The 64,988-nt window shown below is 49.7% G+C and overlaps 5 non-coding genes across 5 annotated transcripts; all 5 read right to left on the bottom strand.

Moving 5' to 3' along the window:
- Positions 1-40,546: 40,546 nt before the first annotated feature.
- Positions 40,547-40,620, bottom strand: TRNAK-CUU (transfer RNA lysine (anticodon CUU)). The gene has a single exon. It is a non-coding gene; the product is annotated as a tRNA-Lys (tRNA).
- Positions 40,621-43,100: 2,480 nt separating this feature from the next.
- TRNAK-CUU (transfer RNA lysine (anticodon CUU)) lies at positions 43,101-43,173 on the bottom strand. Its single transcript has one exon. It is a non-coding gene; the product is annotated as a tRNA-Arg (tRNA).
- A 6,205-nt stretch (positions 43,174-49,378) lies between these two features.
- On the bottom strand, positions 49,379-49,451 carry TRNAK-CUU (transfer RNA lysine (anticodon CUU)). The gene has a single exon. It is a non-coding gene; the product is annotated as a tRNA-Lys (tRNA).
- A 4,835-nt stretch (positions 49,452-54,286) lies between these two features.
- TRNAK-CUU (transfer RNA lysine (anticodon CUU)) lies at positions 54,287-54,360 on the bottom strand. Its single transcript has one exon. It is a non-coding gene; the product is annotated as a tRNA-Lys (tRNA).
- Positions 54,361-57,826: 3,466 nt separating this feature from the next.
- TRNAK-CUU (transfer RNA lysine (anticodon CUU)) lies at positions 57,827-57,899 on the bottom strand. Its single transcript has one exon. It is a non-coding gene; the product is annotated as a tRNA-Lys (tRNA).
- Between the last annotated feature and the right edge of the window lie 7,089 nt (positions 57,900-64,988).

Here is a 64,988-nt window from a genome sequence, read left to right on the forward strand (position 1 = left end):
GTGGCAGATTGCCAATGTAACATGGAAGTAATTTGCGGTCATCACCACAGGCGAAGCGAACGAGCGCCATGGTGGAGCCTTACCTGTCAGGAACCGGACCCTTGCCAGCCACATGATGTTACCCTTGCCAGGGTCACCTCGAGTCTCACCGGTTCTCCATCCCGTTTCTGCAGAACATTTTCTTTACCCAAGAGTGGTTGATGAGCATACCCTAAGTGTGTCCGTCTATAAATATTCCAGGAATGTCTTTTGACTGTTCCTGTGCTTTGTGCTGTCCTGTCATAACGAAAATATTGATATGAACTTGGCATCATCATCGAGATGTAGTTCATACAATTGTTTTTTTAACACATTATCATTCTAAAAACACAAGGTAATCCTTTTCTTTAACGGTACCCCAATCAGCCAAAACGATATTAACTCATTTTATTTAACCACATCCTTCCAAATGCTCCTTCATCGCACAGTCACCATGTCCAAATCACCACCTGGCTTTTCCCTTATTACTTAAACCTATAAATGGCTGAGTCTTCCTGCCAATCAAAGCAACCTTTTTGTGCAACACCGAGGAGTATTTGTGCGAGTCAGAGCACAGTGTTCTTCGCAAAGAGAGCCTATCAGATTTAGTGGGGGGTGAAGGGGGCAGTGTTACTTCATGTAGGTCCCTACTCTGGGATAGTGCAACACTCAGTGCCACCATAGGTCGGTCTGTGGTGGCAGACACATCCAATAATAATCAGAGATGGCGTCGTTCCTGGATTCCTAACGAACCTCTGGGACAAGGCACACTCTTTTGGCGACACGCGAAGATTCAGCGCTATTTTGCTTCTGGCGAAGCTTCTCTGTCCTCCTGCCCCATTATTCTCGTAAACCACCTCCTACCTCCTCCCAACATGCCATCCTCCGCCACAACCCACTCCTCCCTTCCTCATCCAGAATGTGGAGCCGGCTCGTCTCGGAAACTGGGACATTTCAAAATATCCATTCCCGACCTGCGTGCCTGAACTGAACTACGGGCAATCAGGCGGCCTGCGGTTTGTGTGCGAATAGGATGCAATCAAGACTTGAGTGTACAAATAACATTTGGTCTCCATGAAGTCAAGACATCAGATACATTCCTGAAAATTCTGCAAAATGTGTCATATCTTTGCTTTTTCAAAATCATGAATAATAATAAATAATTTTTGTAATGGTTGCTAATTTTAACTACACACGATGAGTTTCCTTGCAAGGAACTTCAATGCAGGAGGAGGACATTAGCCCCCATCGAAATCTGCCCAATGGTTGCCAACTTATGGTTGGTTGTTTGTTCGTGCTCTATTCTTGTATTATAATGTTGAGCATCAACTAAGGATGTAACGTCTACCATTTTTAGTCTCTGGTATGACTTGGTCTAGGATTTGAACCTCCGATCTCCCAGACTCAGAACGGACGATTACATCACCGTGTCTGGCATATGGTAATGCTTTAGTTTCCTAAATTTTATATAATAGCTTCATAAGGAATACACTCATCGCAGGTATAATCACGTGGAGAGAGAGAGGGTGGGGAGAGGTAAGGCTTAGTCAATACTATAATCCCTCGAGTATATACCAGGAGTAGTGACAATTTGCAATTTGATCAAGTTTTCTAATCAAGCCCTCTCTCTCCGCACCCGAAATCTTTCGAAAACATCGAAATGATAATCTTTCTTCAAAAGGAAGATTATGTTAATTAATGCCTTTTTTGTTGTTCTTACATGTCAGAATAAACATACAATCAGACAGGATTGGTTCAACGTTAAAACACATCGCAGAAACCATGCAAAAATTTTAAGTAATGCGTGAGTAAAGGTTCACATTGATGAGTAAGTAATTTGAGGCACACAGGGCGAGTGATTAGAAGAAGCACATTGGTAGTGACAGAATGCAGAAATGTGAAATAAGTGGAAGAAGGAAAGTGAAAGACAAAATGGAGGTACACCATCCACAACAGATGCACACACCATCAAGAGAGAATATAATTAGAAAAGACAACAACACGACACTTTGAAAATGACTTCATCAGCCTCAAAATGCTCAGTGAGTGCGCATGCGCAGAAACCCCAGGAAGCTAAAAATTGGGGGCGAAATAAAATGTATTATGTTTGTTGGATAAGGATTGATACTTGGAATGGCTCACCAAGCTCCTAAAAGAAGCCGAAAATAATTAGGAAAGTATCTGAGAGAAACGGCTGCTCCTCTGCATAATGAAAGCTTGGAGAACTTTCCCAGCTCGCCGGATGGGCAGCAGCCTATACTGCACACTCCAGACTATGTGGGTCGGTGCAAGACCCAATTGTCGGGAAGGGCGTTCTACAACACAACCCCCCCTTCCACACCACGCCCCCTCCCCTCCCTCCCCCCTCCCGTTGGATTTCTACCAGTGAATGGAAGGTGTATCTGGATTAGGTGGTTCTGAACACCGATGGGAAGTACATATCTGGGGCTTGTGCATGTACACATTGTACAGGGTGAGTTTAAAACGATTATATTTACTACTAATCATGTTGGGAGGGGGGGGGGGGGTGGGTGGGGATGTTGGAGAGCTTTGAGGGCTGTTATAAATACAGACTTGGCATTTAATATGGAATTTTCCTTTTTTTCTTGACTTGGGTTTACTTTCTTAACTCAGTATATCAATCTGGTGAGTTTCTTTTGCGGTGGCGCAAGGGCTCGGGGTGAAACGACACCGCACCATGGCCTAACACCCCCAGGCCAATGGCCTGTGCGAGCGCTTTCATCGCTCCATGAAGGCCGCGCTCCGGGCCAGCCTCCGCGACGGCGGCTGGGTCGACAGACTCCCCTGGGTCCTGCTGGGCCTCAGGACGGCGCCCAAGGATGACCTGCGCGCGTCCTCGGCGGAGCTGGTCTTTGGGCAACCACTGCGGGTACCGGGTGAATTTATCCCCGACTCCATGGCTCCTTGGTCTGCGGCGCAACAGCGCTCTGCCCTTCAGGAGACCGCCCGGAGGTTCGCCCCGGTGCCAACGGTACACCACGGTTGCCCGCCTTCCCATGTCGCCCCGGAGCTTCGCACGGCAAAGTACGTGTTCATCCGGCACGACGCCCACCGGGCACCGCTACGGCCCCCGTACGACGGGCCCTTCCGCGTGCTGGAGACCGGGGACAAATTTTTCATGGTCGACATCGGTGGTGCCCCGGATCGTATTTCCATGGACCGCCTCAAGCCGGCCCACCTCGATCCGGACCACCCCCCGCCAGCAGCTCTGCCTCCGCGTTGAGGCCGCCCCCCGGCGGTCGGACCCCTGGCACCCCCGCCAGCAGCTCTGCCTCCGCGTCGAGGCCGCCCCCCAGCGGTTGGACCCCCGGCACCCCCCAGCCCCGCCGGCCCGCTACCCCCCAGCCCTGCACCCATCGCCAGGGGGCGTTTCGGCCGGGTCATTCGGCTTCCCCGCAAACTCACCCTTCAGGTGCGCGGGAATTCTTGGGGGGCGCGTGTGGCGGGCACAAGGGGTAATAATTCCGCACACCAGTGGGTGGCGCGAGCGCCCAGGTGGGGACCGATGGCACATGCCCCGCCCTTCGACCGATCGGCCACGCCCGGGGACTAGGCGTGGCCTCGGCACATATATGCGGGCTCTAAGCTCGAGCCCGCTCAGTGCTGCAGGTCGAGCTTTCGAAATAAAGACTCTTTTGTTTTAACAAACGCGTTGTGGCCTACCTCTTTGGCAAGCAAGTTGTGTGTGCACAGCACCACACTTCAACGTCATAATTTGACAAGTACAACACTTGATCTGATCAGTATGAATAAAACAAAAATTCCACTGCAATTGTTAGACTGATGGACATAAAATTTTCAGAATATGTGCGGCTCCTCCTGTATAATTTTTTTAATCATAATTATAACGTCATAGGTCAAGTGGTACAGACGCCATCTTGGAAATAATCGAAAAAGGTTGCACCTCTATATCTCTGAAACCGCTCCATGGAAAAAATTGATACATGGCTCATTGTCAAGCACTCCACTTGGGGAATAAGATATGTTAATGACGATGTCATCTGCGCCATCATTATGACGTCACAATTCGACAAGTGCAATAAGTATCTGATCATTATCAATTTTTTTTCTCAGCAACTGTTAGTCTGATGGGCACGAAATTTTCACCATAGGAGCGCCTCTTCATGTAGAATATTTTAATGATAATCATGACGTCATAGGTCATGTGATACAAGCGCCATCTTGGATAAACCTCGCACCTCTATATCTCTGAATCCACTCCATGGAAAAAAATCGAGACCTGGCTCATTGTCAGCTACTCCTCTTGGGGAATAAGATATGTTAATGACGTCATCTGTGCCTTCGTTATGACGTCATAAATCGACAAATACAACACTTATCCATCCGATCATTATTTTAAAAAATTTCAGCAACTGTTGATCTGATGGACATAAAATTTTCACCATTGGAGTGCCTCCTCCTTTAGAATATTTTAATGATAATCATGATGTTATAGGTCATGTGGTACAGGCGCTGTCTTGGAAAAACCGAAAAATGTTGCACCTCTATATTTCCAAAACCGCTGCTTGGAAAAAATTGAAGCATGGCTCATTGTAAAGAACTCCATATGGGGGAATAGGTGTTGTTAACGATGACGTCATTGGTGCCATAATTATGACGTTGTGGCGGACACAAAAGCCCACTGGCGTGGTGACATCATTCCGCGCACCAAGTGGGCGGTGGCCACGCCCGAGGGGTAGGCGTGGCCTCATGATATACACCGGGTGCGCAGCCCGGAGCGCGCCAGTGTTACAGTGAGCTCCTGAAATAAAGATGCTTATAAGTTACCGCTTGTCCGCTTCCTCCTTGCTCGCAAGCAGCGCGCGTAACGCCGCGCTTTACTGGTGACCCCCTTGACGTTGGATCTGCTGGAGCGATCCTTCCACACGCGACGCCATTGCCATGGCCAACTTCATCAAACTTCCCGAATTTTGGGAGGCTCAGGCCGAAGTCTGGTTCGTCCAGGCCGAAGCCCAATTTCAGCTTCGGCGCCTCACCGGCGATGACACGCGCTATTGCCACGTCGTCGCCTCCCTCGGGCCCGGCACGGCCGCTCGAGTTGTGTCCGTCCTTCGCCACCCACCGGACGGCCACAAGTACGAGGCACTCAAGCGGCTACTCCTAGCCACGTTCGGCCTCACGGACGACGCACGGGCCGACCGCCTCCTGGATCTCCCCGAGCTCGGTGACACGCGCCCGTCGGTCCGAATGGACCATATGCTGTCACTGTTGGGCGACGAAGCCCCCAGTTCTCTATTCCGGGCGCTTTTCCGTCCCCAACTTCCAGCGCAGGTTCGCCTCGCGTTGGCCGGGACCGGGCTAACGGAACCCCGAGCATTGGCAACCGAGGCGGACAAGTACTTCGCCGCTTCGGACACGCGGGCGAGAGTCGGCGTGGCCGTCACGGCCCTCGTGGCTGATGCTGCTGATGCTGCTGCTGATGCTGCTGATCCACAGCATCAGCTTATACAGCATACGCAGCATGCTGATACGCACCTCGTGACCGCCGCCATGCCCCGCCCACCGCCGCGGCGAAAACCGCCACCGCGGGGAAACCCGCCAACTCCACCGGCCTGGCAGAGCCAGCCGCGCTCCTCCAGCTCCACCACCTGGTGCTGGTTCCACGCCAAGTTCGGCCACGAAGCTCGGCAGTGTCATCCGCTATGCTCCTTCAACAGGTCGGGAAACGCCTGGGCCGGCGCTCAATAGTGGCGATGAGTGCCGGCCGTTCGAGCAGCCTGCTGTTCATAACGGACACCTTCTCCGGGCGCCGTTACCTGTGCGACACGGGAGCGCAGGTGAGTGTCATTCCCGCCGGCACGTCAGACAAGCACGCCGCGGGTGGGGGCCCCGCGCTGCTTGCCGCAAACGGGACGCCCATCCGTACGTACGGAAAACGCTGCCTCTCTCTGCGGTTCGGAGGGCAGGTTTTCCGATGGACGTTCATCACCGCCGACGTGCCCATGGCACTGCTTGGCGCACACTTCCTGTGCGCTAATGGGCTCCTGGTCGACGTCAAGCGCAGACGTCTTGTCCAGGCCGAGACGTTCAGCTCGCTCGCTTGTGCGTTGCCCAGCTCAACGAGCGGCTTGCCAAGCGGCTTGCCGAACGGTTCGGTTCCGGCCACGTTGGTCTGTACGCTTCCGGCAGCGGACGCATTCACCCGCCTCCTCGCCGGCTTCCCGGCCCTCACGCGGCCCACCTTCTCGGCGGGGGCCGTCAAGCACGGGGTGGCCCATCACATCCCCACCGTCGGGCCACCGGTCTACGCCCGAGCACGCCGCCTCGAGCCGACGAAGCTGGCGGTGGCAAAAGCGGGGTTCGCTACCCTGGAGCGACTCGGCATCGTTCGGCGCTCAGAGAGCGCTTGGGCGTCGCCGCTGCACATCGTGCCGAAGCCCGGCAGGGGATGGCGACCGTGCGGGGACTATCGCTGTCTCAATGACGCCACGACTCCCGACCGCTACCCCATCCCCCACATTCAGGACTTTTCCGCCCGTTTGGCGGGCATGTCCTTCTTCTCGAAGGTGGACCTCATACGCGGCTACCATCAGGTCCCCGTCAGGCCGGAGGACGTCCCGAAGACGGCGGTCATCATGCCATTCGGACTCTTCGAGTTCCTGCGCATGCCCTTCGGTCTGAAGAATGCGGCTCAGGCGTTCCAGCGACTGATGGACAGCGTCCTGCGTGACTTGGATTTTGTCTACGTCTACCTGGACGATATCCTCGTCTCCAGCGCGTCCCGCGAAGAGCACCTACGCCACCTCCGCATGCTCTTCGAACGCCTGGGCCAGCATGACCTGATTGTGAACCCCGCAAAGTGCCAGTTCGGCGCCACCATAATCGATTTTCTGGGGCACCGTGTCACCAGGCACGGAGCCGTCCCCTTGCCGGCCAAGGTGGAGGCGGTGAAGGGGTTTCCGCGCCCCCGCACGATCAGAGGGCTGCAGGAGTTCCTGGGCATGGTGAACTTTTACCATCGGTTCCTGCCCCGTATCGCCCAGCTCCTGCACCCCCTGCACGAAGCTCTCCGAGGTAAGCCGGGCAAAGGCGACGTTACCTGGACTGAGCAGATGGACACGGCGTTCACGGGCGCGAAGCTCGCCTTGGCTAACGCCACCATGCTCGCGCACCCGGCGCCCGATGCACCGATCGCCCTCACCACCGATGCCCCGGACTACGCGGTGGGCGCGGTGCACGAGCAATGGGTGCGTGGAGCTTGGCAACCGCTGGCGTTCTTTAGCCGGCAGCTTCGCCCGCCCGAACGCCGTTACAGTACCTTCGACCGCGAGTTGCTCGGGCTTCACTTGGCGGTCAGGCACTTCCGACATCTGCTCGAGGGCCGTGCGTTCACTGCCTTCGTCGACCACAAGCCGCTGATTTTCGCGATGGGCAAGGTCACCGAGCCGTGGTCGGCCCGGCAGCAGCGTCACCTCTCGGCCGTGTCCGAGTACACGACGGACATCCAGCACGTCATGGGGAAGGACAACCCGGTGGCGGATTGCCTTTCCCGGGCCGTCGCCCACGCAGTCCACCTCGGCATCGACTATGCCCGGATGGCAGCGGACCAGGCCGCTGACCCCGACGTCCAGGCCTTGCGGACCGCCGTCACGGGCCTCCGCGTCACCGAGGTGGCGTTCGACGGCACGGGCGTGGCCCTCTTGTGCGACGCCTCCCTCGGGCGTCCTCGCCCCATCGTGCCCGCGGGCTGGCAGCGCCAGGTGTTTGACGCCATCCACGGCCTGTCCCACCCGGGTGCGAGGGCCTCCCAAAGGCTGATCGCCGACAAGTTCGTCTGGCATGGCCTCCGGAAGGCCGTCCGCGGCTGGGCCAGGACGTGCCTCGCGTGCCAGCGTGCCAAGGTGCACCGGCACACCCAGGCCCCGTTGGCCCCGTTCACGGTGCCGGAACGCCGGTTTGACCACGTCCACGTGGACCTGGTGGGACCTCTGCCCCCCTCGCGGGGTTTCACCTACGTCCTCACCATGGTGGACCGCACCACCCGGTGGCCGGAGGCCGTGCCCTTGGCGTCGACAACGGCGGCCGATGTCGTGCAGGCTTTCATCGCCACCTGGGTCGCCCGTTTCGGCGCCCCCTCAGACATCTCGTCCGACCGCGGCCCCCAGTTCACCTCGGAGCTCTGGGGGGTGGTCGCGCAGGGGCTCGGGGTCTGGCTGCACCGAACCACGGCCTACCACCCCCAGGCTAACGGCCTGTGTGAGCGATTTCACCGCTCATTGAAGGCCGCGCTCCGGGCCACTCTCCGCGACGGCGGCTGGGTCGACGGGCTCCCCTGGGTCCTGCTGGGCCTCCGGATGGCGCCCAAGGAGGACCTGCGCGCATCCGCGGCGGAGTTGGTCTTCGGGCAACCGCTGCGGGTACCGGGCGAGTTCCTCCCCGACTCCACGGCACCATGGTCCGCGGCACAGCAGCGCTCCGCTCTGCAAGAGACCGCCCAGAGTTTCGCCCTGGTGCCAACGGCATGCCACGGGCACCCACCGACGCACGTCGCCCCGGAGATTCGCACGGCGGAGTACGTCTTCGTCCGCCACGATGCCCACCAGACACCACTGCTGCAGCCCCCGTACGACGGGCCTTTCCGCGTGCTGGAGACCGGGGCGAAGCACTTCACCCTGGACATCGGCGGTACTCCTGACCGCGTTTCGGTAGACCGCCTCAAGCCGGCCCACCTCGACGTGGACCATCCACCGCCAGTGGCCCGACCCCCACGTCGGGGCCGCCCCCCTGCGGGCGGACCCCCGGCACCGCCCAGCCCCGCCGCCACGCCGCCCCCCGGTCCTGCACCCATCCCAGGGGCAGCCAGGGGCATCCCACCTGGCATCCCTGCACCCCGGACGCCGCCGATCGCCAGGGGGCGCTTCGGCCGGGTCATTCGTCTGCCCCGCAAACTGGCCCTCCAGGTGCGCGGGAATTCTGGGGGGGCGCGTGTGGCGGACACAAAAGCCCACTGGCGTGGTGACATCATTCCGCGCACCAAGTGGGCGGTGGCCACGCCCGAGGGGTAGGCGTGGCCTCATGATATACACCGGGCGCGCAGCCCGGAGCGCGCCAGTGTTACAGTGAGCTCCTGAAATAAAGACGCTTATAAGTTACCGCTTGTCCGCTTCCTCCTTGTTCGCAAGCAGCGCGCGTAACGCCGCGCTTTAACGTCATAATTCGACAGGGACAACGCTTAGCCTGATCAGTTTGAAATGTATTGAACGTGATCTATGCATCAATTATATTAGAGAATATAAATTGATGATGTCATCACTCACGTGGTCTGGCAGCCATATTGGATCAAAGAAAAACAATGTTCAAAAACAGAAGAGTTGGCTCACATCAATTTGACTGTGCAGAGCAAGTTCTATGAATACCATCTCGTTTATTTATGTATTACATAGACAGTCTAGTGTACATCTCTTCTCCTGCACCACATTGTATTTTATTTGTACCTTCCATTCCGTTAATGCACGCAAAGGTGGAGTATAGTGTAGTAGTATCATTTTGCCTTTGGTTTCATAATAAGTGAATACGCTTTAGCTTTGGTTGAATGGGGTTTCTCGGCAGGGGTTTTGAGAGTTTGGACCATTGCGCAGTTAAAAAAAAATAATTGACTGAATCCAAACGTCCCAGATATCTTGTCTTCCACGCTAAACAACAACATGAGTTTGCTATATAAATGTAATGGGAATCAAATTTGATAAATTATAGTACTCACATTTAATCAAAGTTTTTCCAAATATATATTATAAAGCAGGAGTGTCTGTCTGTCTGTCTGTCTGTCCAACCGTCCCTGAACTACTCCCTCATTATTGGGGCTGGCCTCACCAAACTTTCTGTGGAACCTTTTGGGGTCCCAGCGGGTGTCCTATGGTGGGTGGGTGGTTTCATAAATTTGTTAATACAATTATGATTTTGAGTTTCCACCTGTACGAAACTGCTCCCTATCCAGATGTATACACAATGATGGGTTCGGCATTCACAGTTTCGCCATTTACTGCATGTGGAAACATTCGCTGGTTTGGTAATATCTCGATGAACGACGCCCGAACGACGCCGCTTTTATCCATACTGAGGTGGGTGGGAGGTTTCATAATTTTCTCATTACAGTTATTATTTTGAGTTTCCATCCATACGAAGTGTTACGTATCCACCCTTGCTCGCCGGCAGATTTGTCTCTATTGGTTATCACGTTAGAACGGCATTTACATTTGTTTACCTCAAAAGTGTTTGTAACATTGTATTTTGTTATGGTAATTGTATAGTATTAATTTGTGATTGTAATGATGCTGTTTGGAATGAAAATATACAGAGAGTGAGTTTAAAGGAGAATGAGGGAATTATGTGAGGTTTTCCACCCATGACTTTGCAGATTCGACATATGCAGTTTCACCATTCATTCATGAATGGCCGGCCTGTCTACGCCTGACATTGAACTGAAGATGGCACCGGAATGTGGAATTTTTTAGTTCATGGTTTGGCATTCACCGTATTTTTTGCCCAAGTCATTCACGAACCAGCTGTCCATGTGTAACGTTCGACTGAAGGTGTCACATGAATGTAGAATTTATTGGTTCATGGTTTGGCATTCACCGTTTCCACAATATGTTTACATTCGGGCTCCGACCCGTGTGCAGCACCTCGCTCGTTTAAAATATTCCCGATGTACTTGTATTTACCCATCACATTTTCTGCTGCATTATCAAAATCACAATCCGTTTTAGTCATACAGTATATGGAAATACGTTATAATTACTGATTTATTGATTAAAACAAGTATGCAATACTCGCTGGAGAAATCTGATAACTATTTAATTTTGGCAATGTTTGAAATGTAATGTTTGGTATGGTAAAGTTTACGAGGGTGAAACAGTTTGAAATGTTCCATTGGGTACTTACCTTAATTGTGGTATTGAGAAATAACGGCTCTTGCCACATGTTAACCGTTATCTCAAGAAGGATAGCACTTTTAAGGATTAAGTGATGGGTTTGATAAAAACAAGTGCTCATGGCGTTCTTCATTCTCTGCACATTGGAAATAAGGAGCAGGTGGATTCGAGGAGTGTCTCAGGTGTGCACCAAACAGTTACGTGAACCAGGAGAAACCCAAAAGAATCACCTGTGTACAATTAATATCCCATGACACTAATGCTCTCCTGATACGAGTAGATAATTATTCTCACCATGCTTTAACAATCCATTTCTATTATGTCTGGAGATGTATCCACCAACATCCATGTCCATCTCTTGCTAAACACTTGCTAAAGGAAAATTTCGGGAAAAAACACCCACAAGGCTTTGAAGATCCTCCTTTTTGGAAACGTCGTTTTATATCCACCACATCCGCCACCAATTTTCTCCCAGACGTGGTTTTGCTTTGGGAGAGCATCTTAGCTAGGGATGGGATGATGTTAGACACACCTTGCTGCAATTTTCCCACCTCGCATTCCCCCACATATTGCAACAACAAAGTCAACTGACACGGCCACGAATGCTGTGGAAAAGTGAATCTTCAAAAGGTCCGAAAACAAGATCAAACACATGATGATGTGTCACTTACACGTATATGTACAGAATGATCATCGGTTTTGGACAAAGGTAGTTTAAGGATTATATTACTATAAAAATGACGTCCCCGTCCCCCCCTTAATGAAAAACATTCCTGCAAAAATATTATTAAAATAGTTATAGGTCGTGACCATTCCATAATATCATAGTCACAGGATAAAACGTCTGACAATGCCACAAAAAGCACATGGACCATTTGGCCTAAATAAGACTTTAACATGGCAAGTGTGGGAATGATTGAACAATTGATTTAATGATTTTCGATAAGGTTTTGCTCATTTGTGCAGGAGGGATGAGCTGAATTAGCAGAGTTGGTGCATAGAGAACATGTGAATTGGTCTTGCACATGCCAAATATCCCATTGTGCAATAAATCAATCATGCCATTGGCTGAAGAGGTTGCTGCCTTAGTCAATGGCAAGATGAACAATCATGCAGAGTATTCCTGTTTTGAATTTGGATTGTTCATGCAACTATTGAGAGGAATCAAAATGTATGCTTTGTGGGAATGAATAATAGAAATAAACAATTAAATAAAATCATTGTTGTCCAACAGGATGGTGCAGATGTAATTCACGAATCTTCAAAAGCCGTATATCCTGGGTTCGATTCTTGACCCAAGTAAAAATACGTCATCCCAATATATCCCAGGCAGGGAGATTCATCAACGTGTGTGCTGTCCCTCAGATTCACATTAAACTGGCATCCCGTCAGCTGGTATTAGTTGGTGGGCGTTAAAGATCGCACAGTGTCCTTCGCGCAGAGTAAGAGATCCATCGCTGGCATGATGGCCAAATTCCAAATTCCTGCCCGAATTACTGCTGGAAAGGCAATGGCAAGCCACCCAGTATAACCCTTGCCAAAACCGGATTCAGCAGCACCAATGCTTTGTAACAGAGTCTGGTATGTCAGAATCACAAATATATATATATATATATATATATATATTGTCGCGTAACCGTGATTAACACCACCGTTACGGATGACCGATTGCGAGACTTTAACTCCCGAGGCGAACACTCAATGGCGGACTCACGTTCAACACCAACGCGCGAAATGGCGGGACGCAGCGAAAGCTCCGCAGCCTTATCTATTAAAATGAAACACCCAGGAAACTGCGTTCAAATAAGTACAGAAAATAATATAAGGATTTATTATTAAAAGTAAAGCCAGTGAAAAAGCACGCGCCGGTAATACTAATAACTAAATCGGGACGTCCCCACACGACTGATATCAGACACAAAACGAGGGAGATTAATACGAAAATAACAAGTCACGTCGTGTACAGTGTACGCGGATTCGGGCTTATCTGTCTTTGTCGTCTTTGTGGCTGCCGTCCAACACCGCTCCTTTCGGCCCGATCGCACACCTCGCTCCAAGTTCCACGGCCCTCTGCCTCCGCCTCCAAGCGCCACCAGGCCTCGTCGGTCCAACGCAGGGCTGCACGAAGCAACCAAAAACCAAGTGCCAACTGCCAACTGCTGAGTGCCGAGTGCCAACTGCCAACTGCAACGAGCTGTGGTCACGAACTGTAGAAAATGGCACGAACCGTCAACTGCCACGAGCTCTCACTTCTCTCAACTGCCACTCCGGTACCGAACTGGGACGCTCTACTCAACTGTTCAACGAACTGGGACGACTCGAGATCAGATCGCAACTCGCGAAAATGGCGTCCGACCGTCGCATATATCTCTCCCCGATGACGTCACATTCGCGCACTCCTCAGCCAATCATATGGTCCCAGCTCGCCGGTCACGCCCTCTACGGCATGCGACTCCTAACATCTCCCCCGTTACGCGACCCTGCGGTCCTGGCATAACACGTGCCGGCCCGGTTTGTAGGCCTTGGGAGGTGTACACGGTGGCGGCCAATTGTGGTGGTGTTTTTGGCCTGGTTTCCTGTCAATTTAATACGAAGTCCTTGTCAGGGAAAGGGGATTATTTAATGTTGCGCTAAGGACCTAACTAATGTTTATGTGGTTTGCAGTGCCATAATGGACAAAGGTTTGACTACTAGGTGATACTCACAGGGGCGTTACCTTTAATCCCTCACTATTTAACACTCGAATCTCCAGGTAGATCCACACTCATACATCTTACCCCGACAACCGCCTGAACATCAATAACTTATTACATGTAGAGTCCCTGTCACGACAGCCGAATACCTACCTATTCAGATCTACCTAGCTCTAGATGTTGCATTACCAAATTCATAACACAGCCCCCCCCCTGGAACCGTAGCTCCTGCAAGGTTCACCGCAGGGCTACCATTCCAGCCTTAACACTTACTGTCACACGCTTAATTAACCTACGAAATAAATCAGGAAGGGCTGTGGGAAGTGAGTCGGACTACCTACCTACACTTCCTTAACATGCTGAACCCCTTAACCATCATGCAAGTATGTACATCTTCTTCGTTGTTCCTGTGGAGGGAGGAAACAACAACACACAACACTAACTTAACCACAAAACTTAACCATCTTTCCAAAACTCAAAACTCTAACCTTTGTACATACCCCGGTCTACAGACCGCGTCCCCCGGTGGATGCCACAAGACACAACCTTACCTGCGGGGCCATCCCCAATGCATCCCACTAAATTTCCACGGGCCCTGTCCAGATGTTACAGGTGAGTGACACGGCTCGGTGGATTTCGCCCACATTCATGCAACACAGACCCCTTAACCACTCATTCTCATTCCATAGGTCATCAAGGCATTTCAAAAATCAACAAAGCACTTATTTCCAATACACCCCCTGCAGGACCATGGCATTGATGTCATTCACGTGTGTGTGCATTCCTCAACTAGGCAGCGGGGAGGTACCGCACAAAAGATGGTGGGGGCGCATCAGGCTGTGGTGCCCGCAGTCCCAAAACCAAGTCAACCGACTTACAAATTCATTGCCCCCCCCCCCTTTACCTCTTGGCCCCATGACAGCCCAACAGCCCCTTTCCGCCGTTACCTCGCCGGTGAGGGTCTCCACACACACCAGGCTCCTTTGCCTCCTGCTTTCGCGCAGCAACACGGGTCACCGGGGGACTTCCTCACCCCGCGGCGCCCAACCAGACCCTCCACCGACGAGCTCCAATTTCCAGTTACCACCGGCTGCCAGGGGTAATTGCCGCAGAGGGGGGCCCGCAGGCATCGCTCCTCAGAGCTTGCTCTGTACCTGCGGACACACACACCTTCCCCACCCACAAGACTCCAAAACACACTTCCTCCCCCGCTGCCATTCAATTCTCCACACAACTCAGCACAATTCAGTACAATTCATAGATGTTGTAAAAGGTGTTACCAGGCTTGCCATGGCCTGCCAATGTGAAATCCCATTCACAGTTCGAATCATTGAATCCTTACACATTTCCATTAGCACATTTCCAAAAAGCACAATTATCACCCTTCATTATCTCCAATAATCATCACTCACTCTCCAGGTTCCATTCTCACAACCACATCAAAACACAGAACCACAACACAAAAACATACGCCACCCACAGGACACTGTGGCTCCCATTCCATCCCCTCACCGGCCATGTCATCACTCTCACCCGCCTCCCAACTCCAATTTACATGTCCCCAATTTCCCAAAGCAAGTCCTGAAGCCTGGGACAGTACTCCTCAAAGCACTCACCTTAAGTGCAGGTAGTTGCAGGTTGGTCAGGTCCAAGAGCGTCATCCACCCTTCACAATCCCAAAATTTCACATTGGGCCTACCAAATACTTCCAAATTTCTCTTTTGTCCCCACTACACTGGCAGGTATGTGGATCCGCATCCAACGGTGATCATCACTACACAACTACCTGTGGCCACGACAGCTCTGCACCTCTACCGTGCAAGGGTCACCGGGACAAGGTGAGCAGTCAAAACGCCAACATGGCCCATGAGTGTCCATAAGGGCGCGACCCACCATCCATCCTTCGGCCCCCCTGCGAGGAACACAGCTGCAGCAGCCACAGCTGGCCAATGTGGTGAGCACTTGCTGCCACAACACACACTACCGCACACACAACCTCGGCCCTGGGGGCACGGTCGCAGTGCGTGGCATCCCTACAGCCACGTCCCCTGCACCTCCCCATCATCCCCCAGTCCGACTACAGAACTGCAGCCCCCCCAGTGCTCACCCACACTTGACCACACCAAGGTCCAGTCAACAGCCATGCTCCACCAGGAGACCCACCCAGAAGACATGGTCCACACACCTCGGACACGCACAGCACCACGTTGACCCTCAGGCTACACAACTACATCCCCATCATCCCGCGTCCCAAATATCAGCACAGTTGCCCCCGCAACCAGTTGAAAGCTGTGTCTTGCTACCCTATTAATTTCATCACAGCCTCCAACACTTTGGTCTACACACCTGGATCAATAATGGCGTCACTGTACAGTGTCCACCATGGCATTTCAAAATCCACCCTTAAATTTGCATCTAACCCACAGATTACCCATGCCAAACATTTGTCACCTTTTACTAACCTCACCAAAGAAGGATGCTTTGCCATACACATGCCAGCCGAGCATGGCCCATATGCTCGGCTCGTTACACATCTCCCGATTCACATCCCCATGGCTCTCTTCCCAACCCGAGAGTCCATAAATCAGAACGGAGCATCTGTGGAAGGTCACTCACACCATCACGTTCCACAGATGCCCCAATGGTTGTCCGGCAGGCTATCTCCATCCCTGTCCATTCGGTTTGACCCGCGTCCATAGACCAACCACCATGCCAGGTCACCACATGCCAGTTGTCCCAAAGTCCCTGGAGGAGAATGCCAGGCCGCATGCCCGGGTGGTCACCACATCAGTCCCAAGTTGGCCATCCACAGTGCCACCACCAAAGCGCGACCCACAACACCTCCCCCTAGTGGTCCTCAATAAATGCCAACCCAGGCTTGAGAAACCACCTCGGACCCCTCTGGAGGTCTTAACCCCCACCAGGGTCCGGTGACCCTGCCGGCCCGAGCCACCAGCTCGGACGGCGCCCCGACGGACAAGGGACGCCACACTCCACCAGACCCCCCGTGGGACCCAGGTCGTACCTCGACACCCAAGGCTGGACCCCACGTCCAAATCTCGCCATCACAGCCCCCCAGCTGGCCGGCATACCCAAATTTTGAAAGGGGCAGCTTTTGCCCGAGGCCATCACCCATGACCTCTCCATGTCCAAGTCCCGCAGCCCGGGGACCAATCCCCACCATGGCTGCTCCAAATCAATTTCCCATTGTAATTTTATTTTACAAATTTTCATTCCCACTGCCAAACCGCAGCTGCAGGGAACAACCTCTACCACCGGTTGTTCTGCCCCTCCCTGCAGTTGATCCAAATTCCCTACAGGGACCAAATCTCCAGAAGCTCTATCTCCCGATCCTCCAAGATCCAAATCCAGCCCGGAGCCAACACACTCCCCCAACTGGTTGTCCAATTTTGGAGCCTCTGTTTCCAAATAGCAGTGTACAGTGAGCGTCCCCTCGGTCATTCCAACCACCTCCTCGGACCAACTCACCTCTTCCCCCAGACTCCTTTGGGCCTGAACAAGCTCTACCTCCATGGGACTGTCACAGGTCTCCAGCCGCTGGATCAAATCATCCTCATCATTACAAATCATTCCTGGCCCCGCCAGGCTTTGATCAATATCCCCAATAAATACCCGGTCCGGCTCTATCGCATGGACCCCCAAAAACTCTACCCCCTCTTGCTCCGCACCACCGCCCTGGTGCTGCACAATTCCAAATTCATCCCCCGGTTGGGGTGTTGTGACATCCACACGGTCCCGATAAACAACCAGGCCAGAATGTGGGAAACATTCCCCATTACAACTCTCACATTCCAAATTTCCTTCCCCGCTCACCTGTGGACACTCCACGTTTACCTGCAGGCATTCCCCATCTACCTGTACACATTCCCCATCCACCTGTGGACATTCCCCATCCACCTGTGCACCTGCGGTCTCCCCATTTACTTCAATTGCCATCCCCTGTGCAATTCCCATTTTATTTGCCAGCCCATTAATTTTAATACTCAATCGATCACTCATTTCCTTTATTCCTTCCCTCCATTCCTTCCCCTGGGACTCCATTTTTCTTTCCATTCCTCCCATTAATTCCTTAAAAAATTTCATTAAAGCCTGGTCGTCTCTCGGGGCCGTCCCATTTGTTCCCGACTCCCCGGTAGGGGAGGGGCATAAGTTGGTGCTCGGGACGAGGGAAGCTCCAAGGCTCACCTCTGCATCAATTTCCCCTATTTCCGGCTCACTCCCAACGCTGACGGAGGCCTCACTGCGCACCTCCATTTCGTCGACCTCCGACATCCGCCTTTCGGAAGGTTGTTTCCCGCGCGCGTATTTATTTTAATACCAAAAACACAATTTAAATTTGACGAAGACGCGATATCGCGCTCCGTATGCCCAATTGATTATTAAATTTCTCCGCCTCGCCTATCCAAATTTTGCGTTCGAACGTCGGACGCAATGTACGCCCGACCGTGTCGATGTCTCGCCGCGGACAAAAAAATTTGTCCGACGGATTCGAATCCTACACTCCTGACACCACTTGTCGCGTAACCGTGATTAACACCACCGTTACGGATGACCGATTGCGAGACTTTAACTCCCGAGGCGAACACTCAATGGCGGACTCACGTTCAACACCAACGCGCGAAATGGCGGGACGCAGCGAAAGCTCCGCAGCCTTATCTATTAAAATGAAACACCCAGGAAACTGCGTTCAAATAAGTACAGAAAATAATATAAGGATTTATTATTAAAAGTAAAGCCAGTGAAAAAGCACGCGCCGGTAATACTAATAACTAAATCGGGACGTCCCCACACGACTGATATCAGACACAAAACGAGGGAGATTAATACGAAAATAACAAGTCACGTCGTGTACAGTGTACGCGGATTCGGGCTTATCTGTCTTTGTCGTCTTTGTGGCTGCCGTCCAACACCGCTCCTTTCGGCCCGATCGCACACCTCGCTCCAAGTTCCACGGCCCTCTGCCTCCGCCTCCAAGCGCCACCAGGCCTCGTCGGTCCAACGCAGGGCTGCACGAAGCAACCAAAAACCAAGTGCCAACTGCCAACTGCTGAGTGCCGAGTGCCAACTGCCAACTGCAACGAGCTGTGGTCACGAACTGTAGAAAATGGCACGAACCGTCAACTGCCACGAGCTCTCACTTCTCTCAACTGCCACTCCGGTACCGAACTGGGACGCTCTACTCAACTGTTCAACGAACTGGGACGACTCGAGATCAGATCGCAACTCGCGAAAATGGCGTCCGACCGTCGCATATATCTCTCCCCGATGACGTCACATTCGCGCACTCCTCAGCCAATCATATGGTCCCAGCTCGCCGGTCACGCCCTCTACGGCATGCGACTCCTAACATCTCCCCCGTTACGCGACCCTGCGGTCCTGGCATAACACGTGCCGGCCCGGTTTGTAGGCCTTGGGAGGTGTACACGGTGGCGGCCAATTGTGGTGGTGTTTTTGGCCTGGTTTCCTGTCAATTTAATACGAAGTCCTTGTCAGGGAAAGGGGATTATTTAATGTTGCGCTAAGGACCTAACTAATGTTTATGTGGTTTGCAGTGCCATAATGGACAAAGGTTTGACTACTAGGTGATACTCACAGGGGCGTTACCTTTAATCCCTCACTATTTAACACTCGAATCTCCAGGTAGATCCACACTCATACATCTTACCCCGACAACCGCCTGAACATCAATAACTTATTACATGTAGAGTCCCTGTCACGACAGCCGAATACCTACCTATTCAGATCTACCTAGCTCTAGATGTTGCATTACCAAATTCATAACAATATATATATATATATATATATATATATATTGTTACGGACGCGGTTAAGATGTTACTTACCGAGCGGTGGTATTGCCGTGACCTAACAGTTCCCCCGATTCTTCCCCAACTCACCCGATTCCACCCAAACGTTGGCCAAATCGCGCTATGCTAAATCAATGATGGAAAGGACACAACGACTGGGATAGATGAAACGACGCAAGGGGTACAGTTCTCAAGACCTCCGGAGGAGGGTATAATTACAGTGGTGGAGAAAAGGGGGTAGATTACAAGGTAGTGAGGTAAAGACACAGAAGAGATAGGCACTTAATTACAGTCTTATCTTTTCCCAGACAGACCACAGACAAACGGAACAAGGCTGACTTACACAGGGATTGATGGCAGGGAGGACAGGTAGGTTGATAGCACAAGGTGCACCTTGGCTCGGGGACAGGATCAAGCACGGTCCAAGAGATGCAGGGAGGTGTCACAGCACTCGGAAGGGACGTCTCTCTTGCTTCAAGCTCAGCGCGCATCTGACGTCACCTCCCTCTCTCTGCGCATGCTCAGTGGGGAGTGACACGCCCTCGGCTGGTTGGCTCCGCCCCCCTGGGGCCGGTCCGCCGCTTCCATTGGGTGCGGGGGTTACTGGGCTCCGCCCTTGACGAGGAGCTGACAGGGAGCCCCTATTTGGCAACCCCGTCGAGCACATGTTCGATGGCGGCTCGTTGGGAAGGCCTCGTGCCCTCCCAACACCCCCTACCAACCAAGCCGGAGTGAGGACGCGCACTCCCTGTGCACGCCGCTGCCGTTGCTGTTGTTGTTGTTGTTGTTGTTGCTGAACCGTGAGGAAGAGCTGCGGGGAGGTATTGGGAGGTCCTAAACTTCCTAACGGTGCCATACAATCACATTCTGGTGCAACGAAGGGTCAGAATTAATGGAAACGAGTCCTTAACTGACATAGACTAAGAATAACTAGCAAGATGTCCTATAGTTGTCTTACATGAGATGCGGTGAACCTGGGCACGACATTTAATGGGGGAAATAGGGGGAGGTCGGGTCTACAGAGTGTTGTTTACAGAAAATGGGACTAGGGAATGGGGGATTGGGGATAGTTGGGAAGTATTGAGGAAATAGGGGAATATTTACAAGCGGATATGGATGAATGCAAATCCCATATCCACAACATTGCACCCTTCTCTACCTCGGGGCGGCCCGACCCGATAAATTTTTACCTACTTTAGTGTGGCACTCAGATGTAGTTCCCTCGACTATTAACTCAACCCTGAGTGCGACAGTTTTACAGATGTTCACAAATGAGTAAATATGTCCCCCTGCGATGTTGCACCCTTCTCCTAACAGAAACACACCCACAGGATAACCGAATCGCGGAAAGCATCCTCAAACTAAACATACAGCCGGTAGGGAGCATCATTTATACAAGACTACACTGATATTTACACTACGATCCAGGACCTGTTCTTTGAGGAACACATGCAGATGTTATGCATAGGGAGAGCACGCATGCCAGCATCGATACACCAACCCACGAGTGCCCTGTGGCCCTACGGCCTTTAATAATGTGCAGAGCACCCCGTCCAAGCACCAAAAGCACCACCCCATTACGCACAGTCAGCACCATCCGGAGCACCAATAAAGTGTTCATAAAAATGCACAATTAAGTGTCCATGGTCACCGGTGGTGTCGCAGCCGGCCGATGTTCTGCCGCTGGTCTTGCCTTCATGGAGTGCACTTGGCCTTCTGGCTTCTTTAGAAATAAAGAAAGGCACCAACCGCGGCCATTTCTAAATTGTGGCCGTCAGGGGGGCCAACTAAAAGTGGTTCACCTGTATGGCATAGGTGCCACGTTGACCCAGAGGTCCATCCACGGGTGGTGCTTGACCGCAAAAGAACTGCGGTCCATTGTGGGCGGCCACAAAAATTGCGGTCCATATGGTGTATCGATCCAGGCAGCAAGCAGCGGAAGTACAGGCCCACAACTGTGGAGCCAGCACCTCTCTCTCCTCTCTCTCTGCCCCAAAGCCAGATCCTCGGAGGTGGGAGACAAAAGAAGACAAGTGAGTAAGGTGGTAAGGGCGCAAAAGTGCACGCAGTACTAGGTAATGCACACTGGGGGCACATGGGAACCAGGTGAGACAGGTACGTTCCTACCGTACGCCCCCCCCCCCCACCAGGTAACCTACATTGCCCCTCCCTTACCCCTTACTGTATCCACAAAACACAACACTACCCATAAACATCTACTTTACACATCACCAACGTCCCTACTGTCTTCCCCGTTCCTCCCATAAACCAAATTCGTCTTCTCTCCCTCCTAACCAATCAAATTTGCCATTTCCAACTCTCATCAAAATCTGCCATCTCCAATTCATCATCAGTCCCTCCTAAGGAGGGAGAGATGGAATCACCCCAATGTCTCATCCACGTCGTGATGCGTCTCACAAATCCACACAGCAATTCTCCTTTCCTGCAACACAGAACAAAGGAACACAGGTGTGGAGTCATCATCACCACCTGAGGTAAGTGGCTGCGTATGGTGCGACAGGTTCATCAATCCTAACTATTTCCTAAATGACTTTAACAACTTTACATTACCCGGGGTCTTTCTCCTGCCAAACCATTGGACCTCATTACTCTATGTGGTTCGAAGAACCAAAATCCCATTGACCATCTGTGGTGCACACCATCAATTTGGGTCTCACTCCCCGATTCAACACTCGGTGCCCCCGCACAATTTCGGTGGCTGGGTCGTGTGACGCTCCCAGCTGGTCCGCCCACCTGCACACCTCCACCACTGTTGTTGCCTACCGAGCTCACCTGCTCCTCACCCTAACCTAACTAACTGGGGAAGGCCCTCTCGCACTCTCACCCCCTCAGTGCCCTCTCTGGCACGGGCTGCCCGATCCACACCCGGGATCCTCAGGCACCCACTGACACTAACGGCTCCCAGAGCCCACCTGCGGCCTCACCTGGCCGACATCTAACAGTGGCGGAGTGCCCAACCATTCACACTCAGACTAACAGGCCACACGACCAGCCAATTTCACCACACCAATGCACCCATCCACAATACCATTCTGCAACCGCACCACAAATGCCAATATCCAACCACAATTTACCTATACCTTCTAACTATTCTTTAAACTACCCTCCCCGGGTACTCGTGAAAAGGGGTCCACTCTTCCCCCATCCACACATTCGCACCATGCACACCACTCCGTACCACTTACTCCAACTCTCTCCACACCACTCATTCTCTGCTCCATATATTCCACACACCTGTACTTGCACACCTGTGCTCTCATACTTGGTGCCGCCTGCACCCTTCTCTCCCCCAAGCGCATTCGCGCTGATCCACAACACTCACTACTCATACACTGCTCCACACACCTGTCCAGTTCTCACACAGCATCATCTCATCTAACTACTCCCCTCTGAAACTTGCGCTTCTCCGTCTTCCCTTACACTCAGCGCTCCCACGTCATTATCAAACACTAAGCTACTACGTCCCCACTACAGGTACCAAGTCTCTTACTTAACTCTTGTCACCCATAGTCACCTCTAGTCCCTATCAATATAACCTAACCCACCCGGGCTAGTTTTCACTGCCATACACCCCATAATCTATAGCGCATCTGCCCCCAGTTTGTGAGGGATGACAGAGTTGCCATCCCACCACATCGGGCATCTCCCACTACCAATTTTGCACATCAAATTTCAACAAATCAAAAATTTGCCAATCACTACCCATCATCTGCCAATCATTACTGCCAATCCTTTGCCAATCATCAAATTTTGTTTTTCTAATTTCGGGGCCAAAACACTATCCTCGTCATTACAGTCTACTTACTAATGCCCCTCGGTGCGCCAATTCCCTTCTAGAGCTCGGCTTCGTACAGCCGAGCAATGAATGCGGGTTGTTTGGTGCCAGCGGCTGGATACGTCCCGCATTCGGTGCAGGGAAGGAGGTTTACCCGGGCCGAGGTCCCACGCACCATCTCGGCACGGAGCCATCCCATGGCCCGATCTCGACCTGCCGGAATGCCTCAACAAAAAGTGGTCGCCATGACGACCCTTCCTATCGGGCCGCCCGCTCCGCCTAGTGGAGCACGGACGCAGCCGTTCAAAGCGAGGCCCAGCGTGGATCGCGTACGGCGGTCCTTTCGAACCCGCCGTGGCTCGGATCCCCGCTGGTTCTCGCGGCACGCGAAGCCCGGCACGCACCGAGGGCCCGATTCGGCTATAAGTCGCTCTAACCGCTAACCCGGTTACCGTCGATGCCTCACCTGCATGCTTACACGCATACGCTACCCCTTTCTTGCTCATACATCCAGCTGTTTCCCTGCTCTTGGTCATTGCACCTTCTCTTACACACCCAGGTACACCCAGGTACACTCATTCCACTCACAGACTTGGTCACACACCTGACCACCGAACACATTGGCACACATTTGTCGCTCGCACACCTCACCAACACACCTCTTCGCGCCCCCTCCTCGGTCACCTCCTCTGTGACAATCACAGGTGTGCTCTCACTCGCACACCCAACCACGTGCCTCATGACCAATTCCAGCGTGCATTCCCACACACGCTCTACCATTCCAGGTGTGCTTTCTTTCATTCCAGGTGTACATCCTCTCTCACCTGCCACAACCAACTCATGCTCCGTGTCACTCTTACTACTCTCACCTCCACTCTCGGTCGCGCACTCACCCTTACTCTCGACAGCGCACTCTTTCCTCATGCACCTGTCCGTTACACCCCTTTCTTGCGCACCCTCTTGCGCACACTCTTTCGTTACTTCCTCCGTAGCACTCACCACAGGTGTACACTCTTCCTTACTTTTGACAGCGCACTCTGTCCCCATGCACCTGTCCGTCACACATCTTTCTCGCGCACCCTCTCCCGTTACATCCTCTGTAACACTCACCACAGGCGTGCATTCTCCCTTTACACCCTCCGTAACACTCCTCACTACGCGCTTCCATGTGCTCCCTCGCACACGCGCTACGACCGACTCACTCTCGACAGCACCCTCACTCCTTGGCACGCACTTTTTCCTCACACACCCCAGAGTCGGACTTTCTCACGCACCTCCTTTTTCGCACACCATACCTGTCGCACACTTCACCAACGGCCTCTCACGAACACCCGGGTCCATCTCGACCCCCAAGCTTATTAAATCACCTGGCGCATCATACGCACGACCATATTGGTCACCACTTACACCGGGTCCTCTTTCTCTTTGCTTCTCCTCCATCACCTGCGAATCCCTCATCCGGTTAATGAGCACATCATCACGATCCGAACACAGACGTTGGACCAATTCTTTTACTTCCTCCTTTATCTCTTTCTTATCCTCTCTCCGTCGCTTCTTAATTTCGCTCACCCCTTCTTCCACTTCTTCTAATTTCTGCTTCACCTCCTTCATCTCCTCGTGCGCCCCCTTAAGTTCTTCCTCTAACTCCACCTTATTTTTTTCTATGTGCTCCCGCACCTCCCGCTCTTTAACCTCCATCACCTCTACCACCTTGTTCATTTTCCTCGTCAGGTCCTCATGTACCGTCTGACACTCTTTTTTAATTACCCCTACGTCCTTTTTCATCTCCTTCTGTGTCGATTTTAAACCCTCTATTACCGCTGTGTTCTTCTTTACCTGGTCCCCCAACTCCTTTTGTCCCACTGTCAGTTGTTCTACTCCCAGCGTCAACTCCTCTATACCACCTTGCAATTTTACAGTCCCCTTTCTCACCTCCTTCTCCATGCGCTCCTTACAGTGCCTCACCTCCTCGCGCACTCCTCCGACCTCCTCACTCACACCTCTTCTGATCTCCTCTCCCATCACTTGCATCTCCTGCCCAGATGCCACCCTCATCTGCTCCATTTCCTCCCTGTGAGCATCCAATTTAGTTTCTACCCCCATTCTGACCCCCTCTATCTGCTGCCCCATTTGTTTAACTTCCCTTTCCGCTTGGTGTCTCATGTCCCTCAATTTGCCTTCTATACTATTTTCTAACCCCTCTAACCCCTTTTTCATCCCTTCCATTTGATTCTCTTGAGCGGCCATTCTGTTTTCTACCCCCGTTAACCCCTCCTGTATTTCCCCTAATCTATTGTCTAATCCCTCTATTCTACTCCCTAACCCTCCGATCTGGGCCCCCATGTCATTCCTCAATTTCTCGCTATTGGACCCCATCCTTTGTTCTAACCGTTCCCCCATTTCTCCCATTTTGCCCCCCATTTCGCCCCCCAATCGCTCACTATCAGCCCTCATTTGCTCACTCTGAGCATCCATCCAGTTCCCCATTACCCCCAATTGCTCACTCTGAGCCCTCGCTCCGTCCCTCATTACCCCCATCATTCTGCTTTCCAATTCTGCTCCATTCTTGTCCATAAGGGCCTTCATTTGTATAAAAAAAAGGTTCAAATCCACCAGCGGCGCTGCTACGGTCGCGGGCGCGGTCGCCGTAGCCATGTGCGAGGCGCCATTTTGCGCGCCCGTAACCTCGTGCGCGAGGACGCCATTTTACGAACCTGCCGCCCTCACTGCTTCGCTCTCCTCATGTCCCTCAATTTGGTCCTGGATCGACCCTGCCTCACTCTCCTCTACCGGAACCCAGCCGTCTTGATCTCCCATAGCGCGACTTTCAAAATTCGGGTTTTGTAAAACAAAATCAAATTTCGGTGACTTGTAATTTTGAGCGCGTTAAGCGCACTTCGGGTCCGTATCTCACTGCCGACACCAATTGTTACGGACGCGGTTAAGATGTTATTTACCGAGCGGTGGTATTGCCGCGACCTAACAGTTCCCCCGATTCTTCCCCAACTCACCCAATTCCACCCAAACGTTGGCCAAATCGCGCTATGCTAAATCAATGATGGAAAGGACACAACGACTGGGATAGATGAAACGACGCAAGGGGTACAGTTCTCAAGACCTCCGGAGGAGGGTATAATTACAGTGGTGGAGAAAAGGGGGTAGATTACAAGGTAGTGAGGTAAAGACACAGAAGAGATAGGCACTTAATTACAGTCTTATCTTTTCCAGGACAGACCACAGACAAACGGAACAAGGCTGACTTACACAGGGATTGATGGCAGGGAGGACAGGTAGGTTTTTTTTTTTTTTTTTTTTTTTTTTTTTTGTATACAATATCGAGGCTCGTGAAAGAGCGAACATTAATCACACAGAAAGACAAACCGACACATAAAACATATAACATAGGGAGCGGTAGACAAGATGGGGAGAGAGGGGGAAGGACACAAACACAACATTTGAGAGCAGGGACCGAGAGACATGGAGACATCGAGAGATCTGAGAGAGGGCGAGGGCTTTGGGGGGGGGGGGCGTGGGAAGGGGGCAGTGGGAGAGGTATAAAACATATGGACACTGCCAGGACTTCCAGGAAAGAAGTTGGAATTTCAAACAAGGTGGATCTGAGGTGAATTAGCGGGGGTAGAAAAGATCAAGGTTTTGGATGGGGGAAGATAAGAGATGGTGGTGAACAGCTGTTTTAAAGACCTGGAGGGAGGAGTGGGATTGAAGGGAGTGAGGGAGTTTGTTCCAGAGGCGGGAGAAAAGAGGAATGAAAGAGTGAAGGTGAGCGTAGAGCCGAGATTTCGGCAGTTTAACCATCAGAGGGTTGCTGGCAGATCTTGTGCGACCTGTAGGAATATTTGGGGGACAGAGCACAGAGAGAGCTGGGGGTGCAAGGCCGGAGAGGAGTCGGTAGAAGACAGAAAGACCACCTACCTGCCTGCGGTGAGTGAGTGAAAGGCCCTCAGAGATAGCTTCATCGCGGGAGATTTCAATAATTCTGAAAGCTTTGGTTTCAACTGCGTGAAGCCGAGCTAGGTGTGAGGCAGGAGCACCGGCCCATAGGGGAGAACAGTATTCCATTGAGCTGCGGATGAAAGCCTTGTATGTGGTGAGGAGCTCAGGTGTGCCGAGGAAGGACTTCGGAAGACGGAGGATGCCCAGTCGGCGACTGGCTTTGGAGGCCGGCTTGGAAATGTGGTTTTCCCAAGAAAGATCATGGCAGATAGTGAGACCCAAAATCTTGAGCGACAGAACTTCTTGGAGAGGATTGTTGAGAAAGTAGATGGGAGGGTTGTCCAGTCGATCTTTTCGGAGAGACATAGTAAGAGTGTGAGATTTGTCAGGATTGAAAGACATGTTCCACTTGTTTGACCAGTCTGTGATTTTGTCCAGGTCTTCAGAGAGTGAGGAGGCAGCAGACTGCCGATCTGAGGGAAGAGGAATGGAGCGGCAGAGAGTGGAGTCATCAGCAAAGAGATAGAGAGGATTTTCGAGAGAGTCAGAGAGATCATTGATGAAGACCAGAAAAAGCACGGGGCCCAGAACACTGCCTTGGGGAACTCCAGCCTGAACAGGAAGAGGAGATGAGAGAAACCCATTCAGGGCCACACGTTGACGACGACTAGAGAGGAAGTCCGCCAGCCATGCGTGGAGATTTCCATGGATACCAAAGGAGGAGAGTTTGGTGAGCAGAGCGGGGTGCCAGACCGTGTCGAAGGCACGTGATATGTCGAGGGAGACAGCTCTAATTTCCTGTTTGGCATTGAGGACCTCCATCCATTGTTGAGACAGCAGAAGCAGCATGTCCAGAGTAGAGTGACCTGGTCTGAAACCAAATTGATGATCAGAGATCAAGCCATTGGAGAAGAGGAAAGATTTCATATCAGAAGCAATGATGGATTCCATGACTTTGCTGATAATTGGGAGAAGGCTGATTGGTCTGTAGTTGCTAGGATCTGTTTTTGCACCTTTTTTGTGCAAAGCGGTGATGTTGGCTGATTTCCAAGCAGATGGCAGTTGACCTTGAGCAAAAGAGAGGGTGAAGAGAACAGAGAGAGGGTGAGATAGAGCAGCAGAGCAGGATTTTAGGACCCGTGGGCTGATGCCGTCGGGTCCAGTTGCAGAATCAGAGTCGAGGGTTGACAGAAACTTTTCCACCTTGTCAGGAGGAAAGGACACGGAGTCCAGGAGCAGCAGGGTACGACTGGGTATGGTGGGTACAGAGAGGGATGGGTTTGGGACACAATATTTAGAGGCAAACACAGAGTTGAGGCATTCAGCTTTTTCACGTGCGGAGTCAGCTGTGTAGCCGTTTGAGGTAAGGGAGGGGATGGAGGGGGAACAAACACCAGAAACGGATTTGACCAGACGCCACCAGGATTTGGAAGAGGGAGACAGATAAGAGAGTTCGGTCTTGAGAACGGAGAGATATTGTTTCCTGGCTCTCCTGAGGGTGGACACACACTTGTTTCGGGCTTTGTGAAAGGAAATGAGATTTCCTTCCGTTGGATTTGCTTTCCAGGAGACGAAGGCAAGTTGTTTCTGGGCAACAGCCTCACCACAAGATTCCGTGTACCATGGACGGGAGGAAGGGTATGACAACTGAAGACGAGATGGGATAAATCTGTGCATGAGAGAGAGCAATTTACTTTGGAAGAATTCCCAGGATGAGTTGATGTCAGAGGTGGTAGAGATGGGAGACCAGTCCAGATGATTGATGGCTGCTTGAAGACCGTGCCAGTTGGCCTGAGTGAAATGCCAGACTCGTCGACGCTGAGCAGGCTCCCTGAGGATGGTCAGAGAGATGTCCACTTTAACATGGACATGATCAGATGTTCCGATCGGAGCAGAAGAAGAGCAGCAGACATTTTCAGGGAAGTTAGTCATAACCAAGTCCAGAAGAGAAGATGTTCCGTTGACTGAGATCCGGGTCGGGAAATTGACAGATTGTGTCAGTCCCAGTGAGTCGCAGAAGTCCTTTGCTGAGGAGCCATGGCTGGTGAGAGAGGTACCCACACCCAGCCAACTGGCATGATGACAGTTGAAATCACCACATATGAGGAAGAGAGAGTTGGGATGAGTAGATAGAAGTTGGTCCATATCATCAGACAGCGAGATGTAGATGGAGTCATCACTGTTTGGTGGACGGTACAACACACATATGAACAAGAGGTGGGAGCGAAGGGGAAGCCGTAGCCAGAGGTATTCCTGGGGGTGAGGTGGAGAGAGTGCAGTGCAGGGCGAGTGAGGAAGAGAGTTTTTTATAAAGATAGCAACCCCGCCTCCAGGACGAGGCTCAGGTCTATCATACCGGAGGAGGGAGTAGCCCGGGAGAGATACTATGGAATCAGAGACATCATAAAGGAGGAAAGTTTCTGTTAAGCAGATCACATCTGGTTTGACAGAAGCAACCTGTATGGAGAGATCGGTTAAGTTTGAACGAAGGCCCCGGATGTTTGAGGTCCATACCGTTAATGAAGAGGAAGGGGGAGCATCAGATACAGAACAGGGGGGAGGAGGGGTAGGGTAAGATGTGGAAGAGGTGGAAGAGGTAGGGAGAGCTGTTGAAGGTGTGTCAGAGATTTCAGAATAGCTCGGAGAAAGGGAAGGATGGGGCGGACAAAAGGTTTGATGGTGATTGGGTGAGCCACAATGAGGTGTTATTTGAGGAGGGGGAAGAGCGAGGCAGAAGGTTGGGGGAGATGGAGGTGAGAGTTTGAAGGGGGAAGAAGCGGGGAGGACGCTTTGAGGAGGGGGAGTGAGCGGGGGGAAATTGAGAAGCAATGAGGGTGGGGAGATTTGAAGGGGAGGGGTGAGGGGGGAGTTTGGGAGGGAAGGGACAAGGGGAGGGATTTGAAAGGGATGGGATATGGGGGAGATTTGGAGGGGAGGGGTGAGGCAGGAGTCTAGGAGGGGAGGGGCGAGGGGGCGTCTTGGCGGGGAGGGGTGAGGGGGTAGTTTAGGAGGGAGGGGGCAAGGGGGGAGATTTGAAAGGGATGGGTGATGGGGAAGATTTGGAGGGGAGGGGTGATGGGGAAGATTTGGAGGGGAGGGGTTATGGGGAAGATTTGGAGGGGAGGGGTGAGATTGGATTTTTGAAAGTGTACGATTTATGGGAAACGAACATTTATTGCAAAATGAGTTTCTTGTGACCTTTGAGTTAAAAATACGTTTAAGGACGCTGGATGGAGGATGGAGTGCAGGAGAGTTTAGGGAATGTAGAACAAAGGCACTATAGGAGATGGATATTTTTTTTGGGATGAATTGATTTGGTGAGCAAGTCGAAAGCAGCCTTTTAAAGAAGAAGAAGAAAAAGGTGTTATAAAATATGACGGAATACATAACTTGAGGGGAAAGTGTAAACATTGAAGGTTAATGAGTGAAAACTATCTGGGGAAATGGGGGAGAAACACGTGGTCGAAGAACGAACGAACGAATAAGAATGAATAAACGAATGAGAACAGAGAAGGAAATGTTTTTTTTTTTTTTTTTTTTTTTTTTTTTTTTGAGTTGAGATTTACACAAGGAAGTAGGCTATGGGTGAAAAGACTGGGAATACAGAGAACGAAAGTTATTGGATCACAAACGACGGACCACTGAGAGAAAAACAAAGCCTCAAGGTTGTACAGTGCACACTGTACAAGGCCTTGCTCGCGACACGGCAAACAGACGATCAATTTATGAAAGATAAACACCGAGAAACAACCAAAGTTGCACACAATAACTTCACACACCGAAAGATAAATACAGTTTCGACAAAATACAATTGTGAACAGACTTAACTTCGAAAAACGTGGAGACCGTGTGGAGCTTCGAAAAACCCTGCCGCCGTCTCCAAGATCTCGCGAGAGTGATGACAGTTGATAGCACAAGGTGCACCTTGGCTCGGGGACAGGATCAAGCACGGTCCAAGAGATGCAGGGAGGTGTCACAGCGCTCGGAAGGGACGTCTCTCTTGCTTCAAGCTCAGCGCGCATCTGACGTCACCTCCCTCTCTCTGCGCATGCTCAGCGGGGAGTGACACGCCCTCGGCTGGTTGGCTCCGCCCCCCTGGGGCCGGTCCGCCGCTTCCACTGGGTGCGGGGGTTACCGGGCTCCGCCCTTGACGAGGAGCTGACAGGGAGCCCCTATTTGGTAACCCCGTCGAGCACATGTTCGATGGCGGCTCGTTGGGAAGGCCTCGTGCCCTCCCAACACCCCCTACCAACCAAGCCGGAGTGAGGACGCGCACTCCCTGTGCACGCCGCTGCCGTTGCTGTTGTTGTTGTTGTTGTTGCTGCTGAACCGTGAGGAAGAGCTGCGGGGAGGTATTGGGAGGTCCTAAACTTCCTAACGGTGCCATACAATCACATTCTGGTGCAACGAAGGGTCAGAATTAATGGAAACGAGTCCTTAACTGACATAGACTAAGAATAACTAGCAAGATGTCCTATAGTTGTCTTACATGAGATGCGGTGAACCTGGGCACGACATTTAATGGGGGAAATAGGGGGAGGTCGGGTCTACAGAGTGTTGTTTACAGAAAATGGGACTAGGGAATGGGGGATTGGGGATAGTTGGGAAGTATTGAGGAAATAGGGGAATATTTACAAGCGGATATGGATGGATGCAAATCCCATATCCGCAACAATATATATATATATATATATATATATATATATATATATATATACATATATATATATATATATATATGTATATATATATGTATTGTCCTGTCAGCCCTACAGTTAACACCGGTGGATGACGAATAGCCGTAACAGTCCTTAATTCTGAGGCGCGTAAAGGTGGCGCGTAAAGGTGGCTACTTTGCCGAGTCAAAAATTTAAATTAAATTTTATTAAACAAAATGATTCTATGATTTCTTTTTTTTAATCTCCAATTGTTTATTTGTTCAAGGCTTAATTTCAGAGTACATCGAGACATTGAACTGCGTAAATTTCAATAAAAACTGGAAAATTGAAGCGTTCTAAATCTTTTGACCGGTAGTGTATACATATGTATGTATATATTGTCGCGATCCCGTCTGTGGAATGTATCCCAGCACGGAATACGGACGTAAATGTCCGGGCTTCAAGTAATCCACGTAGTGAACCAAAAGAGACGCAATAAACACAATTGTGTTTTAATCGGCCTTCTAGGGGTAAGGCACGATTATTTATTGGCTCGATTACAAAACCATAAATGGTAACAGGATGGAATACTGCACAAAGCCTGCAGGAACGGTCGGCACCAGGAGCTCCAACCAGGACGCAGGTAATATCTCTCGCGGTTCCAATCGACGACCTCCGGGACTCGGAGGGTAACAGGATGGAATACCGCACAAGGCCGGCAGGAACGGTCGGCCAGTAGCTCCAACACGAAGCCGGGAATCACTCGTTCTCTTCTGGAGTTACTCGCTCGTAAAATACAGAACGGTAATCGACCAGCCCAACTCGGCTGTCGTGAGGATTCAAGGAAAGCCCTTTTTTGATATTTCCCACTCGGGGCCTTCGAGCCGTGTGCGTTGCACAAGATGGCGGCCGCGCTCTCTGACCCTCCACCAATCACGTGCTGAATCGCCTCCCAATCGCGTGAGGCTCCAGGGAGGTCACGTCACGCGGTGGGCGGGGCACCAAACTGGGTGAGAACAGGTGGTTTCACCGGGGGTTTCTCACAGTCCTCCCCCCCTAAGTAAAAACCCCGTCGAATAGACGGCGTTTTTAAAACCAGTATTTGTAGTAGGTGCAAATCACATGGCAAGATGATGGCGGTAATTGCTAACAGGCAATTAACGCAATTAACAATTATTAACACTTATTAACGACAATAACGCAACAACGCAACGCAATAGCGCCACACAATAGCGCAACAATAACGCACTTATTAACGCAACAGGCAATTAACAGGCAACAGGTTAACAGGCGTTAACAGGGTAAACAGGCGTTAACAGGCAGGTTAACAATGAACAAGTTTTTTCTTTTTTTTCACACACAATATTAAACACCATACACCCCATTAACATCTACCCCACAAGAGTTACACTTCACACAAAGCACAATAGAGAAGCAAGGGGGCCAAACTCAAGGTGGGGAAACATTTACAGGAGGGAAACGGACCGAGACCTAGAGCGGCGGGTACTCCTCCGGTGTCGAGAACGACAGTCATATGCGTAATGACCCCTTTCACCGCACTGGTAACATCGATCGTTCGGGTCGAACGGCCTGCGGACCAAAGGGCGTCTGAAACGAGGCCGCCGCGACATGCCATTCGACATCTCGACGCACACACGCGATCCGCAAATTAACCTTCCATCAAGGGCTCTGACCGAATCTTCAGCATCTCGTGGATCTTCAAACTCAACAACTGCAAATCCAGGTGGGTTCCGAGCAACCCATACGTTGCGGAGTGGTCCGTAATGCTCGAAGACCCTCCCTAGCTCGGCTCTCGCTGCTCCATTGCCCAGGTTCCCCACATATACCTTAGCATTAGCGTTCCTGCTGAATCGCGACATGGCGGGAGCGGTCCCTGAGGAGCACGGCACCTGAGGTTGGCTTGACGGGAGGCTCGGGTGGACTTCAGCTGACGCAACGTCACCGTCGGAAACTGGAGTCGAGGCGCTAGGCTCCTCGGGCCAGAGTGAAGATATGTCTGACTCCGCCACTCTCTCCGCCTGTTTACTCTGGGATCTAGTGACCCCCCCACAGGTCAGAGTCAATGACTCCTCCCTGGCCATGGCATCATTGCCAATCAGCAAGGAGACCCCGGGTATCGGGTAGTAGGGTACCACCACACAGGTCACTGGACCCTTAAAAATGTCACTCCGGACCTCGAGGAGGGCAAGGGGATACCGGCCAAGAACCCGGTCAATGCCCCGAAGGAGGGTATACTCGCCGGTATAACGCATCTGAGAGGCCGGAACTACCCCCGCCCGGAGAACACACCGTGTCGCCCCAGTATCCCGAAGGTATTGGGCCTCAAACTTCAGCATCGAATCAGGGCCACCCACTAAGGCTGTCCCTGAATAATCCTGGTACAGTGGATGAATGGAATTAGCCTCGGTGGCAGTGACCTCGGTCACCGATGCCACCGTCGTATGCGAGGGCCCGGCGGATGAGCTCCACTGATCTCCCTCCGACTTAACAGGAGGGTTGCCTCGGTAGGCCGGACTAGCGGGATTAGAGAAGCAGCGGTTTTCACCGTGCCCCACGCGTTTGCAGAAATCGCACCAGGGCCCTGCCCTGGTCTGCGGCTCGCGACCGCCACCAGTGGAGGGCATCGGAGAACCCCTCCCCTCGATCCAGTCGCCGGGCAGACGGGGGGCGGTCTTGATCGCAGACTCCTCCGTCTTACGACGCGACTGCGTGACTTGCAGCATTTTGCACGCCAAAACATGTTTATCAATAAGGTTGACGCAGTCTGCCAAGGAAGCAGTGTCTTTGTCGACAAGAAACAATGCTAAGTCAGGCGGAAGCTGTTGATCGATACGGTAACGCACCAGGAGTTCCGCCACCGCTTGAGGTAACTCAACCTTGCTCCCCTTGAACCATCTCTGCAGCTGTTCCAACAAGGCCCGCGAATGTTCCTCATAGGTTTGACTGGACTCACGAGTCCAGCTGAAAAAATTTCTCCTATAAATACATGCGGACACCGCATAGGCGTTCAAAATCTCGGCCTTCAATGCCCTGTATCTGTTTGCGTCCTCGGTTGCCATCCTCGCATATACCTCCCTCGCCTTCTCAGATAGATGGCTCACAAGATGGCCGACCCACAAGCTCTCATCAATGCCACCGGCAGCCAACAACTTCTCCGCCATCTCCAGATACGCTTCTGGCTTCGTGTCTCCCGTCCAGTCCGGCAAACGAACATGAACAGTTTCCGGGACTCTTGCAGCAGACCCCTCTGCCCGCAGTCGTTCAGTCAACATTCGCAACTCATGCTCTCTGACGCGTTCAGCTTCTGCTGCCGCATGCTCTCTCGCTGCTGCCGCACGCTCTCCCTCTGCTGCTGCCGCACGCTCTCTCTCTGCTGCCGCATGCTCTCTCTCTGCTGCCGCACGCTCTCCCTCTGCTGCTGCACGCTCTCTCTCTGCTGCTGCCGCACGCTCTCCCTCTGCTGCCGCATGCTCTCTCTCTGCTGCTGCACGCTCTCTCTCTGCTGCTGCCGCACGCTCTGCCTCTGCCCTGTCATTCTCCCTGTTATACATGTCAAGTTGTTGAACCGGAGTCAGCCCGGTCCAGAAGGGCGAACGCATGCATTTAGTCATGATGGGATCGCTTCCTAACATCTCGGGTTGAGTGCCCGGGTCAAGGCTGCTTGCGTCGCTCACCTCGCCACCCACGTGACTGTCAACATGATCAGGTTGAACTCTCACTTCCCTGGTCGACATAGCTTGGCTACGAGTTATCATACGACCAGGCACAAAACACAACCTCAAACAAAACGCTCAAACACAACGCTCTGTTGGGGAAATACGACACAAACTACGCAATATCACCCGCACATCAAATTGCCAATGAGAAAAATACCACGTACAAATACTCACGTTTTTTTTTTTTTTTTTTTTTTTTCGGTTGTTTGGAGGGATCCGAGGCTATTCGCTTATCCTTTGTCGGTTGTTTGGAGGGATCCGAGGCTATTCACTTCTCTGCCCAAGACAGCGTCCTACGGCGAGAAAGTTCCTCCAAGACGGCGTCCGCTGGTGAGAAGGCGATGAACAGATGCCAGAAGATGTCGTCCACTGCAGAATTCCCGTCTCAATCGAATGGCTCTTACTTGAATGATCCTAGGACGAGCAACCCATTTGTCGCGATCCCGTCTGTGGAATGTATCCCAGCACGGAATACGGACGTAAATGTCCGGGCTTCAAGTAATCCACGTAGTGAACCAAAAGAGACGCAATAAACACAATTGTGTTTTAATCGGCCTTCTAGGGGTAAGGCACGATTATTTATTGGCTCGATTACAAAACCATAAATGGTAACAGGATGGAATACTGCACAAAGCCTGCAGGAACGGTCGGCACCAGGAGCTCCAACCAGGACGCAGGTAATATCTCTCGCGGTTCCAATCGACGACCTCCGGGACTCGGAGGGTAACAGGATGGAATACCGCACAAGGCCGGCAGGAACGGTCGGCCAGTAGCTCCAACACGAAGCCGGGAATCACTCGTTCTCTTCTGGAGTTACTCGCTCGTAAAATACAGAACGGTAATCGACCAGCCCAACTCGGCTGTCGTGAGGATTCAAGGAAAGCCCTTTTTTGATATTTCCCACTCGGGGCCTTCGAGCCGTGTGCGTTGCACAAGATGGCGGCCGCGCTCTCTGACCCTCCACCAATCACGTGCTGAATCGCCTCCCAATCGCGTGAGGCTCCAGGGAGGTCACGTCACGCGGTGGGCGGGGCACCAAACTGGGTGAGAACAGGTGGTTTCACCGGGGGTTTCTCACAATATATAATATATATACTAGCTTGGCTCGGCTCGCTGCGCTCGCCTCACCAAGCGTCGTTACTGAGGAACGGGCTTATTTTAGCTGAGGATAATGACTGTACCTGAGTGGTTGTGTTGTCGTGATTTTCACCAATCATAATACAAACAATTATTTTGCACAAATGTATTTGTTGTGTTTGTGATATTACATTTTTATAGGCAATTTAGGTTGAAGATTTAGGTTGAATATTCTTTTTCAAGAAGGAACCCCTCAGCACACACACATAGGGGAGGGGAAGGTGCAGACTGGAAGTTTGGGACGATTACACCTCACCACCACGTAATTCAAAACATCTCACCACCACGTAATTCAAAACATCTCACCACCAAGTAATTTAAAACACCTCACAGCCATAAAACACGTAATAAAAACACCTCACAGCCACGAAATTAAAAACATCTCACCACCAAGTAATTCAAAACATCTCACCACCAAGTAATTCAAAACATCTCACCAACAAGTAATTCAAAACATCTCACCAACAAGTAATTCAAAACATATCACCACCAAGTAATTCAAAACATCTCACCAACAAGTAATTCAAAACATCTCACCAACAAGTAATTCAAAACATCTCACCAACAAGTAATTCAAAACATCTCACCAACAAGTAATTCAAAACATCTCACCACCAAGTAATTCAAAACATCTCACCAACAAGTAATTCAAAACATCTCACCAACAAGTAATTCAAAACATCTCACCACCAAGTAATTCAAAACATCTCACCAACAAGTAATTCAAAACATCTCACCAACAAGTAATTCAAAACATCTCACCAACAAGTAATTCAAAACATCTCACCAACAAGTAATTCAAAACATCTCACCAACAAGTAATTCAAAACATCTCACCAACAAGTAATTCAAAACATCTCACCACCAAGTAATTCAAAACATCTCACCAACAAGTAATTCAAAACATCTCACCAACAAGTAATTCAAAACATCTCACCAACAAGTAATTCAAAACATCTCACCAACAAGTAATTCAAAACATCTCACCAACAAGTAATTCAAAACATCTCACCAACAAGTAATTCAAAACATCTCACCAACAAGTAATTCAAAACATCTCACCAACAAGTAATTCAAAACATCTCACCAACAAGTAATTCAAAACATCTCACCAACAAGTAATTCAAAACATCTCACCAACAAGTAATTCAAAACATCTCACCAACAAGTAATTCAAAACATCTCACCAACGAGTAATTCAAAACATCTCACCACCAAGTAATTCAAAACATCTCACCAACAAGTAATTCAAAACATCTCACCAACAAGTAATTCAAAACATCTCACCACCAAGTAATTCAAAACATCTCACCAACAAGTAATTCAAAACATCTCACCAACAAGTAATTCAAAACATCTCACCAACAAGTAATTCAAAACATCTCACCAACAAGTAATTCAAAACATCTCACCAACAAGTAATTCAAAACATCTCACCAACAAGTAATTCAAAACATCTCACCAACAAGTAATTCAAAACATCTCACCAACAAGTAATTCAAAACATCTCACCACCAAGTAATTCAAAACATCTCACCACCAAGTAATTCAAAACATCTCACCAACAAGTAATTCAAAACATCTCACCAACAAGTAATTCAAAACACCTCACCAACAAGTAATTCAAAACATCTCACCAACAAGTAATTCAAAACATCTCACCACCAAGTAATTCAAAACATCTCACCAACAAGTAATTCAAAACATCTCACCAACAAGTAATTCAAAACATCTCACCAACAAGTAATTCAAAACATCTCACCACCAAGTAATTCAAAACATCTCACCACCAAGTAATTCAAAACATCTCACCAACAAGTAATTCAAAACATCTCACCAACAAGTAATTCAAAACATCTCACCACCAAGTAATTCAAAACATCTCACCAACAAGTAATTCAAAACATCTCACCAACAAGTAATTCAAAACATCTCACCAACAAGTAATTCAAAACATCTCACCAACAAGTAATTCAAAACATCTCACAGCCATAAAACACGTAATAAAAACACCTCACAGCCACGAAATTAAAAACACTTCACCACCACGTCATTTAAAAACACCTCACCACCAAGTAATTCAAAACACCTCACCACCACGTAATTCAAAACACCTCACCACCAACTAATTAAAAACACCTCACCACCACATAATTAAAAACACCTCACCACCACATAATTATAAATACCTCACCACCACGTAATTCAAAACACCTCACCACCGTGTGATTTAAAAACACCTCACCACCACGTCATTTAAAAACACCTCACCACCACATAATTCAAAACACCTCACCACCATGTGATTTAAAAACACCTCACCACCACGTCATTTAAAAACACCTCACCACCACATAATTCAAAACACCTCACCACCATGTGATTTAAAAACACCTCACCACCACGTCATTTAAAAACATCTCACCACCACGTAATTCAAAACACCTCACCACCATGTGATTTAAAAACACCTCACCACCACATCATTTAAAAACACCTCACCACCACATAATTCAAAACACCTCACCACCATGTAATTCAAAACACCTCACCACCATGTGATTGAGAAACACCTCACCACCATGTGATTTAAAAACACCTCACCACCACGTCATTTAAAAACACCTCACCACCACATAATTCAAAATACCTCACCACCACGTGATTTAAAACCACCTCACCACCACGTCATTTAAAAACACCTCACCACCACATAATTCAAAACACCTCACCACCATGTGATTTAAAAACACCTCACCACCACATAATTCAAAACACCTCACCACCATGTAATTCAAAATACCTCATCACCATGTGATTGAGAAACACCTCACCACCATGTGATTTAAAAACACCTCACCACCACGTCATTTAAAAACACCTCACCACCACATAATTCAAAATACCTCACCACCACGTGATTTAAAACCACCACAACGTTATGAAAAACACTTCACAACCACGAAAACAAAAGTTTGAGGGAGCCGTTAAGTGACAACACAGACACTGCCCAGATGTGTAGATATATAGATAAATGACTGTACACGAGTTGCCGTTTTGTCATGGTTTAAACCAATCATAATTCAAACAATTATTTTGCACAAATGTATTTGTAATATACGTGATATCACATTTTATAAACAATTGAAGTTGAAAAAAAAAAAATTCCCGAAAAAAATCCAAAAAAAAACAACAAAAAAAAGGAAAAATTTTCAAAGAAAAGACCCTTAGGCCATACCGACGGGAGAGATATGTGCATACCAGAAGTTTGGTACGATTTCACAAAAGTTTGAGAAAGTAGTTCAGTGACAACTGATAAGACAACACAACACAACACAACACAGACACTGCACAGATATATATATACGGTATACAGCTGCAAATTTCTACCTTTAAGAGGTTATACTCCAGTCACCAGATGAAACTGTCAGGGCAAGCAGGAGGTCCAGGTTTATACATGTATTGAAAATAAAAACACCAAAAACAAGAAAAAACAGAGAAACAAATAATTCCCCAAGTTACCCACGATGCACCACTCATGCCCAGGGAATGGATCAGAGATGCACACAGTCAACTTAACAAATTAATTTGGGCCTGTGCATGCGCTCGACAGAAGGGAGAGACAAGACCGATACCTGATCTTCTGGAGAACGTGCCGCGTCCTCAAACGGAGGGTGCACGAGATGCAGACCCGCGGATCTGGAGGGCAAACGAGCTGTTATCGTGGTAACGAAAACCTATCAGGGATGGACTGACAGAACCTGAAAACATAATGCCGTAATCACTTCGTCGGTGGAGGCATAAAGATGTTGCGCCCAACGTGGGGTCTCGAACCCACGACCCTGGGATTAAGAGTCCCATGCTCTACCGACTGAGCTAGCTGGGCAGTTGTGTTCTTAGTTGATTAAAGTTTATGTGTGTGTGTGGATTGTCATGGGGACCGCAAGGCCAACCCCGCTCTTGCAGGGAAAATGGCCTAAAAATGTCTGTTGTTTGTTGTTGTTGTTGTGTGTGTGTGTGTGTGTGTGTATGTGTGTGTGTGTACGTGCGTCTCCAAGGGCTCTCCAAGGACTCCAATAATATTTGGGGTACAGCGCACAGACAGAGCTGGTGGAGCTCGGCCACAGAGGAGTCGGGAGAAGGCAGAAAGACCACCAACCTGCCTGCGGTTCGAGAGAAAGGCCCTCACAATCAGCTTCATCACAGGAGATACCAATCTTATTACAATAGAGCAAACGTATGGAGTCATGTATGTTTGTCTCTTTGTTTGTATGTATGTTTATATGCGACCAAAACGTCGTCTTCTTCTTCTTCAAATAATATTAACACCCTCTTAATTACGTTTGGACTGCTGAGACTGCCCCGCGGATATGGAGGGTGCACGAGCTGCCGACCCGCAGATCTGGATGGTGCACGAGCTGCCGTCCCACGGATATGGAGGGTGCATTAGCTGCTGACCCGCGGATATCGAGGGTGCATGAGCTGCCGACCCGCGGATATGGACGGTGCACGAGCTGCCGACCCGCGGATATGGAGGGTGCATTAGCTGCTGACCCGCGGATATGGAGGGTGCACGAGCTGCCGACCCGCGGATATGGAGGGTGCACGAGCTGCCGTCCCACGGATATGGAGGGTGCATTAGTTGCTGACCCGCGGATATCGAGGGTGCATGAGCTGCCGACCCGCGGATATGGACGGTGCACGTCGAGCTGCCGACCCGCGGATATGGAGGGTGCACGAGCTGCCGACCTGCGGATATGGAGGGTGCACGAGCTGCCGATCCGGAGATATGGAGGGTGCTCAAGCTGCCGACCCGCGGATATGGAGGGTGCACGAGCTGCCGACCCGCGGATATGGAGGGTGCTCGAGCTGCCGACCTGCGGATCTGGAAGGTGTCGAAGTCCCCCCATAACCACGGTGAATATAGTGCCCACCAAACTCTCTGTTATTTATTTTGTTGATGCTCAGTTGTTGGGCACTCCACTCCGGGATATGAGGATTTGTTTTTTTTTTAAAGTGATTCTTCACCTTTGAGTGATCGGGCCTAAAATGACATGTAGCATGATATTTCAAAACGTTGTGGATGAGTTTTGACAAAACTTGGTGGGTGGGTTGGGTATTTGACAAGAACAAACCGATTAGATTTTTGTTCAGGTCCGAATTCAGATCCGTCCCATCAGTGGGATACAAAACATATACTGTTCAGCCTGGCGGAGGTGTGTGCTCTTGCGAGTGGTGTTCTCGTTTCGTCTGAATCAATCAATAACATTTTGAGATATCCTTCTCACAAAGAGGGAGACAGACAAACAGGGGTGATTGATTACATGTCTGTTCACCTTCGGTGGCGGAGGAAATAATAATGATTTTAACAATGTTCCATTGAAATGAGGAACTTAAACGTATGATGTCACAACGTCCATCTTGGCCTGCCCAATGCTTGCCCACCGATGGTTGTTTGCTCCATGCTCCATTGCTCCATCCTTTTTAACCCCCAAACAAGGAACCAGCACTTGCCAAATCAAAACTATTTGGAATAACTGTCGGTGTTCGAACTGTCCATCTTGCAGACTTTCATTCGACTCCCCGACTGCGAGTCGACGTGAAGAGATTAGTTAAATTATAACTAGGACGGCACTCTTCGACGTCATGACGTCGACCGATATGCCTCCGTCCACATTATTAGATCTTTATAATACTTGTATGTTGTTTGATTTTAATCCATTCAGCTGTGCCTAAGTTAGTACATTTTTACCTGACATGACCTTTGACCATTGACCTATTGACCCCAAAATTTAATCAGTTCATGTTTACATCATTACACATACCTGCACCATGTTTTAATTTAAATCCCTTCAGCTGTTCACAAGTTATCACATTTTTACCTGACATGACCTATGACGTTTGGCCTTTGATCTCGGGACCCCCAAAATCTAATCACTTTATCTTTACATCATTATACATGCGTGTACTAAGTTTGAATTAGATCACTTCAGTCGTTCTCAAGTTATAGACCTATTACAGACTTTGACCTTTGACCTCTTCACCCCAAAATCGAATCAGTTCATCTTTTCATCATTGTACATAAGTGTTCCCAATTTGTTCAGAATCCCATCACTGGTTCACAAGTTATTGCGGTAACAGTATTTTTTTTATTTTACCAAACATGACCTCTGACCTTTGTCCTTTGACTTCCTGACCCCAAGGTTCATCTTTACGTCATCAAACATACCTGCACCAAGTTTGACTCGGATCCCTTCAGCCGTTCTCAAGTTATCGTGCTGACGAAAACCTATCAGGGATGGACCGGCAAGAAACCTGAAAACATAATGCCAAAGTCACTTCGTCGGTGGAGGCATAAAAACAATGCGCCCAACGTGGGGCTCGAACCCACGACGCTGGGATTAGGGGTCCCATGCTCTCCCGACTGAGCTAGCCGGGTGTGTGTGTGTGTGTGTGTGTGTGTGTGTGTGTGTGTGTGTGTGTGTGTGTGTGTGTGTGTGTGTGTGTGTGTGTGTGTGTGTGTGTGTGTGTGTGTGTGTGTGTGTGTGTGTGTGTGTGTGTGTGTGTGTGTGTGTGTGTGTGTGTGTGTGTGTGTGTGTGTGTGTGTGTGTGTGTGTGTGTGTGTGTGTGTGTGTGTGTGTGTGTGTGTGTGTGTGTGTGTGTGTGTGTGTGTGTGTGTGTGTGTGTGTGTGTGTGTGTGTGTTCTGAATGCCAACAATATAAATTTGGGTTATAAATGCATGGTAGTACTCCACAAAATATGATATTTCTCTGCCAAGGCATCTTTTCTGTTCACAGCACACACCGGAAATACAACAATAAAATATCGTGATTGCTACATTCTCTGACAATGCCACATGTTGATTTGCATTGCAGAAAGAATGCCACGAGTGTGTTCGGTGGTTATATCTGCAAAAGATGGCGACTTTGCTGAATCAAAAATTAAAATTAAAATTTTGTTAAACAAAATGATTCTATGATTTCTTTTTTTATCTCCAATTGTTTATTTGTTCTATGCTTAATTTCAGAGTACATCGAGACATTAAACTGCGTAAATTTCAATAAAAACTGGAAAAATTGAGGTGTTCGAAAACTTTTGACCGGTTGTATGTACACATATATATATATATATATATACGGTATACAGCTGCAAATTTCTACCTTTAAGAGGTCATACTCCAGTCACCAGATGAAACTGTCAGGGCAAGCAGGAGGTCCAGGTTTATACATGTATTGAAAATAAAAACACCAAAAACAAGAAAAAACAGAGAAACAAATAATTCCCCAAGTTACCCACGATGCACCACTCATGCCCAGGGAATGGATCAGAGATGCACACAGTCAACTTAACAAATTAATTTGGGTCCGTGCATGCACTCGACAGAAGGGAGAGACAAGACCGATACCTGATCTTCTGGAGAACGTGCCGCGTCCTCAAACGGAGGGTGCACGAGATGCAGACCCGCGGATCTGGAGGGTAAACGAGCTGTTATCGTGGTAACGAAAACCTATCAGGGATGGACTGACAGAATCGTGCATTATGATATGTCATGACGCTCGATTTTTGTGCCAAAAGTGATTTTTTTGCACTTTTGTCAACTTTAGGGGGTAAACTAAAAGGAAAATTAGGGGTTGAATTTTTTCGCGAACTTTTCGGGTATTTTGGGGGGCCTTTTAGGGTGGGTGACCCCCAAAAATTGCACAATCTATATCTCGGCTCCTAGACATGCTAGCTTCATGATCTTGGTGTCTAGGATAGGGTTTCTCGGTGCGCCGAGTTCAATTATGTTGTTTACGAGGTGATCTGACGTCAAGGTCATAGGCTCAAAGTCACCACAGTGTCATAAATGGCTCCAAAAGGTAAAATTAGCCAAAATAACTGAATTATATCGTATAGTACCACTTTATATAGGTTTTATTGGGTGAGGAATTCAGTCGTGACATCCTTTTCGACATTCGCGGTCAACCCCTACTTTTTCGGTTGGTTCACCCCATAAGTCTGCTAAAACCGCAAAAATGTCCACGGTGTACATAGGAAGTGACTACCAACACATACTCAATCTTCAGAAGAGGGTGGAGTTTGCAGTGCAGCAGCGGATGTTGTCAACTGGAGGGTACTGCTTCCCAGACTTTGTCAAACGAAATGTCCCTCTCTGGTTTGCTATAGACAACATTGACTTTCTAGAAAACACAGCATATGGACAGAACACCTTTCACGGGACGTTGCTGGTGCTCTTCCAGCGGGATGAAGATGGACAACTCATCAACCATCCACTGCAGATCCTTGCCAAGCCCCCTCAGAAACCCCTCCAAATGCAAATCAATTACCGAGACGAACCTGAGATCAAACCGACTCCAATCAGGTTCCCCAGTTACCCTTTCAGCCGGGGAGTGGACCGACTAAAAAAGTACTCGAAGTTCACCCACACGTGGGCATTAGCCAACCTACTCGCCAATACACCCCTGCCTAAGGCACCTGACACTGATGATGGTGGAGGAGATGCTGGAGATGCCACAGATGCTGCAGATGTTGGAGATTCCAGAGATGCTGCAGATGCTGGAGATGCCACAGATGCTGCAGATGTTGGAGATTCCACAGATGCTGCAGATGTTGGAGATTCCAGAGATGCTGCAGATGTTGGAGATTCCAGAGATGCTACAGATGTTGGAGATTCCAGAGCTGCTGCAGATGTTGGAGATTCCAGATATGTTGCAGATGTTGGAGATGTCAGTGATGCTGCAGATGTTGGAGACAAAACCGAGATGATTTTAGAAGTAACAGAAAGAAAGAGGCAGAAAAGATTGAAGAAAGAAGACGTGATGCCAACTTGGGCAGCCACGCAGCACCTCTTCATAAAAAAATCAGAATGGCTACCAGCTACCGACAAAAACCAAGGTGGAAATTGTGGCACCGCTGTTTCGAACATCACCCACTGATTATGGTACTCTTTACAATGTTCTTTGTTTGGCACAAGACATATCGGCGGTGGTTGTTTGTCCTGAAAGAGGAACTCTGATCACTCTTGATCTCGACCTCCATCAAAGGACACTTCAGCTGAAGGAGTCTGTCAAGAACAAGAACCGGGTCCTGAGGGCTGGACTTCACGTCATTTTTGCTGTACTTTATGGACTTGGCAAAACATCAGAGGGGAGTGGCCAAGACACCGTAGCAGTAGACGCAGGTAACTATTCTTCAGCAGTGCTGAGAGGGATATACAGCGGCAAGAGCTACAAGCGAGGTGTGGAATACCACATCATGAATGCTCTCGCCATCCTCCTGCTTAAACTGTACGTCGTCATCGGAGAACTACCTCCAAGTGCGCTCAAGGGAATGTGTGTAGCATTGCGTAGAACCCTCCATGAGCGTGACCCAGAAATGGTATCCATCCACGAAGACCGAGGGAGCTACTATTCAGAAAATATCCAACAGGAAGAGGCTTCAATTGGAGGTGGGGAGATGAGTCAGTTCTTTGACAATTACCTCGAGCAGGTTGAGGCTCTTCTCGAAATCATTGCAGCGGCGAGGTCGAGAGACTGGGAAGGCTGCCTGGCTGCTATTGAGAAAAACACAAAATACTTCCATTTCCATGGCCTGATCAACTACGCAAGACTAATGCCTCCACATTTGGCCCAGATGTATCAGCTGAAAGACGATGATCCGACAACATGGGAAGCCCTCAAGAATGGTGACTTTGTTGTGACCAAGTCTATGCAGGCATTCTGCAACCTCTTCACAGACCAGTGGTTGGAGCAGGAGATCAAACTTCTCAAGAAGCATGGTGCACTGCCTGGCATCACACAGGACGAAGCTGCTCTCGACAGGTTTGTCACTACAACGCCTCACCTTGCGCGGTTGGTGCAGAAATATCTCCAGCCCTTCCCGAAGACTTCAGCAGCAGAGGAGAAGAAGAAGGAGCACTACCAGCTGGCAGGAGATATATGTATCAGGTCAAGCCAGAACGTTCTAAAACTGAGGGACAGTGTCATCCTCCACTGTGAGGGAAACCCTTACACAGTGAGCACGCCTCTCAAGAACATTTTCTCCTCAGCCGTTATCCCGGAGAAAGCCAAGTATGACATCCTCAACTATCCGACTCTGGGGCAAGAGCTCTATAAGACGTTTGTGGAGGAGCGGCTCCTACCAACATCCAAACTATCAATTTGGGATCGAATGACCAGGCCAAAGTATAAGACCTTCAGCAACTGGAGGGCGAAGAGTAAGGTGAAGGTTGGTGACAAGGTCATCAAACTACGGGAGGATCGGGAGCTCCTTGGGAGATGCCTAATAATCAGTCAGTCAAGGCCGTTGCTCCTACCAAAACTCGAGGAGACAATTGGAACCTACGAGATGTCAGTGATGCTCCGTTCTATGTTTGCCCCTGATGGGACACTCCTCCTGCCAGTTGACAAGGCCAGCCTCATGCATGCCATTTAGGCGCAGCCCTCTCAACCGCCCCCTCCAGATCCAGTTCAGCATCCCACAGCATCTACTTATATCCTGGATGCAATGGCCGTACTGCAGGCGATGAAGAAAACGCCAGGGATGAAGAAAATCATTCACCTCAAGCACGCCTTCATAAATACCATTAAAAAGCGTACATATAAGTGTCGTTACGAAGAAGTCAGGGTACTCTTTGATCAATATCTTCCCCTCAGTCTGAAAGAGAAGACAAGGGCAAAGAGGGCTACATCAGACGAAGCTTCAAGCGCTGGATATGAGGTCCATGACGAAATGAGCATCACACCTGTTCCTCTGCGGGAGCTCTTGTCCTCCTCCAAGACCAAAGGTCAGCTTGCAAGGATTCTTGCCCAGGGACTTCTACGGGAGTTTGAGGGACAGGATCTGCGACGTATCGTCTCATATGACACCAATATCAAAATCAATGCACCCCACAGGCTTGAAGAGGACTTCTTTACCCATGAGCACGAGGAGGCTGACTCACAGATCCCCCTTCATGTTCTTCACTGCATCAAGGATTGTGAATTCAGACATATTGTTGTTCCATCTCCAGACACTGATGTGTTGGTCCTCCTCATTGACCTCACAGCGCATGGACGTTTGGGAACTTTGACCACATTGGAATTTCACCCAGGAAATGGCAACAGGTTCAGAAAGATCGATGTGGTGGAGAGAGTGAGGAGCATCAGCCGTAAGAAATGTCAAGGTCTCATTGGGATACACAACTTCACTGGCGCTGACTGGGGTGGTAAGTTCGTGGGTGTGACAAAGAAGAGGTGGATCACAGAATACTTCAAATTGGGACCCAATGATCCCATCATTGATGCCTTCCAGAGATTGGGAGATGGCCCTCTCTCATCGACGGAACTAACAGACGGAAAACTCCCTGAGGAGATGCAGCCTCTCGAACACTTTGTGTGCCGCGTCTACTCTGCCAATGGCCCACAAACACTCCCCCAACTTCGCTGGGAGCTCTTCAGGTCGAAAAACATGGAGTCTGAGATGCTGCCCCCCACCCGAGCTACATTGCTGCCTCATATTCAACAGACAAACTTTGTATGCATGGTGAACAAAGCCTATGTCACTACACATCCCCAACCTCCTTGTTTGGAAGACTGCGGTTGGGTCATCAAAGATGGTGCAATCTTCCCTCTACGGTCGGTGTCTTGAACTACCTGCTCCACAAGCGGTTCTAGAACTGATCAAATGTGGCTGTAAATCATCTATCTGCGCACGCAACTGTTCTTGTGCGAAGAACAACCTCCCCTGCACGCCGCTTTGCAAGTGCCATGACCAAGGATGTCAAAACGTCAGGCATGAGAAATTCGATATTGAGGACGAAGAAGTATAAGGATCGGAATTGTAAGTACCATTTTTGTAATTGATAGCTGATTATGGGTACATTGATGATATTTGTTTAGTTAATGCATACGCGGTGTAAAACTGGTGTAGTAGGGCCTATATATTGGTGCGATTAGACCTTATATTACACTGGACGTTGTGTAACTCAACAAAGTGTAAATATATCTGTCATGAGATGAAGAATGTGGTGCATTATAATATGTACTTGCTCAGCATTTATGTGTCAAAACTAATGTTTTGTAGTTGCATGAGAATATCATGAGATGTGACATTTTTTTGTTTTCGCCACATTTGCACCCACCCAAATGACATGACCTAGTTTATAACCTGATCGTGACCTCGAATGTAAAAAAAGATGTCACCACTGAATTTCTCACCCAACAAAACCCACATGAAATGGTACTATATGACATAGTTCAGTTATTTTGGCTGATTTTACATTTTGGGGTCATTTATGACCCTGTGGTGACCTTGAGCCTATGACCTTGACCTCAGATCATCTTGTAAACGTCATAATTGAACTCGGCGCCCCCAGAAACCCTATCCTAGACACCAAGATCATGAAGCTAGCATGTCTAGGAGCCGAAATATAGATTTTGCAATTTTGGGGGGTTCCCCCCCCCCCCCCGAAAGGGCCCCCAATACCCCAAAAGTTAGCGAACAAATTCAACCCCTAATTTTTCTGTTAATTTACCCCCCAAAGTTGACAAAACTGCAAAAAAATCACTTTTGGCACAAAAATCGAGCGTCATGAGTCATGACATATCATAATAATGCACTACAATGCCGTAATCACTTCGTCGGCGGAGGCATAAAAATATTGCGCCCAACGTGGGGCTCGAACCCACGACCCTGGGATTAAGAGTCCCATGCTCTACCGACTGAGCTAGCCAGGCAGTTGTATTCTTATTTGATTAAAGTTTATGTGTGTGTGTGGATTGTCATGGGGACCGCAAGGCTGACCCCCGCTCTTGCAGGGAAAATGGCCTGAAAATGCCTGTTGTTTGTTGTTGTGTGTGTGTGTGTGTGTGTGTGTGTGTGTGTGTGTGTGTGTGTGTGTGTATACGTGCGTCTCCAAGGGCTCTCCAAGGACTCCAACAATATTTGGGGTACAGAGCACAGACAGAGCTGGTGGAGCTCGGCCAGGGAGGAGTCGGCAGAAGACAGAAAGACCACCAACCTGCCTGCGGTTGGAGAGAAAGGCCCTCACAATCAGCTTCATCACGGGAGATACCAATGTTATTATGTAGCAAACGGGAGCAAACGGGAGCAAACGTATGTCGTTATGTTAGTTTGTCTGTTTGTTTGTCGGTATGTTTGCATGCGACCAAAACGTCGTCTTCTTCTTCTTCAAAAATATTAACACCCTCTTAATTACGTTCAGACTGCTGAGACCCACCCGGGGTTCTGGAGGGTCCATGAGCTGCCGACAAGCCGATCTGGAGGGTGCACGAGCTGCCGACCCACGGATCTGGAGGGTGCACAAGCTGCCGACCCACGGATCTGGAGGGTGCACAAGCTGCCGACCCACGGATCTGGAGGGTGCACGAGCTGCCATCCCGCGGATATGTAGGGTGCCTAAGCTGCCATCCCACGGTTACGGAGGGTGCACAAGCTGCCATCCCGCGGATATGTAGGGTGCACAAGCTGCCATCCCGCGGATATGTAGGGTGCACAAGCTGCCATCCAGCGGATATGTAGGGTGCATTAGCTGCCGACCAGTGGACATGGAGGGTGCACAAGCTGCCGACCCGCGGATGTGGAGGGTGCTCGAGCTGCCATCCCACGGATATGGAGGGTGCACAAGCTGCCATCCCACGGATATGGAGGGTGCACAAGCTGCCGACCCGCGGATATGGAGGGTACACAAGCTGCCGACCCGCGGATATGGAGGGTGCACAAGCTGCCGACCCGCGGATATGGAGGGTGCACAAGCTGCAGACCCACGGATGTGGAGGGTGCACGAGCTGCCATCCCACGGATATGGAGGGTGCATGAGCTGCAGACCCACGGATGTGGAGGGTGCACGAGCTGCCATCCCACGGATATTGAGTGTGCTCGAGCTGCCGACCTGCGGATCTGGAAGGTATCGAGGTCCCCCCATAACCACGGTGAATATCGTGCCCACCAAACGCTCTGTTATTTATTACGTTAATGCTCGGTTGTTGGGCACGACACTCCCGGATATAGTCAGGTTCACTCTGTCAATAAATTATATTTCGTTCAAAATCATGGTAGATTAGCAAAGCTATACATTTTTGGAAAGGTTATAGCATAAGGAAACTAAAAATCAATGTTTACATTTGGAGAGATACCTGTATGGCGGCCATTTTGGATTTTCAAAAAGGCCACTGTAAAATACATATTTTGTTCTATTTCTGCCTCTAATTACCCTAAAAACTTTTTAAAATATACTAAACCTACATTTTCAGGGACAAGGAATCCAATGAAAGTATCAAATTAGTGCTATGGGGAATGGTAAGACACGAATCAAAGGTTTTGAATTGCAAAATACCGTCTTTATATTCGCGATAAGTTGCATAATCAAATACATGTTATCATTTTGTACAGGCAGTTAATAACATCAAAATGTGTCACAATAATTCATATCACCAAACATACACAGGCAGTCAGCAAAATCATATATACACATGCAGTCAGTATAACTTCACATCTACACAGGCAGTCAATGACAAAATATACAGAGGCAGTCAATGGCATCAAACATACACGATTACAGAATATGCCATTTAGAGTTCGTCATCACTGTCCTGTGTGTCGTATCCGACAATATAGTCCGCATCGTTTTCACAGTCCGTTCCACACAAGCAAAGGTCGGTCAATTTGATTGGCAAATCGAATTGGTCGAATGGTCGATCGAATCGAATTCGATGAATCGAATCGAATCGATCGAATTGGTCGAATGGTCGAATGGTCGATCGAAACGATTGGTCGAATGGTCGAATTGGTCGAATGGAATTGGTCGATTGGTCGAATTGGTCGAATGGAATTGGTCGATTGGTCGAATTGGTCGAATTGGTCGAATCGAATTGGTCGGAATTGGCAAATGTAAACATTGATTTTCAGATTTTCCATGTAACAACGTTTCCAAAAATGTATAGGTTTGCTAATCTACCATGATTTTGAACGAAAAAACATGGTGAACCTGACTAACATAAGGATTTGTTTTTATTTTTAAAGTGATTCTTCACCATTGAGTGATCGGGCCTAAAATGACATGGAGCATGATATTTCAAAACGTTGTGGATGAGTTTTGACAAAACTTGGTGGGTGGGTTGGGTATTTGACAACAACAAACCGATTAGATTTTTGTTCAGGTCCGAATCCAGATCCGTCCCATCAGTGGGATACAAAACATATACTGTTCAGCCTGGCGGAGGTGTGTGCTCTTGCGAGTGGTGTTCTCGTTTCGTCTGAATCAATCAATAACATTTTGAGATATCCTTCTCACAAAGAGGGAGACAGACAAACAGGGGTGATTGATTACATGTCTGTTCACCTTTGGTGGCGGAGGAAATAATAATGATTTTAACAATGTTCCATTGAAATGAGGAACTTAAACGTATGATGTCACAACGTCCATCTTGGCCTGCCCAATGGTTGCCCACCGATGGTTGTTTGTCCATGCTCCATTGCTCCATCCTTTTTAACCCCCAAACAAGGAAGAAGCACTTGCCAAATTGAAACTATTTGGAATAACTGTCGGTGTTTGAACTGTCCATCTTGCAGACTTTCATTCGACTCCCCGACTGCGAGTCGACGTGAAGAGATGAGTTAAATTATAACTCGGACGGCACTCTTTGACGTCATGACGTCGACCGATATGCCTCCGCCCACATTATTACATCATTATAATACTTCTGCCAAGTTTGATTTTCATCCATTTAGTGGGGCAACTTAGCATAACAATTGTGCATTTTGTGAGGAAAGCACCAAATTTGGCACACTAGTAGACGATCATATTATGAAAAGATCTGGATATTGGGCCATCTCAGATTCAGAGATTTGATTTTTGCAAGATTTCGATTCGATTGGGATCGAAGTTCTCTTCGATCTTCACCTTCTTCCTCTTCTGTACAGTGAAGTTGCCAGCCCTGAATTATCTGGCTACATCTGGGTGCTTCATTGGGAGTGCAACCATGTCCCTCAGGTGAACAGGGACCCACCTGGCATAGTGTGTGTGGTCTAAGGCATGGAACCATGGGACCAGTTCCGTCAGGGCATCAAGGTACATCGTGAATGAAGCCTGCCGCAGAGAACGCACGTAGACCAGTACCAACATCTCTAGTTCCAGCACAGTTGCCCAGTACTGAAAGTTGGGAATGTCTTCTCCTCTCTGGTGACACCAGTCTTCGAACTCGGGCAGGTCTTCTGCATCATCAGCATATGTCATGCAGTGGCGTTCATACGCACGGTGTTGCAGGATGTGCAGTGCCGCTGCAGTGATTTGATGAGCTCTTCTTGTGCGGGTGACGTGGGCAGCTCGCAGGAAGGAGTCGGCCGTCCCTGGCGTTGCAATCTCAGCTTGCAAATCCGCAAAATCTGCAAATCTTGCAAAAATCAAATATCCGAATCTGAGATGGCCCAATATCCAGATCTTTACCTTCGCAAAAGCGGAAGGTTATGTTTTGATCGCTGTGTATTTATTTGTATGTCTGTGTGTGTGTGTGTATGTTATTCGCATAACTCAAAAAGTATTCAACCGATTCGCATGAAATTTGGTGGGATGATAGGTTATTATCCGGGAACCATTTGATTAGATTTTGGAATCGATCGGGTCAAAGGTCAAGGTCAAGGTCATGAAAAGGTCAAAATCGTCTTTTTACCATAGCGCGGTCAATTTGTGTCCAATTTGTATGAAACTAATGCCAAAATGCTTTGCTACACAGATCTTGTAGTCTTTTATTTTGGCAACAAAAGTAGCTGCGGCGAAGGTATGCGCTCTACCGAGTGCCCGTTCTAGTTTCATAATATGATAGTCTACTAGTGTGCCAAATTTGGTGCTTTCCTCACAAAATGCACAATTGTTATGCAATATTTAGCTTAGCTGCCGGACTAATTCAGCTGTGCCAAAAGTTAGTACATTTTTACCTGACATGACCTTTGACCTTTGACCTATTGACCCCAAAATTTAATCCGTTCATGTTTACATCATTATACATACCCACACCATGTTTTAATTTAAATCCCTTCAGATATTCACAAGTTATCACATTTTTACCTGACATGACCTATGACCTTTGGCCTTTGACCTCGGGACCCCCAAAATCTAATCACTTTATCTTTACATCATTATACATGCCTGTACTAAGTTTCGATTAGATCACTTCAGTCGTTCTCAAGTTAAAGACCTATTACACACTTTGACCTTTAACCTCTTCACCCCAAAATATAATCAGTTCATCTTTACATCATTCTACATAAGTGTTCCCAATTTGGTCAGAATCCCATCACTAGTTCACAAGTTATGCCGGTGACAGTATTTTTTTTTACCAAACATGACCTCTGACCTTTGTCCTTTGACTTCCTGATCCCAAAATCAAATCAGTTCATCATTATGTCATCAAACACACCTGCACCAAGTTTGACTCGGATCCCTTTAGCCGTTCTCAAGTTATCGTGGTGACGAAAACCTATCAGGGATGGACCGGCAAGAAACCTGGAAACATAATGCCGTAATCACTTCGTCGGTGGAGACATAGAAAGGTTGCGCCCAACGTGGAGGCTCGAACCCACGACCCTGGGATTAAGAATCCCATGCTCTACCGACTGAGCTAGCCGGGCAGTTGTGTTTTTATTTGATTAAAGTTTCTGTGTGTGTGTGGATTGTCATGGGGACCGCAAGGCTAACCCCCTCTCTTGCAGAGTTCTTGCAGGCTCTCGCCATCCTCCTGCTTAAACTGGACGTCGTCATCGGAGAACTACCTCCAAGTGCGCTCAAGGGACTGTGTGTAGCATTGCATAGAACCCTCCATGAGCATGACCCAGAAATGGTATCCATCCACGAAGACCGAGGGAGCTACTATTCAGAAAATATCCAACAGGAAGAGGCTTCAATTGGAGGTGGGGAGATGAGTCAGTTCTTTGACAATTACCTCGAGCAGGTTGAGGCTCTTCTCGAAATCATTGCAGCGGCGAGGTCGAGAGACTGGGAAGGCTGCCTGGCTGCTATTGAGAAAAACACAAAACACTTCCATTTCCATGGCCTGATCAACTACGCAAGACTAATGCCTCCACATTTGGCCCAGATGTTTCAGCTGAATGACGATGTTTCTACAGCATGGGAAGCCCTCAAGAATGGTGACTTTGTTGTGACCAAGTCTATGCAGGCATTCTGCAACCTCTTCACAGACCAGGGGTTGGAGCAGGAGATCAAACTTCTCAAGAAGCATGGTGCACTGCCTGGCATCACACAGGACGAAGCTGCTCTCGACAGGTTTGTCACTACAACGCCTCACCTAGCGCGGTTGGTGCAGAAATATATCCAGCCCTTCCCGAAGACTTCAGCAGCAGAGGAGAAGAAGAAGGAGCACTACCAGCTGGCAGGAGATATATGTATCAGGTCAAGCCAGAACGTTCTCAAGCTGAGGGACAGTGTCATCCTCCACTGTGAGGGAAACCCTTACACAGTGAGCACGCCTCTCAAGAACATTTTCTCCTCAGCCGTTATCCTGGAGAAAGCCAAGTATGACATCCTCAACTATCCGACTCTGGGGCAAGAGCTCTATAAGACGTTTGTGGAGGAGAGGCTCCTACCAACATCCAAACTATCAAGTTGGGATCGAATGACCGGGCCAAAGTATAAGACCTTCAGCAACTGGAGGCCGAAGAGTAAGGTGAAGGTTGGGGACAAGGTCATCAAACTACGGGAGGATCGGGAGCTCTTTGGGAGATGCCTAATAATCAGTCAGTCAAGGTCGTTGCTCCTACCAAAACTCGAGGAGACAATTGGAACCTACGAGATGTCAGTGATGCCCCGTTCTATGTTTGCCCCTGATGGGACACTCCTCCTGCTAGTTGACAAGGCCAGCCTCATGCATGCCATTGAGGCGCAGCCCTCTCAACCGCCCCTCCAGATCCAGTTCAGCATCCCACAGCATCTACTTATATCCTGGATGCAATGGCCGGACTGCAGGCGATGAAGAAAACGCCAGGGATGAAAAAAATCATTCACTTCAAGCACGCCTTCATAAATACCATTAAAAAGCGTACATATAAGTGTGGTTACGAAGAAGTCAGGGTACTCTTTGATCAATATCTTCCCCTCAGTCTGAAAGAGAAGACAAGGGCAAAGAGGGCTACATCAGACGAAGCTTCAAGCACTGGATATGAGGTCCATGACAAAATGAGCATCACGACTGTTCCTCTGCAGGAGCTCTTGTCCTCCTCCAAGACCAAAGGTCAGCTTGCAAGGATTCTTGCCCAGGGACCTCTACCGGAGTTTGAGGGACAGGATATGCGACGTATCATCTCATATGACACCAATATCAAAATCAATGCACCCCACAGGCTTGAAGAGGGCTTCTTTACCCATGAGCACGAGGAGGAAGACTCACAGATCCCCCTTCATGTTCTTCACTGCATCAAGGATTGTGAATTCAGACATATTGTTGTTGCATCTCCAGACACTGATGTGTTGGTCCTCCTCATTGACCTCACATTTCATGGACGTTTGGGAACTTTGACCACATTGGAATTTCACACAGGAAATGGCAACAGGTTCAGAAACATCGATGTGGTGGAGAGAGTGAGGAGCATCAGCCGTAAGAAATGTCAAGGTCTCATTGGGATACACAACTTCACTGGCGCTGACTGGGGTGGTAAGTTCGTGGGTGTGACAAAGAAGAGGTGGATCACAGAGTACTTCAAATTGGGTCCCAATGATCCCATCATTGATGCCTTCCAGAGATTGGGAGATGGCCCTCTCTCATCGACGGAACTAATAGACGGAAAACTCCCTGAGGTGATGCAGCCTCTCGAACACTTTGTGTGCCGCGTCTACTCTGCCAATGGCCCACAAACACTCCCCCAACTTCGCTGGGAGCTCTTCAGGTCGAAAAACATGGAGTCTGAGATGCTGCCCCCCACCCGAGCTACATTGCTGCCTCATATTCAACGGACAAACTTTGTATGCATGGTGAACAAAGCCTCTGTCACTACACATCCCCAACCGCCTAGTTTGGAAGACTGCGGTTGGGTCATCAAAGATGGTGCAATCTTCCCTCTACGGTGTCTTGAACTACCTGCTCCACAAGCGGTTCTAGAACTGAACAAATGTGGCTGTAAATCATCTGTCTGCGCACGCAACTGTTCTTGTGCGAAGAACAACCTCCCCTGCACGCCGCTTTGCAAGTGCCATGACCAAGGATGTCAAAACGTCAGGCATGAGAAATTCTATATTGAGGACGAAGAAGTATAAGGATCGGAATTGTAAGTACCATTTTTGTAATTGATAGCTGATTATGGGTACATTGATGATATTTGTTTAGTTGATGCATACGCAGTGTAAAACTGGTGTAGTAGGGCCTATATATTGGTGCGATTAGACCTTATATTACACTGGACGTAGTGTAACTCAACAAAGTGTAAATAGATCTGTCATGAGATGAAGAATGTGGTGCATTATAATATGTACTTGCTCAGCATTTATGTGTCAAAACTAATGTTTTGTAGTTGCATGAGAATATCATGAGATGTGACATTTTTTTGTTTTTGCCACATTTGCACCCACCCAAATGACATTGACCATGACCTAGTTTATAACCTGATCGTGACCTCGAATGTAAAAAAAGATGTCACCACTGAATTTCTCACCCAACAAAACCCACATGAAATGGTACTATATGATATAGTTCAGTTATTTTGGTTGATTTTACATTTTGGGGTTATTTATGACCCTGTGGTGACCTTGAGCCTATGACCTTGACCTCAGATCATCTTGTAAACGTCATAATTGAACTCGGCGCCCCCAGAAACCCTATCCTAGACACCAAGATCATGAAGCTAGCATGTCTAGGAGCCGAGATATAGATTTTGCAATTTTGGGGGGTTCCCCCCCCCCCCCCGAAAGGGCCCCCAATACCCCAAAAGTTAGCGAACAAATTCAACCCCTAGTTTTTCTGTTAAGTTACCCCCCAAAGTTGACAAAACTGCAAAAAAATCACTTTTGGCACAAAAATCGAGCGTCATGACATATCATAATGCACTACAATGCCGTAATCACTTCGTCGGCGGAGGCATAAAAAGATTGCGCCCAACGTGGGGCTCGAACCCACGACCCTGGGATTAAGAGTCCCATGCTCTACCGACTGAGCTAGCCAGGCATTTGTATTCTTATTTGATTAAAGTTTATGTGTGTGTGTGGATTGTCATGGGGACCGCAAGGCTGACCCCCGCTCTTGCAGGGAAAATGGCCTTAAAATGCCTGTTGTTTGTTGTTGTTGTTGTTGTTGTTGTGTGTGTGTGTGTGTGTGTGTGTGTGTGTACGTGCGTCTCCAAGGGCTCTCCAAGGACTCCAACAATATTTGTGGTACAGAGCACAGACAGAGCTGGTGGAGCTCGGCCAGGGAGGAGTCGGCAGAAGACAGAAAGACCACCAACCTGCCTGCGGTTGGAGAGAAAGGCCCTCACAATCAGCTTCATCACGGGAGATACCAATGTTATTGTAATAGAGCAAACGTATATAGTTATGTTAGTTTGTCTGTTTGTTTGTAGGTATGTTTGCATGCGACCAAAACGTCGTCTTCTTCTTCTTCAAAAATATTAACACCCTCTTAATTACGTTCAGACTGCTGAGACCCACCCGGGGATCTGGAGGGTCCATGAGCTGCCGACAAGCCGATCTGCAGGGTGCACGAGCTGCCGACCCACGGATCTGGAGGGTGCACAAGCTGCCGACCCACGGATCTGGAGGGTGCACAAGCTGCCGACCCTCGGATCTGGAGGGTGCACGAGCTGCCATCCCGCGGATATGGAGGGTGCACAAGCTGCCATCCCGCGGATATGTAGGGTGCACAAGCTGCCATCCCGCGGATATGTAGGGTGCACAAGCTGCCATCCCGCGGATATGTAGGGTGCATTACCTGCCGACCCGTGGACATGGAGGGTGCTCGAGCTGCCATCCCACGGATATGGAGGGTGCACAAGCTGCCATCCCACGGATATGGAGGGTGCACAAGCTGCCGACCCGCGGATATGGAGGGTACACAAGCTGCCATCCCGCGGATATGTAGGGTGCACAAGCTGCCATCCCGCGGATATGTAGGGTGCATTACCTGCCGACCCGTGGACATGGAGGGTGCTCGAGCTGCCATCCCACGGATATGTAGGGTGCACAAGCTGCCATCCCACGGATATGGAGGGTGCACAAGCTGCCGACCCGCGGATATGGAGGGTACACAAGCTGCCGACCCACGGATATGGAGGGTGCACAAGCTGCCGACCCGCGGATATGGAGGGTGCACAAGCTGCCGACCCGCGGATGTGGAGGGTGCTCGAGCTGCCATCCCACGGATATGGAGGGTGCACAAGCTGCCGACCCGCGGATATGGAGGGTGCACGAGCTGCCATCCCACGGATATGGAGGGTGCACAAGCTGCCGACCCGCGGATATGGAGGGTGCTCGATCTGCCATCCCACGGATATGGAGGGTGCACAAGCTGCCGACCCGCGGATATGGAGGATGCACGAGCTGCCATCCGCGGATATGGAGGGTGCATGAGCTGCCGACCCGCGGATATTGACTGTGCTCGAGCTGCCGACCTGCGGATCTGGAAGGTGTCGAGGTCCCCCCATAACCACGGTGAATATAGTGCCCACCAAACTCTCTGTTATTTATTACGTTGATGCTCGGTTGTTGGGCACGACACTCCCGGATATGAGGATTTGTTTTTATTTTTAAAGTGATTCTTCACCATTGAGTGATAGGGCCTAAAATGACATGCAGTATGATATTTCAAAACGTTGTGGATGTTTTGACAAACTTGGTGGGTGGGTTGGGTATTTGACAACAACAAACCGATTAGATTTTTGTTCAGGTCCGAATCCAGATCCGTCCCATCAGTGGGATACAAAACATATTGTTACGGACGCGGTTAAGATGTTATTTTGACCGAGCGGTGGTGTAACCGCGGCCGAACAGTTATTCACCGACTAACCCGATTCAACCCCAAACGTTGGCCGTATCGCACCGCAGCTGCTCAATATGGAAAACTCTAAAGCGACCGAATGCAAAGAGGAAGAAGACGTACAGAAGAGTAACTGGGTTTATTATTTACACATATAAGCAGGAAGAAAGCAGTCACGTTTATTTACAGGCACATGAGACGCAGGTGACACAGTGAAATCCTTAGCTTATACAAGCTTAATTAACCCAGGGACAGAACAAACAAGGACAGACTCACACGGGGAATGATGATAGGACTGGCGGGAGATGGATGGCTGGTGGGATAGGGAGGTCCAACTGGTCCTGCAGCACGATCGACTCGTTGGGCAGCCTCCGCTCCTTCGCGGCCCTGCTCCAAATTGCCGTCCAGGCCTCACGCTGCTGTGGCTGCAGTTTCGGTGGCTCCAGCTGCAGTAAATGCAGTTTCGGTGGCTCGAGCTGCAGTAAATGCAGTTTCGGTGGCTCGAGCTGCAGCTCAGCTCTGGACTTCTCTCGGACTCAACTCAAAGCGCCTCTCTTGGACCCATCTGCTTGGACTCCCTCTCCTCTCTCTGTAAAAGCTCATCTCTTCGGGAAACGCCCTGCCGTGCGTTATATAGGCCCCGCCCCTCAACCTTTGCGAACCTCCCCGATCGCTCTTCCTCCGCCCTCTCTAGCCAAACCCCTGGCTCATGGTTGGTCGAGTGGGGCTGGCTCACTCCTCCCCTCTATGACGAGGTGGAGACACGCCTTTATTCTCCAACCCTGCCTCGTGGTCAATGGCGGCAATTGGAGGGGAGGTTCTTGGCAATGGCACTCGAGGCCTGGCAATGACGAAAGGGGAAATGAAAGCTTTGGGAATGGGAATGAAGGGAATCTATCTCTTTCACTGGTGCAATGGAGTATTTCAATTAATGGGAGACACAGCCTTACCCTAAAACACATAATAAGATATAACTATCGAACAGGGGTATTCTATGATGGGCTGACGTGCATGCTCTTGGACTAATTATGGGACGCCCTTTGACCTTTACACAGCGCCGGAGGCAGGAGGCGCAGAATAAACAATATTCATCACCAATTTACCACAATACAACACAATCAAAAAAATGCAATCCTCATATCCGCAACACTGCACCCTCCTCCTCTTAGGCACGAACCGGGCCTACAACTTTTATTTAGTGTGACACGCAGGTGTAGTTCCCTCTACTTTTAACCTGACCCTGAGTGCGACAGTTTTATAACATAAATAAATGTGTCCCGCTGCTCCATTGCACCCTGCCTAACTGACTTACGCCCACAGTTAACCGAATTGCGGAATGGTCTTCAAACTATACATTGACGGTGGGGAGCATTATTTACAGTTGACACTACTTTTATTTACAAAACTAACCCAGGACCTGTAATTGTTATTTCTGGGGGGAGACAGTCTGCTCTGCATCAATGCACCATGAAAGCACCCAAAACGCACCAACACACCCTCAAGCACCAATCGGTGCAGTCACCATTGTTCAATGAATAAAAATAAATCGACAACCCCTAACCCTGCAGGTGATCTCTTGCTCTTCGGCTCCCTCTGCTGACTATTATTATTTCTCTTCCAGATGTTGTCTTTTTCCTTTGCTGGCGGCCTATTTGCAATAAAATGCACCTAACGTGTCCGTTTTTATTTATTTTATTTATGGCCCACAGGGCCGATTAGTGTGGTTCACCTGTGGGGCATCGGTGCCCTGTGATCAAGGTCCGCCAGCAAGATTTCGGGCCTTCATGGCCGGTTCCAGCAGAGGGGCCATGCCCCAACCCATGGGGTCCATCAGTGGTGCTCGGCCACAGACATGTGGTCCATAATGTGGTGCATCGATGCAGACAGCTGGTTCTGAGAGTTCCGGGCGCACAATGGAGGACTCACGCACGCTCCCCTCAGTGCCCAATGGCGCACAGGTCATGTGGGAGACAAAAGGGGGAAGACAAATGAGCGAGGGGTAAGGTCACAAGGGTACACATCAATAAGGCAATGCAAGGCGAAATGCGTACGGAGAGCGAAGTGAGAAAGCTCGTCCCTACCGTACGTCACCCCCCTGTCACCTACACTACCCTTGCCCTTACCCCATATGTACAAAATCTACACATTACCAATCCGTCGCTACTGTCCCGTCTTCCCCATATTTCCCATACCAAATTCGTCACCACAATCCCTCTATCCAAAATTTGCCATCACCCAATTCGTCATCAACCCTCATAAGGAGGAAGAGATGGAACAATAAAGCACAATGTCACACCCATGTCATGATGCGTCTCACAATCCAAAACATTTGCATCATAAAAATAATAATTAAACATGGCATGGTGTGGAGTACCTGTCACCTCAGGTGAGTGGATGCAGATGGTGCGAGGAGACTCCAATCCTAACTATCCTCTACATGACATTAACACACTTTACACTACCCGGGGTCTTTCCCTGCCAATCCATTGGCCAACTTACACTATGGGTTCTAAAAACCAATTCCCATTGACCAAACTGTGGTGCTGCTCAATTTGGGGTCTCACTCCCCCGATTCATCTCCCGGTGCCCTTGCACAATTTATGGGCTGTGACGTGTAGCTCTCCCAGCAGGGCTACCCACCTGCACACCTCCACCACTGCAGTTGCCACCCGAGCTTACCTAGCTCCTCTCCCTAACCTAACTAACTGGGGAAGGCCCCTCCTGGCTCTGTCACCCCTCTCGGTGCCCTCTGGCACTGGGCTACCCGGGCCCGTCCTCCGGATCCTCAGGCCCCATCCACAACAACTACCGGCTCCCAGAGCCCACCTGCGGCCTCACCTGGCTGACATCCTCACAGTGGTGGAGTGCCCAAACCAACTACACACACTAACAGGCTACACGCCCAGCCATTTCCACAACACTAATGCACCCATCCAAATACCATTCTGTCACCCGCACCACAGATGCCAATATCCAACCACAATTTACCTGTACCCTCTACCTAACTCTTAGACTACCCTCCCCGGGTATTTGTGATGGGGGTCCACTCTTCCCCCATTCACACCTTCGCACCATCCACTCCACTCCACAGTTTCCACCATACCCACTCCACGACCATCCATTCCAATACTCCAGATATTCCACACTACCATTTATTCCACACAACCACATACACCTGTTGTTGCACACCTGTGCAATCACACCTGGTGCCACCTGCACCCTCCTTCTCCCTGGACCATTTGGTCAATACAACTCACAATCACCTTCTCTCACTCAAACACTGCTCCACACACCTGTTCAGTTGCACACCTGTGCAATCACACCTGTTCAATCTTCAAACACACGGCATCATCTCATCTAACTACTCCCCTCTGAAACTTGCGCTTCCCAGTCACCCCTTTAAACTATTGCGCTCCCTCGTCATTATCATCCACACTAATGTACCTGCGTCCCCACTACTGGTATCAGTCACTAACTAATCTTAGCGTCACCTAAGGTCATCTCTCTAGATCCCTACACACGATATATCCTAACCCTCCCGGGCTAGTTTTTACTGCCATCAACCCCATAAGACAAGTGCTCCTTTGCCCCCCGCTGTGAGGGATGACAGAGTTGCCATCCCACCACATCGGGGAGGTCCCACTATCAATTTTGCTCGTCCAAATTCCAACCAATCAAAAATTTTGCCAGTCATCTGCCAATCACCGTACCAATCATCAAATTTTGCCTTTTTCTAATTTTGGGTCCAAAACACTAACCTCATCACCCGTCTACTTATTAGATCCTCTCGGTGCGCCAATTCACGTCTACAGCCCGGCTTCGTAAAGCCGAGCAATGAATTCGGGTGGTTTGGTTGCCTGCAGGTTGAATCCGTCCGGCTTTCGGTTCAAGGGAGGTGGTTTGGTCAGGCCGAGATTCCACGCACCATCTCGGCGCGGCACCTTGCGGTCCCGGGCCCGATGGCTCAATCTCCCTCGGTCGGAACCCCGTCCCCACGAGGGGGCACCGTTCCGCTTCCTCCCACTCGCCCTTGAACCGGACCGGTCGCCTCGCACGACAAAGCCCGGACTCGACCGTGCGGGGCGGGGCCAAGCCCGAATCGGCAACGACGCTTCGAAGAGAAGCGACGCAGCATCGATCCGCGCCGGGCCTCGCACCCAACAAAGCACACCGCGCCCCGAGTGCTCGCATCGGCTATCCGTCGCCCTAACCGCTAACCCGGTTACCGTCGATGCTTCACCGGCATGCTCACACGCATACGCTACCCCTTTTACCCTCACAAAACCCGGCGTTCCAACGCCGTCCATACATTCCACCAACGCTCTCCCTGTTACACACCACACCTCTCGCGCACACTCTTGCGCACACCTCGGTCCACACCTCTCCTCCGTTACGTCCTCCGTAACACTCACCATGGGCGTGCACTCTGGCATCCACCCACTAACGCGCTCAGATGGGCTCTCCCACACTCGTGCCATGACCAACTCAGGCGTGCTTCCTCGCACACCCTCAACCATTCCAAGCGTGCATTCTCGCACCCGCTCCACCACCAACTCACTCTCCGGGTCACTCTCACCCTCGCACGTACACTCCGTACACGCCGACGTGCATTCTCGCTCGCACTCGGTTTCACTCTCGCGCTTCGTAACACGCTCACCCCTTGACGCACACTTTTTATTGCTCTCACTCCCTGTGTCACACTCCATACACCCCGACGTGCATTCTCGCTCGCACTCGGTATCACACTCGCGCTTTGTAACACGCTCACCCCTTGACGCACACTTTTTCCTCCCACGCGTGCCATTTCCACTCACACGGGACCCTTCACCAACGCCCGGATGCTTCCTCGATCCCAAGCGCGCGACAATTCTTTTGTCGCCAAACATCCTCTTACAAAATCTCCCCGCACAATATACAGCACGACTCACCTGGGGGATCCTTTTCTCCACGCGCACCTGCAAACTTCCATTCGGGTTAAGCACAGCATCGTGATGTGAGCAGGGACTTTGCACATTTCCCATTTCTCCCTGCAATTCCTGGGCTACCTCCGTCATCTCTTCAATTTTAATTCCCAGCACTGCTTTGTCTTTGTTCCCCTCGACGACCGCTGGCTTTAATAAAACACCCTCTACCTCATCGGTCGCCGGCTTTTTCAAACCCCGTGTCGCGATTTCTACCCCCGTCATTGTACCCGCGCTTTCCTCCGCTTCGCTCAACCAGCGCTTTCGACCCGCGTTACCTCCTCGTGCACCCGTGGGACCTGCTCGCCCAACCTGCGGTCTCTGT

Source organism: Myxine glutinosa, chromosome 9, assembly GCF_964187855.1.
Source record: "Myxine glutinosa chromosome 9, kmMyxGlut1.1, whole genome shotgun sequence".
Taxonomy (NCBI): Eukaryota; Metazoa; Chordata; class Myxini; order Myxiniformes; family Myxinidae; genus Myxine; species Myxine glutinosa.